The sequence below is a fragment of the Mauremys reevesii genome, linkage group 1, assembly GCF_016161935.1.
Source record: "Mauremys reevesii isolate NIE-2019 linkage group 1, ASM1616193v1, whole genome shotgun sequence".
Classification (NCBI taxonomy): domain Eukaryota; kingdom Metazoa; phylum Chordata; order Testudines; family Geoemydidae; genus Mauremys; species Mauremys reevesii.
This window is the reverse complement of record NC_052623.1, coordinates 78,150,501-78,222,589: the sequence shown is the minus strand read 5'-3', so window position 1 is coordinate 78,222,589 and position 72,089 is coordinate 78,150,501.

Genomic DNA, 72,089 nt, shown 5'->3' with positions numbered 1-72,089 from the left:
GCTTCTGTCCTATGCAACTTAAAAACTGGTTTAGATGGTAGTAAGAAAATATGTTAAAAATAAAATGCATTTCTTTGATGGCAATCTGTTGTATCAATCTAAGCTCTGTGCAGATATACTGTCCAAGCAATATATCTTGATTTAAAATAAAACATGTCTACTTAAATCAAAAGAAATCAGGATAGATTTCCTTTTACAAGTTTAGGGCCAATTTTCCCCCTCCTCTCTTTCCTCTCCTCAGAGCACATATCTCCAGTGTATAGTAAGTGAGCTTCTAAAATCTACCCTGTCTTGGTTATTTTAATCTCAATTTTTTTATTATCCACAGAGCCAGAGAGTAGGTGCTCTGATACTGTGGTGATAACTAAGCATGAAATGCCTAGCTATTAAGAGTCACGTGTTGTCCATATTTACAGTACCAGATCTCCAAAAGCATAGAGGCTCTATCCCCAGCTGTGCTGCATCTCAAACATCCCCACCCTTCCAGCACAGGGGCAGTGAGAAGGTAGGTCAGTACAGTGCAGAGGTCCACTACACTGATCCTCCACTGACATAGGATCCTTTAAATACCTTATGTCAGTGGCACTTCTTGCAGCTGTTTGGCAAGAGCTTTCAGTGCCTTGAGGCTGGAGCCAGTTCTGAGAATGGCAAAGCCATTACCAGCACTCTGGAATTCCTCCATTTACCCTAGAATTTACTCTGGCCGAGTAGAGAATTTGACGCCGTGAGTTGCATTTTGAAAGTTGTCTGGGAAACAGTGATGGGTATAAGGGCACTACTTCTTCCTCACTGCCTTTTTTGCAGGTTAGCTATGCTCTGAAGGTATGTCTACACTGTGATAAAAGCCCCATGGCATGGCTGTAGCTAGCCTATGTCAGGTGACCAGAGAGCAAGTGTGAAAAATTGGGCCGGGGTGGGGAGTAATAGGCACCTATATAAGACAAAGCCCCAAATACCGGTATGGTCCTTATAAAATCAGGACATCTGGTCACCCTAGCTGACTTGAGTTTATGGGACTGAGGCTGTGGGGTTAAAAATTGCAATGTAGATACCCAGTGAGAATGCAGATCAGGCAAAATACACAGGGGAATGCCAACTTTAAGGATCTCACCTGGGCTTCAGTGCCAAGCAGCCTTGTGCAGTAGGATTTAGACAACTTTGAGCATACCCACCAACAGAAATTTAGGTGCCTACAGAGTGGTGTGGCAGCTGAGCAGGGTTTTGAAGATCTAAATTTTGGACTTAGGCATGTACAGGGCAGTTAAGCACCTAAAACTCTTTGTAGATCTAGCCCAGGTTGTCCAGCTCAAGTGCTCAGATGCACTTCCCTGTATGTTAATCTTTCATAGGCAAATGCTTAGCATGTAGAGTTTTGATGGGCAGAAAGGTTAGCTGTCTTCTGGTTTTGAAGGGGAGACCTGGTGTTTAAGCAGTAGTTTCAGGACAGTAGTTGAAAGGTGGTGAGAATAGGGAGGAAACTAGGGTTGCTGTGGGAAGCTTAACTTGAAATTCCTTAGTTTACCCTGTTGTTTTTGTTTTTATAGTATAACATTCCAATAACCTTTTTTAATGTTAACTATATTCTCAATTATAACAAACTCTCACTGAAGTATTTTGTCTGGGAATTATTATATTGATAAAAATACAGTAGATAATAAATGTTCTCCTAAAGTTTTATTGACCTGGCATCTGCAGCAACTCTCTCTGGTAGAGAGTGAATTGAAGGATCCTCCAAAGTGGAATTCTTCTGTAATACACAGCTAATCAAATGATTGATGGGCATGTAGTCACTTAGCTTTCCTCCTTCTTCCTGCACCAGTTAGAATTTCTTACTAGAGCAATATTGTTGATGCCATATTAATACTGGAAAACTCACTGCTCATGCATCTATGTTAAGTAGTTCTATACACTACTTAAAAGAAAGTATAGTAATATAAACATAATTAGACTCTGACTTATGTGAAAGCAGTGCTCTCCAATATGGAGTTGTCGCCATGTTGCTGTTGTTGGATTCTTTTGTTTTGCGATAGTAGCAGATGAGTACAAAAGAGGGAAAAGAATGAATACAAAAAGGGAAGGTCAGTCCCTCAGTGAACAAGACAGAGATTTGCAGCTCTTGTATACAACCTCATCAGAACTCATCAGTAGGTGTTAATAGTGTCAAAGTATTTCTTCTGTCTTCCTATACAAGGCAACTGACTGCAGCCTCTTTGGTGAATGCATGTGTATTGCATTTTGAATTTATTTGTTGCTGGATATATTCAGTTATTATTAAGGCTCTTCTGGCTTTGATCAATAAAGGGAGAATCCCTCTGCTGGTATATTTAAAGCCAGTTTTCAGATACTTTAACTTGGATGCCAGGAAGTAGCTGCACATTTTAGATGTTTTCATTTTCCTGACCACTGCACAGCCATTACTCCAGCAACCAAATACAAGTTTTGAGTGTATTTGTTTGGGTAATAAAATAAATCAGAGGACTTGGGAATGACACAACCTGTTCCTCAGCGACAGGAAGCTTCTGTTATTTTGGGCCAAGCACTTGTTATTTTAACTTCTGCTGTTATTAACATTTTTCTATTTCCTTTAACCTAAGAGCTTCTTTCCCCTTGCTGTTCAAATATATATTTCAAGCACCAGTTTATCAGCTGGTGACTTTGAAACTGCAGTAACTATGGACATTAAATTGCAGTGTTAGAAAAACAGCTGTGATAACAGAAAAGGAGCTGTGGGTTTATAGACTCCCAGGAAAGATTGGGACACAGCTTTCCCATGACAGAATAGTTAAAAGAACATGACAATGCAAAACCAAAACTCTTTGCTAAGCATCGGTCTGGCTTTGATTTACCTTTGTGTTGTGAAAGAACCAGGCATGTCATCTGTACAAGATAATGTGGAAGCAGCTGGATGCCAGCCAGACTGGCTTCTGAAGGACTAATGCCACAGGCACATACATTGAAGCTGACTTTAACAATATCCATTTCATTTTCTGCAGTGAGTTTATTGTCTCTTCTATCCTTCCAGTTCGAGATGGGTTGTATAAAGAAGTCAGCACACTGCTTTTTTTTTAAATAGAGAAATAAAGAGCACACTGACCACTCAGAGATGGATTGTGAGTTGGACTATACACCTGTACAAAGACTTCAGAGTGCAGATATGCAGGAATTAGTAAGGGTACACAGTCACTTACTTCCTGCTGGAGCACATGGGTGGGGAGTGGACTGTACCTTGGCTCGAAATCCCTATTGTCTAGCTATCACAGCTGAACTATCACAGAAGGGCGAGGAGTAGTAAGTTTACTGCTGATGTAGGTCAGTCGTAAATTACTACAGCCAGCCACTCAAACACACCGAGGAAGGGAGAAGAAAGGGAGGCACTATAGCTCAGGGAGGTGACTCTAAATCACAAGGCCACCTTCCCTGGCCCAAATTACTCACCATCCCTTCCTAACATCCCCATTTAACCCCAACCTGGCACTGTTAATCAGATGATAAACTTCTTAACTTTTGGTATGTGTTTTTTCTGTCTGCAGTCATGGCTTCTGCACCAATTACAGGATTAATGTAAAGACATCTCTTGATAAGATCACACTAGGATATCAGGAAAATTAAAGCTGTCAAAAATATACACAATTAAAATTTGTAAAATTAATGGGCTGCAAAATAGCAAAGGGTTTGCAGTAGGCAGTCCAGATGATCAGGTCAACAGGAGACACTATTAAAGTGATCATGATAAATGGTGACAGGTAGTAATTTCCATACTGAAAAATGTATTTTTTTGTGAAACTAAGTGCAGTAATGGGACATCTTTGCAGCTGGGATATTGATATGTTTATAAGCCAGTTTATCACCAACAATAGTATGAAAATCCATAACTTGTGTGCAGTGAAGGGCCAGGAGGAGTTATTATTAATTGAAATGATAACATAGAATGCCTGATAGACCCTAAAGGACCCTCTAACAGCTGGGATGTTTTCAGACATGGAAAGTCCTCAAAGGATCTGTGATCCATCCCTTGTTTTTTTTTCTTTTTTCTTTTCTTTTCTTTTCAGGAAAACAATATTCCTAAATTAGTTTTTGACTGTCCTTTTGTATTAGGAATTGAGGCTGGTCTGTTTTTTTCCAGAAGTAGTTTCTCCAGGGAGGAGTATGCTGCTCTTTATTTATTTATTCATCCCATTAATCCATATCTAGATTTTCATTTATTGTTGTACCTATAAAGATGAATAAGCCAAGTTTTAACTCTTTTCTCACTACCATGTAATAAGACAAAAAATCAATCATTGTGTTGTGAAAGAGAATAACCTGATTGCAAAGACATTCATTAGTAAAAGTGTTGATAAAAAACATGTTGTTGAATTCTACAAAGGAAAAAACAGCTTAAGAGGGAAAGCCATAATGCCCAAGGAGAGGCCAACTATCTATGCACTGCTATGTGCATCCACTTGAATTTTACTTGTTACACAAAGGAAAGTGATTGACTATAGGACAAAAGGAGAAGAAACAGGTGACGTTTTTACATGAAGAGATGACCTTTGATTGCTGCCACAGGGTCCACCAGTTTTTGTGACATTTTGAACTCAAATGCTAATCTCATCTTTTATGTTACTTTTTAAGCTTCATCTACCAGATCTTTCAACAAGTACAGAGAAAAAAAAATCTACACAAATTCCATCACAAATTTTCAATGAATTTATTCATGCCCTGTCCCCATGCCCTCTAGAAAATAAGTTTGTGGGCAAGAATGTCTGTAGTGAGTTTTAGGTCAATATTATAGAAAGCATACTTTGAAATAGTAAATGAAAATATTTGCACTGGAAACCTGCTTCTAAGCTTTACACTCATCCAATTAGGAAACAAGATTAATATCATCTGATCTAATATGTCCTACCAAAGCGAACCAGCAGAGCTCAGTCAAAAATATAATACTGTGTATTTGCAATGAACTGCTCTTATGTGATACAGCAAGACTATTTGCTTGGATGCAATGAGGTCTGTCGGGTAGAGCCCTAGGCTTGGACTTGGGAGACCCTGGCTCTATGTCTGATCTTCTACCATTGGCCTATTGGCTGAGCTGGGGCAAGTCATTTCTCCTCCTATGCTTCAGATTTTCCCATCTGTACAATGAAGATAATGATATTGACCTCCATTGTAAAGTGCTTTGGAATCTGCTGATGGAAAGTGCTATACAAGAGCTAGGTATTGTTATTATTGAGTAAATAATTGAAAATATCAGATACATTTCAAAGGAGAAACCTTAAGCAGTTTATGGCCAATTGTCAAACAGAAAAATAAGCAGATTATGTCAAATAATTGACTTCCTGTGAATTATACTCTTACCTTTACTGAAAGCAAAAGGTAACCTTTAAATCAGAAACTAAGCACTAGGCTGAAAGCTTGTTACCATGATATTCCTTTATAATCAGGAGACTTCCCTTCATGGTTGGCCTCTGGGACCCATAAAGCCCAAGGCTACTGATTCCCTGACTTCTTGAGAGTGGGATGAGAGGCCCCCAAAAAAACCATTTTGCTAGTTGTAGCTGAAGGGAATGGAGTAATGAGACTACCAGTTCTTGTATGCCCCTGGAAGATGAAAACAGTTTTTTTGAAAGTCTGAAATCCCATTTCTCTCTCTTTCTCTAGACAGTGACTATGGAGAATATGTTTTTTAAAAAAGTCTTGTTTAGAGCTTTTATCCAGTGAAAATACAGTGCAGAAGAGTTTAGATAGTGCTTTCCACATGAGTAATGAAATTTATCTTATTTATACAGTAAGGCTCCGCACCTGAATACATCCAAGCTTAACTTCATGCATATGAATAGTCCAATTGAACTCAGTGGGACAATTTCTGTGCACAAAGGGCAGCACATGCATAACTGTTTGTCTGATCAAGGTCTAAGTCTGTATAACTGAGTAATCACCCCCTGGTTATCTGCCACAGAAATGTTGTTGTCTCTGCCTCAGTTTCCCTTGGTTGGTACAGGGATGAACCCTATATCCATCAATCTTTTCTGTAACTCTAGTCCTGTGACTGGGTTACTTGTGTCTCTCCCCTTCTGGGATGAAAGGAGCCTGGCCTCACCTGAAGTTCTATGATCCCTTTTGGGGCCCTTGCTCAAAGTCCCAGGGGTTTGGGCTTTCATCTCTGGGTCTTTCCTAGACTATTTTCTAGTGCTGTCCCCTTTACAGGTGTCTCCCCTTATTGCTTCAACAAAGAAGAAATAAAGTAAGTTAAAGCAGGAACACAAAGGAGAAATTCAATAGTCCTGTTATCATTACCACCTCGATCAGTGTTCTCTGCAGTCTCTACCCCCATCCATGCAGTCCCATCCCTCCTCTAGATCCCAGCCCAGGAACCCTAGTTTGGGCAGTCAGAGACTTGTTTGTGTAAATCTTCTACTGCTTCCGTGGGCTGCTTTCTACCTTGGGGCCTTGCAGAGTTTCTTTTCCTGCCTCATAATCTTCTCTGATTCCTTCTGGGAAGGAACTGGCTTCTCTGGGCAGTGTCTGCCAGTCTAACCCTATGGAACCCCATCACTGTGACTCTCTAGCTCTCTGACAACCACCTGGTTCTGGCTTGGAGGCAGCTTTTTATTCCTACTGTTGCTAGCCTGCAGCTGTGGAAGATGATTGCTCCCTTTTTTAATGCTATTCACCCCATCACAGGCTGATGTTACAAGGAAAGATGCAATTTACTCTTAATTCTATTTTCATAGAAGATAGCTACTAGTGAGGTTTTCCCAAAGGTGTTGTGTATCTCCATCTTGGGTAAATATGAGCACTGTGACATCGTATAGTCCCTGAAGTTTCAAAATTCGATACCGTTTTAGTGTTCTTTGATTTACTGATGGTTCAGATCATGTGAAGTTGTTTACCCCCTCCCCAAAGATTCATAATTTGTATTTTCATAGCACTTTTCATTGCAAAGTACTTTAGAAACAGAGATACCCAGGATGAATGCAGTGTAGTGGTTGCTGTATCAATCCCAGGATATTAGAGAAACAAAGTGGGTGAGGTAATATCTTTTATGGGACCAAATTCTGTTCATGACAGCTCTGTGTGCTTGAAAGCTTGTCTCTCTCACCAACAGAAGTTGGTCCCATAAAAGATATTCCCTCACCCACCTTGTGTCTCCAATACCCATAATGAGTCAGATTATGTCTTCCACTTTTTGTGTCCATGCAAAGTATCCAGAAGATGCAATCTCAGTCCCTGCATCCCTTTGTATATTAAGTGGGAATTGAGAGCATTTTGTAGCTCACAGGCTTTTGTCTTACATTTGTAGACTTAAAAATTACAACTGTGTTTCCATTTCCAGAACCAAATTATTTTCCAGCACCACTTCCACATTTGCTTGCCAAGACCAAAGTTTGGAGTTAATGTTCATACATACACATGCTTACATATTTAGTTGTTATATACGTGTGTATATGTGTGCATGTGTTTATGTACACCTCTATATAACGCTGTCCTTGGGAGCCAAAAAATCTTACCGTGTTAGGTGAAACTGCGTTATATTGAACTTGCTTTGATCCACCGGAGTGTGCAGCCCCGCCCCTCGGAGCACTGCTTTACCACATTATATCCTAATTTGTGTTATATCAGCTCACGTTATATTGGGTTAGAGGTGTATATGCATATGTAACTTCTGCATAGCCTTGAAATATTTTACAATGCAGGCAATTGTATTGGTTTTATCAAACTTCCCCAGGGTGAAATCACTGGATAAATATATTTTAACTATTGTATTTGTTTTTATATCACTACAGATTATCCATCTTCATCAAGACCTACTGAAGACGTGTAAGAATGGGGGTAGGGAACACCTAGGGTGTACTTAACACAGCTCCATGTATTGCATATCCATATGCATAGCTCTCTTTGGCTGTCTAACAGACTGTTTGGAGAGAATATTTCCTTTGAGAGATCTCTCTTCTTTTGTCCTTGCTTTTCCTCATGCTGTACTATGATACAACCCTATATCAACACTTGATGGTCAGACCAATCGCAGTGGCTCCCATAATTGGCAATAGTCCCCTTCCACTTTTGATCTGCTTTAATCCCTGATATACATGGTATATCAGCTATCACATCACAGTGAACCCTTCACTAAAAGAATTACTGTACCTGGATATTAATACATTTTACAACACAAAATATCTAAACAGGCTAAAAGAAAGTCACTGATAAATGCACCGTGCCAGAGGTCTAGAATCAGAAAGATATACAATAAATAGTTTGGCCCTTTTTCTAGCGTAAATCTTCAAGACTCATAGCTGTAAATGCAATAATGTTAGCTGCAAATTTGACAAATTAGCTTGTGTCTATGATTCATTTATCTTTTATGACTAGAGACCTGCTTTGGCAGAATAGTCCCATCAGGGGCTATACACTAAAGCAACAAATTTACCTTAAAATTAGGAGTTATTTCCCAATTAGTGTATGCCAGCTGCCCAGAGCTACTGCAGTCTTGTAAGAGGAAGTGCCTTTAGATATGTATGTTAGCCTACATTTGATATACTTTCAATATATGCATATTCGCTTTTGCCTCTATTATCTTCTGAAAATTTAATTCATTTGTAATACATAATTATTTGCTTGGCAAAATTTGAAGCTGATACTAATAAGCAAGTAAATGGTGCTATTCTGCCAGTGTTTATGTCAAATGGTTAGAGAAGGGATGGGGACTGAGCATTTTTGGACATCATTTCTGAGTCTGTCACCTGTTCTAGGTTCTTACACTCTCTGCGCCTGAGCTATAGGACAGAGATAAAATAATTTACTGTTATTTGCATTAACTATATCACACATTGGAATTGATGGGATTGAGAGAATTGATGGGTCTACAGGACTATCAGACAGCAAAGGGAGCAATTGAGGACAGTAAGGCCCAAATCCACAAAGTTACTTGAGATGCCTACCGGGTTTGTCAGTCGAGTAAGCAGTCCTGGGAGAAGAGGGAAAGTCTTCTCATGGATCAGTAACTGGGTAAAATATAAGAAACAAAGGGTAGGAATAAATGGACAGTTTTCACAAAATAGTCGTGTTCCCCAGACTGGGTCCCACAGGTGGGACCAGTGCTGTTCAACATATTGTGACAGACCCAGACCAGTGGGGTACAGGAGTCTGTAGAGGGCAAATATACTGGCCACTGGATGAGTAGTTTTCTGTTCCCTGAGTGACCAGAGCAGGGGCTGCACTAGAATAATCAGGAACCTGCTAGAACCAATTAAGGCAGACAGGCTGATTAGATCACCTGCAGCCAATCAAGGCAGGCTAATCAGGGCACCTGGGTTTAAAAAGGAGCTCACTCCAGTCAGGCGAGGAGAAGCCAGAGGAGAGGAAGTGCGGGTGAGGAGCTGGGAGCAAGAGGCACCAGGAGTTGAGAGTGAGAGGGTGTGCTGCTGGAGGACTAAGAAGTACAAGCGTTATCAGACACCAGGAGGAAGGTCCTATGGTGAGGATAAAGAAGGTGTTTGGAGGAGGCCATGGGGAAGTAGCCCAGGGAATTGTAGCTGTCATGCAGCTGTTATAAGAGGCACTATAGACAGCTGCAATCCACAGGGCCCTGGGCTGGAACCCGGAGTAGAGGGCGGGCCCGGGTTCCCCCCAAACCTCTCAACTCCTGATCAGACACAGGAGGAGTTGATCCAGACTGTGGGGAAGATCACTGAGGTGAGCAAATCTGCCAATAAGCGCAGGACCCACCAAGGTAGAGGAGGAACTTTGTCACAATATTCATAAATGATCTGGAAAGGGGGTAAACACTGAGATGGCAAAATTGGCAGACAATAAAACATTACTCAAGATAGTTAAATCCAAAGCAGATTGCGAAGAGTTACAAAGGACTCTGACAAAACTGGGTGACTGGGCAAGAAAATGGCAGATGAAATTCAATGTTGGTAAATGCTAAGTAATGCACATTGGAAAACATAATTCCAACTATCCATGATGGGATCTAAATTAGCTGTTACCACTCAAGAAAGAGATCTTGAAGTCATTGTGGATAGTTCTCTGAAAACACCCTCTCAATGTAGAGCTGCAGTCAAACAAGCTAACAATGTTAGGAACCATTAGGAAAGGGATAGATTAAGACAAAAAATATCATAATGCTTTTATATAAATCCATGTACGCCCACGTCACCATAGGATTTACTCGCTGCTAGCAGCACCTCCTGCTGGCCATAGTGGGATTCATTCTGCCAAGCTTGCACGCTCTCCCTCTAGTGGTGTTTTCCCCCATCCTGTCTTACTCTGTGGCCCTGCTCACTCTTGGATCTGCAGTCTTCTCTTTGTGGCTTGGCCCTCTGGCCAGGTCAGTAAGATACTCCCCTCTCAGAGAATTCAAAATCCTTCCAGGACCTCTGTCTGTCTGGCATCTCCAATGCCCTCTCCACTTCCCAGTGGCTGGTAGGGGAATGCACACCCTCCATCTTCACTGGGTTCCAACCCAGAGACCCTGTAAACAAGCAGCCACGGTCTCTGTATGATATGACCCATTACTGCTGTTTCCCTGGACTTCTCCCCCTCATATGGCTCTCCTCAACTCCTCTGGGCTGGCCAGCCTTCCAACTCCCTTCACTTAGGGCTCACTTCACTCAGCCTACTTTACTGCCTTCCTTCAGCCTTTTCCAGCAATTCACCCCTCCTGGGCTTTATACTGGCCCTGCCTGTTCCTGCCCAGCTGAGCCTACTTCTAATTAGTGACATGCTTCCTGGCACCTCCAGGTGCACCCAGTGCAGTTAATTGGCCTGCCTGGCCACCTTACCCCCTTTCAACCTCATGGATGCCTCATTACACACATCTTGAATACTGCACAGATCTGGTCTCCCCATCTCAGAACAATATATTGTAAGTGGAAAAGATACAGAGAAGGGCAACAAAGATGATTAGGGGTATGGAACCACTTCCATATGAGGAGAGATTAACAAGACTGTAACTTTTCATCTTGGAAAAGAGATGACCGAGAGGAGATATGATAGGGGGTCTGTAAAATTATTAATGGTGTGGAGAAATTGTATAAGCAAGCACATAGCACACAGACTAGAAGTCACCCAATTAAATTAATAGGCAGCAGGTTTAAAACAAACATAAGAAGGTACTTTCTCACACAACACACAGTCAACTGTGGAACTCATTGCCTGGGGATATGGTGAAGGCCAAAACTATAATCAGATTAAAAAAAAGAATTAGATAAGTTAATGGAGGATAGGTCCATCAGTGGCTATTAGTCAAGATGGTCAGGGATGCAATCCCATGCCCCAAGTGTTCCTAAACCTCTGACTGCTAAAAGCTGGGACGGATGACAGGGGGTGGATCACTCAATAAATTTCTCTGTTCTGTTCCTTCCCTCTGAAGCATCTGGCACCAGTCACTGTCAGAAGATATGATACTGGGCTAGATGGTGTGACTCAGTAAAACCATTCTTATGTTTTAGTTCTTTTTGTCAGGTATCACCACAGATGATATTGGAGATATACCTACTCATTCCAGGAATTAATCTCAGAGTGGTAAGTGTTAATGAGGGTGGTGCTAAGGCAAACTGAACAAATAAAGAGAAAAAATCAACAGGAATAGAAGATCCACATCCATGAGTTCTAAAGAATGCAAAGTAAACTATGCAGTCTCTCATTGAAATGAGCTATTGCACTAGAGGAATGTAGAGTGTTGGGGTGATCTAAAGAATTACAGACCAGTGAAACTTAATTCAAGAAAACATATCCAAGCTAAGTTATTATTAATAATACTAACATAAAACAATACAACTCTCAAATCAACAAGTTAAACTCAATACAGGATTAGAATTAAACAATCCAATTAGCTAATTATGAAATTAATATTAAAATAATCAATCCTTATACCTTCTGAAGAGGATTCTAAGAATGTGGAAGCCCATTTGATATAAATCACAACTAAAGAATTTTATCAAAGTTAATCATATCTATTTTTCACAACTATTTAAGAGCTTAATACTGAAACCTAATCATCTAGTGTTTAAACCGTAACCACAGAGCCAATTATAAGGTCTCTTTCCTAGAATTTTATTTTTATATGATGGCTAACGTGATGGCTAACTCTTCCCTCCCTTCTCCCCTTGCACTTCCCCAACAGAGATAATACAGACTTTAAAAAAACACAAAAACACTTTTGATAAGCAGAAGTTTTACAACTTCTATTAAGCAGAAATTATGGACTTTTAAATATAGAAGACAGAACATTTTTTAATAAATACTTGTTGAGACAATATTTAGGACTGTCTAAACCTGATTAATGCAGCCACACTTTCATGCCCTACAAGTAAAGAATATAAAATAACCAGGATGCCTCCCAATAACAATAGACTATGGGAACATAAGATACTTAAGATAACAGAGGTTTTCAACTCTTCAGCTGTAGTAGTTTTCTGAACTCTCAAGATGTAAGAGCTGCAGCCAAGGAGACAGAGTGATATTCTGCTGACACAGTGTTTCCGGCTAGCAGACCTTCTATGGGTTCAGAAAAACTGGTCAAAGGGTGGCATAGCCTGTTTGTTGATGTGATTACCCAAGGCAGTCAGTCTTGTAGATTCTGGAATATCTGTCTCCCATGGGGTGGCTTATTGATCCAAAAAAGCAAATCTGCTCTGCTTTAGCTATGTTTATTATGGTTAATAAATTTTGTTGACTGTGCCATACAGAGCTTCCCTACAAGACCTTTGAGTCAGATGTGAGGCCTACCTTTGACACATGTAACTTGGACCAATCAGATTGAATAGGTCATCTTTAGCTGGCACCTATTTTGGAAAAGTCCTGCTTAAATAAGCAATTTTAGTGATATTCAGCATTCTATGTACTATGGAAACTGAAGTCTGTGGCCTTCCCCCCAAATAAAAAATCCAGTAAGACCAATTCTGAGGAAACTGACATTCTTATGTGGATCAAAGGACTTGAGATGACATTATGTCACCAGTTTATGGAAAGTTTAACATAAACATTCTGTTAAAATAGACAGTTGAAAAGAGAACTCTAGCAACAATCAGTCACTCAATATTTATTCACCAACAAAATTAAAAATAAATTCAGAGTTTTTATTCTTCTTACAAATGAGGCATATACTTGATCCCTCTATTTTTTAACTGAGCTAGAAGTCAGACATTTTATCTTCTGAAATCTTCATCTTGATAAAGGAAAGTCACTTTAAAGCCCATCGAGATAATACCCACTTGAAATGTACAATTTTAAATGTTACAAATTCCCATTTAAGATATTCTTCTCATACATTAGATAAATTGAAAAAAAAAAGATACAACACTTATTTACGAACTCTAGTTAGCAGTGATCCTGAAGCTATATTAAATAAGTGAAAAACAATTCATACCAACTACTATCAAGTTTAATATATAAATAGGGAGAGAAAGAGAATCAGATCTAAGTTATATTTTTTATGTGCTGCCAAGGGTCAAATGAAAACAATAGTTAAAATAAAAGTATAATAGAAATCATAGCTAAAGTTTTATTTTTAATATATCTGTACATTTTTATATTCCAACAAACCAATTATCTCCATCAGTTTTATTCCATTGTGCATTTATAGTACTGTATGTGTGAATTAGAAATAAGTGAAACTTAAATGGTGCGATATTCTTGGGAATAGTGGGATCCTCAGTGCTGTTAGAAATGAAAAAATATTTAAAGATGCACTAAAAGGGTGACTTCCGAACCTAAAATAATGTTGCTGGCATGAAGTTATTTGCTTTCAGGTGATGTAAAGCGAAATATTACTATATAACTTAGAGAAGTGTCTAAGTTTATAAAGTAATATTTCTCTTTGTTCTGTCCCATTTTATAGCTTCTCAACAGCCCTTATCTTCTTCTTCTTTTTAATTATTATCATTACTTGTATTTTGTTAGGACTCAAAAGCCCTAATCAGAAGGATGCTTCCCTTGTTCTGAATCAGTTTTTTAATTATATAGCTATAGATATCTATTCCTTCCTACTACCGACTGTTCTCAATTGGTAATGTCCTGTAAGCAGCATGGATCTTGAGGGAAGATTTAAAGGAGTTCTTACAGGTCTGCTGGGGAAGATGTTTCACGTTTAAGGAGCAAAAAGGAGGAGAGTGTAAAGACACTTTTGACAATTCTGACATGTGTAAAAGCAGCAAAGAATCCTGTGGCACCTTATAGACTAACAGACGTTTTGCATCATGAGCTTTCGTGGGTGAATACCCACTTCTTCGGACGCAAGTGTGACAATTATACAAGCAAATGAACAAAGCTGGCATAATTGGCAAAGCAATGTGGAAAGACTCCACAAAGGAGCTGGATTGGGTTCTGGGTATTTAGTTTTAGCTGCAGTGAATGCAAACACTGAGCAATTGTCAAATCCATTGGCTGCTGCTCATTTTGGACTGGCCTGCATCCTAAATGTAGGCGAGGGAACACTTTCTGGACATGAAGAGTTTAATTTTCAGTTGGCACCTACTAAATTGAGAGTGGTTTATCAGCTATCCAGGATTAAACTTTTATCAATAAATCTAAAATACTAAGGCACTGATAATCCTGTCTTGATCAAAAAGATTCAAGAGAAAAATTTTGGCTGGGAATTTCCATCAAGATTCCTCCACTTATATATTCAGTGGTGAGGTTTACCATAATTTCCTTTCACTATGGAAAAGCTGCCTGCTAGAGTTCCAGCCCCTGGAAAACATCTCCAACCTCACTATGGCTACCTGTTGCGAAGAACACTGCATCGCCCTTCACCATGAAGGCATCCTATTTCCTGATGGAAGGATCTGCAAAGTACTTAATACAGCCTGAGGTTATGTTAACTTTTTCAGAGAAGTTCTTTGGGGTCAGAGAAGGGATGATGGCAATCACCCCCGCTCCCAACCTGGATCCCGCCCCCAACCTGTCCCAACTTCAGCGCTGATCCGTGCATAGAGATATCTCGATATAGTCCATGGAGTGGCAGGGGCAGCACTGTGGATGCCAAATACTCCCCGTGAACACTGAGTGGGGAGAGCTCTGCACAAATCTATGTTTGGTATATGGGATGGAGGAGGAGAGCAGAGTCTGATTTGGGCCACAGAGAAAGTGAAGGCACTACTACAACCTGTATGAGACTATCACCATCCCTCTTGGCCTACCCTCCCCCAAGTCATCAAGAGACTAAGAAAGTAGGTCAGAACTTCCAAAGACCATTCATAAATTGTTTGTTTCTTTTCAAGTAATCAACACTGAAAGGGATAGAAACTCTTACTTAGTTAAATCAAATATCTTATTTTACAGCCCTCTTGTGGTTGTAGAATTCTAGCTAATTTACTTAAATTTGAGCTAATCATATTATACCTCATGTTTATATAACTATAATTTCAATCGTTGTAATTAGACTACACAATAACATATTAAAAAAATGTGAAGAGCATTCCTCTGAGTTATTACTTAACCTAGGTCAAAGGCATTTTCCTGTGAATGGATCCCTATTGTTTTCAAGCAAGTGTATTAAAATATAAAAACCTATAGCAGAAAAATGATTAAAATAATTCACAAGGTCATGAATAAAAAGCTTTCCTAATTTAATCCAGATAGCCATATTTTCAAATAATCTGTGCTCTTGAAAGATAGTAAACACTTTGGGGAAGTATTTGAACCACTTTTTGTATTGGAAAAATCTCAAGCACATTGTAACACTACTGGAAGCTAATATATAATACTAATTGTCTGTCAATCTTGTGGAGAGGTCTCGTGTTGCTGTTTCAGCAGATTGTAGTGATAGCATCCAAATGCCAGTGAAAGGCACAATATAAGAAGCTACAGACAGCAGACACTTTGTTGATAAAGGGCTAGAATGTTCCCTTTGGGTACCATCCTGTGTAGGGAGTATAGTGGAGCCAGCACATCTCAGAAAATGACATAGAAAACTGAAACAAGTGTTCTAGCTGAAACATGAATGCTGAGTACATAATCACTTATGGAACCTGTGACTCCCAGCAGTGGTCCTAGAGCACAGCCACTGTGCCATGTCTTAGGAAGGTACAGCAAGCACTCTCATATGCTATGGATCTGCAGTTGTGGCACTGTTTGGATATAGTAATTGCATTACTGTCAGGCCTCAGTCCTGCCATGTGTTGCAGACAGAGCAGGCACTGTTGATACTAAGGCCTAAAAATCCCTCATCTTCTTTCTCTGTTCTGTTCATTATTATACATACCTCTTATTCATTCCTATACTGCACAGTCACAGTCTTTTCAGTCTCTTCTCATATGGAAGTGTCTCCAGCCCTCTAATATTTTTCAGTGCTCTTCTCAAGCAGAGCCAGCTCCAGGCACCAGCAAAGGAAGCAGGTGCCTGGGGCAGCCTATAGAAAGGCGCGGCACTCCATCTGTTATTGGGGCGGCACGTCTATGTCTTCGGCGACAATTCGGCGGCAGGTCCTTCACTCCCTCTCTTCCTCTTCAGCGGCACTTTGGCGGCAGCTCAATCATTTTTTCCCCCCTTCGCCGCTTGGGGCGGCAAAAAAGCTGTATCCAGCCCTGTTCTCAAGACCCTTTTAATTTCTGCTTTATATTAAATGAAATAGGATGACTGGACTGAAACTGTATTCCAGGTAAGGGCCTATCATTTATTTATATATTGCTGTGTTATTTTCTACCATTTCCTTTATGCATCATAACATTAATGCACATTGTCAGGGGGAGGGATAGCTCAGTGGTTTGAGCATTAGCCTGCTAAACCCAGCACTGTGAGTTTAATACTTGAGGGGGCCATTTAGGGATCTGGGGCAAAAATCTGTCTGGGGATTGGTCCTGCTTTGAGCAGGGGGTTGGACTAGATGACCTCCTGAGGTCCCTTCCAACCCTGATATTCTATGATTTTGTTTGTTTTAAGACCTCCACAGCAAACTTAACAGAAGTTTTTGTTGATCTGTCAATGGTGCTGCCTGGATTTTTCTCTTGAGTGGTTACAGTTCATTTAGAACTCAGACATGCATGGGTAGGTCACATTATTAATTCCAATATGCATTACCTTCCCTTCCTCAACAGAAAATTTCATCCACTTTCATGCTGCCCAGTCACCAAGGCCCTTTTGAATTTCTTCCTACTTTCTATGTATCTTGATTAATCCAAATACTTTAATATTATCTTCTGTTAATTTAACCACCTCACTGTTCTCCCAGATCATTAATAAATATAACCAACACCATACACTGTCCTAGTACAAAACCTTGGCTCATCCCATGTTAGTCATGTTGAACACCATCTATTTATTCCTGCTTTTTGGATGAAATCCTGGCCCTTTGGAATCAAAGGGAGTTTTGCTATTGACTTTCACCCTTTGTTTTCTGTCTGGGTCTGTCACAGTGAAGATTGAGCCCAGATGACATAGATCTAAATATATATTATTGCGTATGAAAGAGAAAAACAGAAGCAAGAGAATAATGATGAGCTATCAGCCAGGGGAAGCAAATAATAATCTTCTTCCCAGAATTTAAGAGGAAGGCATGACCATCAACTAAGAACGGTGAGGAGAACGAAGGAAGATCAGGAAAATCAGGAGTCTATCAAATGAACCGGATATTTGTGAGCAGAGGAAGGGGAAATGGGAATGCTTAGGAGGAACCAGGAAGAAGGGAAAAGGGAGAGAGATAATTTAGATATATGAAGGAGATGGCAATGGAATAGCACACAGATGCATTTGAATGGTGGGAGTGATAACAGATTCATGTGAATTAGCAAGTTTGCAGTTAAAGATCAGCTCCTGCACTGGTTGTCTTGGTGATCGTTATTTCTAAACTACATTGTATTGTACCCAATATTCTGTACTATCAGAAGTAAAAGTTAAAAATAATCACGTTTGTTCCGTAATGAAAAATCATTCATCTTATTTCACAACAAGCAAACATCAGCACCAGTAAAGATAATGGATGAGCTGTACTATAGACAATAACATGAACAGGGAAGTACAAAAAATCTTGGTCAATTATTTAACCTTACAGTTAGATGATGGATAACCCTTAATAGCAAAGGGTTGAGTGGAGTGCTTGGCATAGAAGTTAGACTAAATTAATCTTTTAAAAATATTTTTGTTGGGTCGTCTGACAGGCTCCCACTCACTGTCCCAGCAAAGTCCCAGAATTCAGTGCACAGTCTCTAGCATTTTTATTTCAATATTGCCATTTTGTAACCTTTTGGATATAACAAAATATAACAACAATGCTTTCTCAGGCGCTGCAGTGATCAGGAGCTGACCAGCAGCGTGTCAAAGGGATATCAAAGAGTTTAAAACAATAATATTAAAAAAACCCTCACACTTTTCAAATCACTTACCAAATATCCTTCTCCATAGTGACAAATAGGCCAGGCACCTTGTTCCAATGAAGTTTCTGATAGCTCAGATGTCTGTACGTGAAGCATCGTAATGTGTTGGAGTGATCAGAGACAACTAGGGAAACTTCCTGAGACCTAAAAAGAATTATTATAAAGAATAATTAATTTTGCACTTTCTTGTTTGGGGCCTTCTGCACATAACTATAGGATTAACTCATTTTTGACATAAACCCATAATTTTGCAATTCACCTTCAAGGCTATTTTTGGTTTTTGGAACTTCCCTAACATTTTAGTTCTCTCCATTACCTTTTCCTGAAAAACTAGTTTTAATCCAATAATCTTTTGATTCATAAGACCTGGCTTACAGCCAGGTCTGTTGGGTGAATTAATAATAATAAGACTTTTTCAATAAGAGGAGAGAGAAGTCCAGTGAAGTTCTTTTCAGAAAGGACAGGAAGTTGACCTTACAATAGAAGCGACACGTTCCATAAGTCATCACCCAAACAGAAGAAAATGACAAAAACCTCTTCCTCCATCTGATTCATTCTCTCATTTGTTTAACTCATTGCTTCCAATCTTTGCTAGCATTATGCTGCCTTGTCACCTGCACTTCTCCTCAAGATCCTTGCTTCTAATTCATAAACGGGAAACCCAGGTAGGAATAGAGAGAGTATTTTACCTCTGTATTTGGAACTAGTATGACCTCTGCTGGAATACTATATCTAGTTCTGGTACCCACAAATAAAGAAGGATATTGATATATTTGGAAGGGGTTCAGAGAGGAGCCATGAGAATGTTTACAGGATTAGAAAACATGCCTTAATGTAAGAGACTCCAGGAGCTCTATTTAGCTTAACAGAGAGAAGGTTAAAGGGTGACTTGATTCTAATCTAAGTGCCTAGAGGGGAACAAATATTTATTAATGGACTCTTCAGTCTAGCAGAGAAAGTTATAACACAATACAATGGCTGGAAGTTGAACCTAGGCAAATTCAGACTGGAAATAAGGTGTAAATTTATAACAGTGACAGTAATTAACTACTGGAAAAAATTACCCAAGGACGGGTTGTGGTGGATTCTCCATCACTGACAATTTTTAAATCAAGATTGTATGTTTTTCTAAAAGATCTGCTCTAGAAATTATTTTAAGTTAGTTCTATGGCCTGTATCATCCAGGAAATCAGACTAGATGATAATAATGGTCCCTTCTGGCCTTAGAATTTATGAATCATTCCCTACCTTGTCTCCATTCTACTATTACTCCACTGCATGAGCCCAATTCCAAGCCCTTTGAAGTCAGTGGAAGGACTTCTGTTGATTTCAGTGGCCTTTGAGCTCTGCATTCACAACATGAAAAGTGAGATGGTGGATAAAGTGTACACATTCTACATGACCGGCCTCCGACACGACTGTTCCCAAATGCTAACTCCCAGTTACTTTTGACTGGAGGTGACTGAGGTATGTAACTCCCTAAAAGTGTAAAGATTATCAAAGACTCTACAGCAGCTAGTGGCTATCAAGTTGACTGCACTGGTAGTATATGGGTCATCTCAGGACCCATATGTAAATCCATGGTAGAGATCATCCTTGAATCAAGGGGTAGTATTAACTAATGATATAGTAGGATCTGAGGTACCTTGAATATGAAATGTTTTATATAACATCAAATTTTGACCAATTCTTTAGATTTTCATAGTATGAATCAGAGATCCCAATTTCTGGGGCTAGATTCTCAACCCCACTCCAGCCATTCTGTGCATCTTCAGCAGTGCAAAAGAGTGATAAAACCAATATGTTCCTTAAGTAGGTGCTCTTTCTTTTCTGCTTAGGTAGTGAATTGGTTGTCACCGTAAAATGTTTTAAAACAGTGGAACATTCAAGTATATATCTCATACCTCTGAAAGGGAAATAATTAGCCAGGACGGTCTTTGCACAATGTTATGTATTTAACAAATTTCTAAAGATGCCAAATCCTAGATTATGACATGTGCCCTCAGAAAATTGGCCATGCAGATCACCTGATGAGGGGGCAGAATGCTTTTCAATCTCAGGGCATGGGGCTCCAGCACAGCTTTTCTGCTGCCACTACTATACCCCACGTAAGCCTCAGCCTTCCCTTCATCCCTCCCATCATCACAGTCATGTTCTAAGTGAAAGAGTTATCAAGGCCTGCTCTGCTGCACAGTGATTGTCAGTCCATTCTGCAATCGCTTTGTGACCTGCTCACCCTTAGCAGCAGCAGGACCTTGGCAGTTGCACTACTTTGCATCTGTGGGATGGAGCAGGCAGGTTTGGCCTTCAGTCCTTTGCAAGTCTGGGAACATCCATCTTCATAAGTTGCTACAAAACAACCATCTCCTTCAAAGAAGTCTTTTAACCGTAGCAAGAACAATATTCACAAAACTGGTTTCAGAGTTAGTCTGTATCAGCAAAAAGAACAGGAGTACTTGTGGCACCTTAGAGACTAACAAATTTATTTGAGCATTTATTTGTAGCCCACGAAAGCTTACGCTCAAATAAATTTGTTAGTCTCTAAGGTGCCACAAGTACTCCTGTTCTATTCACAACACTGGCATTGCATCTACCTAAATACTTCCCTCCCCCCCCCAAAAAAAAACCTCACCATGAAGCAAAAAAACAAAATCAAACAAAAAAAATCTGTAACAAACAAACAAATCAAGCAACACAAACACATGAAAATAACCCAAACTGTGTTTTTATTTAAAAGGGAAAAGCACCAGAAATTCCATTAAGTCCACTAAGGATTTTGATGTTGCTGTTGATAGTATATGAAAGATATTCAGGTACTATGGTGATAAGCTTCAGTGTAAAATCCAAAGATGGATCCATGTACCTGTCAAAGGAGATGGAGGGGTTATCCATTTGTTTAATTTTAAATTTATTTTTGTGCTTTCACTTCTGCAACCCTTTAATAGCTCTTACTTTTTATTCATGTAGAACTCATTAATTGGAGGTGGTTGAAAAAAAATTAGAAAGAAAATTTTCTATTGAAAGATGCAGTTTTGCCAATGCTCAAAAATTTTTCAGGAATGTGTGAATTTCAACAACGTTTTCAATCAGAAGACTTATTTATTTATTTATTTATTTTTACTTTCTGTTTTCATTTCAGTAAGGCAGAAGTCATTTCGGCTTTATCATGATTAATTTTGGTTAGGCTTTTATATTATATAAAAATATTAAGTATAATATAACATTATATGTACATATGTATACATATATAATATACTGTATTTAATATTATGCTCAACACAAAATGAATTGAAATATATAATATTTCAACATTATCAAAATGAAACACTTCAACATTATCCAAAAAAATGTGACAGTGGATCCAAATCATTTTTTGTTTTAATTTTCATTCCACTGGAAATTCATTCATTTTGGCTTTTTTGTTCCAACTGGGAATAAAAATTTTCTTTTTCAGCAGAATGGAAATTCCAGCTTCCAAACAGCTGTCTTAATAATAAATATCTTGTGGTGGTGAATTATATTAGCCAAAATTTTGTAAGAGTCTATGGAAATGAACATATTGTTTCTATTTCCATTCAGCATAATACTCTAAAGCAAGGATCGGCAACCTTTGGCCTGCGGCCCGCCAAGGTAAACGCCCTGGTGAGCTGGGCTGGTTTGTTTACCTGCTGCATCCACAGGTTCGGCCGATCATGGCTTCCACTGGCCATGTTTCGCCTCTCCAGGTCAAGGGGGCTGCGGGAAGTGGCGGCCAGCATATCCCTCGGCCCGTGCCGCTTCCCACAGCCCCCATTGGCCTGGAACGGTGAACCGCAGCCAGTGAGAACCACGATCGGCCAAACCTGTGGACACGGCAGGTAAACAAACCAGCCCGGCCCACCAGGGTGCTTACCCTGGAGGGCCGCGGGCCAAAGGTTGCCGATCCCTGTTCTAAAGACTGTAGCCAGGGACTATCTCACACAATCCCCAAGGAAAAGGAATGTTAACTTTGATAGCAATGTATCATTTCAAAATGTGTATAGCACTCTTTCAATTTTACTATATTTGAATTAATTTGTGGACTTACTCTCAAGTGAGTATCTTAACCTGATCTTTGACTTTCCATGAACACTCATTTTTTTTCCAGTGATATTTTTATGTTCTATGTTATAGTTGGTTCACTTCTTCAACTGAATTCAGTTGGTGCGGAAGACACTCCATTGACTTCAAGGGAACTATATTGATTTACAGAAGGCCCCGTGGTGGTGATTATCAATGTGCCCCTGAATCCTTGCTGTAATTGTGTGTAGTGTTTATAGTATTTAGAAAATAAAACATTTTAAAGTACCAGATTCTGCCACTCTTATTCACAATAAGTTGTATATTACTTTGGAAGTTGTCCCATTGCAATCAGTGGAACTATTCACAGAGTAAGATACTAGTCAGTGTAAAGACAGCAGAATTCGGTCCTCATTACAAAACAACTTGTACTAATTTAGGCTATATATATTGAGAGGAGTAACTAGGGGTTTTCCCAAGCCTTTATATATAAAAGGTAATAATTGGAGATATACCAATCTCCTAGAACTGGAAGGGACCTTAAGGGGTCATTGAGTCCAGCCCCCTGCCTTCACTGGCAGGACCAATTTTTGCCCCAGATCCCTAAGTGGCCTCCTCAAGGATTGAGCTCACAATGGTGGGTTTAGCATGCCAATGCTCAAACCACTGAGCTATCCCTCCCCTCCATATATATATTTATATATATATATAATCAATTGTAACTCTCTTGGTTTGCCTTCTCCCTTAAAGTCCTGGTGCTTGCCTGCTGGTTCATCACTATTTTCTAAGGAAATTTCCCTTCTATCATGTAATCTTGCTGCAATATATGGAATCACATTAAATAGGAAGTATTTATTAATGAAAACAACTACAGACACAGAGAGGTTTCCACGCAGCTCGAGTTCTAGCTTTGTCTCCCTTGTTTTCTCAGGACCACACCTTGTCTGCACCTATACAGCAAACAGAGACATGTAGTAACTAAATAATATATTGCAAATAAACATATGATTACAAACCCTACTCCCACCAGCTGTCAGCTCCTGATCCTTGCCCTTGCATCTTACTCACTCGTACCTAGTAGAGCCTCTAGAAAAGCAGGAGTTCAGTGGCTGATTGTGTACTCAACCTATGAACCGAATAGTTTAGATGCTATTTCTCCATCTCCCATACCACTGTGCCCAGACAGGGAGAGAAGGAACCATCCATCAGCCCAAATTTTACTGCTCTCATTCAAGATTATTCTTCTAATCCCTGCTTTATGTAGAGGCAAGATGAAAAAAAGATGGAGTTCAAGGTGAAATGCAAAGGAAAGAGTATGAGTGTATGTGTGTGTGTGTGGATGTATCTGGGGACAGTGAGTATTTGTGTGGTGGAGGGCGGGAGGAGAAAAATAAAGAGACACTGAAGGTATATTTTGAGAGAGAGATCAAGGTCAAACTGAAAGGGTGGAAATGAGATTGGGTGCCAAACAAGAATGAATGAAGAAGAAGAGCAGTTGGGATATGTTGAAAAAAACGTGTAGGAAGGTGAGAGAGAACTCAACACAGAAAAATACTATATGTTACAGAAAGTATAAATGTGAGGGAAAACAGGAGGAGGAGGAAGGTATGCAATGGTATACAGCTGGATAGAAATAAAAAAAGGAGTAAGGAAACTACTACTAAGAAAAAAGAAAGAGGGGAAAGGATGAAGCACAATCACAAGGGAGATGTACTATTTTTAAAATATTATTAAACAGAAAGTATCATGGCATAATGTTATGAACCCCATCATGGGGTAACAGAATGGGTGGATGCGGGGGGGTGAGGAAAACAGAAAAATGTTTGCCATGGGTGAGCCAAATAATTAGAGATGGCCCAGAGCACAGGCTTGTTAACAGAAAGGAATATTCTGTATTCTGTGCTGACTGCTCCAAACCAAGTGTAGATGGTTCTTGTCTATTCCAGTAGCTGCTGACAAAGGTTATAAACTGGTCACAGTCTGCCAAGCATAAAGACAGCCCAAGTGGTGGTGCTTTTTCTGTAATAGGCTATGCTGGTTTTATAGACCATCACAGAGATCACTTATTGATTTACCAGGCTCCTTCCACATTCCTACAACCTGCCACCATGCCTTGGTGGGTCGCAGCTGACAATACCAGATTCAGGACAAACTGCTGAAAAATGGGGCAGATCCAAACTGGTGGTTATTCTTTCATAAGATATACCAAGCCAGTAACCAATAAACTTCTGTCTCAACACATTGGATATCAAGAGGTCAGAAACACAGTCTTCTTAGGCATTCCAGCATCCAGAAACTAGGCTTTATGATGAGTGGTTATTTAAAACCAATTTAATCAAACAAAGGGTACTTCTCATCCCAAGAGGTCAGCCATATAGCTATGTCAATATGTAACTCAGATCTCATACAATAACATTGTTGCCAATCCTAGTATCTAATATCTAAAGGTTTATTCATAAGAGAAAAGGATAAGGAGAGAGATAAAATGATCAAGGAAAACAAATACATACACTCATTGCAAAGTTCCTGTATCAGGTTTGAAGCAGTGATGGAATAAAACTGCTGGCTTTATGATATCGCTGGTAACTTCCAAAAGACTGGAAAGTCCTCAGTCCATTGGTTGGAATGCTCCTTTTAATGTAAGTCCAGAGATCAGAGTGGGGAGGAGGCAAAATGGAGATGCTTCCAGGGTCTCTTATATCTTCACCCATGTGGAGAGGATGCTATCAGTCGTAGTTTGTGGGAAATTACAGGCACAAGATGGAGTCCAGAGTCACATGTGTTAGTCACATGCCCTTACATGATTTTATGACTCATAGAAGCAGCCATTACCCATATTTTGGCTAAAGTGTCAACAGGCAGGCTCACCGGGTAGGAAAAAGCTTCTTCTATGGCCTATTGTGAGAGCTCATTGTCCTTTGATGGACCATCCACTAAATGGTCCATTCACAATGTGCTGGCCAGACTGGATGTAAATTACCTGGTGGGTATTACCCCAGGAGCAAACCCATTTGAAATAGTGGCACATAGTCAATATTCATAGCTTTAGATATAAAGATGATGCATGCATACAAATAGGATAATCATATTCAGCAAATCATAATTTCTCCATTGACACTTTACATGACATACTTTATATAAGATTTGTAGCCATTGTCTAACAGTGGCAATATTAATTATATAAATGGGCATGTTTCGATGATACAGCAGCACACAACCCCTCTCCCATTCTGCTGTTTTCGGCTCTGTTGTTCACAATAACGTTTTCTGGGGGGAGAGGGGGTTTGAAATGTGGTGACCTTGTTGTGTTAGCGATGGAGCTTTTCAGTCATGATATTAGAAGCAGTAATGATGTCCTTTGCTGGGCCATATGCCTCCCATGGCTAGCACATGATTTTTGATCACCTGCGGTTCTGAGTTCATTGACAGGGGACTGTGTATGTTAGTATACATAGATAAAATGTTGAAAGTTAAGGATATGATAGCAGTACATGTGGGTGAGAGAGTTAAAATGAGACAAAAAAAAGGAGGAGGAAAAGAAACAGAGTAAAAGCTCCGTGAACCTCGAGGAAAGATGAGCAGTAAAAGGAAGTGGTTGAGGGGAGAGGTACCACAGATAACTGAAGTGGTACAGTGAATGAATGAGAAATGATCTCCTCTGTATCTGCATGAGTATAGGCAGAGATCCCCCATAAAGTGACAAATTAAAGCTTTGCTTCCACTCTTCATGGGTCTTCATGTCCCTTGGGGCACTGATTGGCATGTAAGAAAGCACTGCTCCAATGGCTGATTAGGTGCAAATGAAGAGCATGATCTGTAAGCTATTGGGGGGATAGCATTAATAGCATAATGAGTCTTTTCTGCCTTATCCAAGGCAGAAATAAAATAAAGGGAGGAAGAATGAAAATTTGAAGAGAAGGAGATATTGAAAAAGAGGAAGAAAAAGAGAGAGTGGGGAAGAGGAGAAAGGGGAAAAAACATAACTGCAGAGGTGGGGGATGCTCTAGTCTCATGCACAGTGAGTGTGGGAGGAGAAAAGTGGTGTTAACATGAATTACTAATACTCCTGCAAGTGTTTGTGGATTAAGAATAACAACAGCATTCTAAGATCAGATCAGTTTCAAATCTTAAAAAATGTTAATGATTCCCAATGCATTTATTTCCTTCATGAAATTTCCTGGACTCTGTGGAAGAAAATTACTGCTCTCTGGGCAATCCCTGCTGGCTTTGTAACCATGTGCAATGCCTAGAAAGCACTTTAGAAATATGAATAGTCAGAAGGATAGGCAGAGAAAGAAGGTCAAAATGTTTTAAAAGTTTGTTACATTACAATTAAAGGTACTGAAACTGAACTACAAATATACTTAAATTGCATTCCATAAAAACAAAATCCAACAAGAGAAGACAACAAAGGCTTTTAAAATGAGGAAATAAGGAACTTTTCTGGATATTGATCAATCATGATGACTAGAATTGAAAGGGCACTTGTAAAAAGTAATGATTAATATTATGAGTACATGGCTAAGATATGGAGATCACACACGCTGGAGATTTGACACCTGCTTTAAAAGACCATACGTTTAGATATTTATGTTGTCCTGTAAGTTAAGCACAGTGCTTTATGTGCACACAAAAACATACACTCAGGCACATTCCTTGTCCCAATGTGTTTAAAAATCACAATAAGATAGGACAAGGAGATCATGAGGAGAGGGTGATTGACAATGTCATGGAGCAGATCAATCAAGGTGCAGGACCAAAAAGATAAATAAGTGCAACAGGATCTTTCCATCAAATCTGATTTTTGTTTATTGATTTTTTTTAAAAAAAAGGTTTTTCTTAAGCAAGAACATTTATTCCAAACTGAGATTTTCACATGCATCAGAAAAGAAGTACAACTATAGTTTGGGACTTGAGTTTTATTATAAAAAACTGGATTAATTCCTACATTATGGAGTGACAGAAGGCTCTCCACAGTTTAGGTTGCAAATCAATCCCCTTTTAAAACATTGTTTTTCACTTTTCCCTAAATTCTACAAATATCAGCCTATAAGGCTGAAAATTGGTAAGTTGACCTTGAAGTAGATTTTTTCTACCAAGTTTCACATACAATGGGGAATTTCACATAAAATTCACATATTCTGGGGTGCTCCAGAGTTATGATTCCACCCTCTCCACCCCAGATCTAATGGGTGCTCAGTAGAGGGCAATTCTTATGCCATTTTTGCGCATCCATCATTCAAAAAGAACATCACGTAGAAACATAAAAAACACATGGGACTGCATGAGTGGCTTGAAAAACCATGGTCTGGAAGGAAGGTATTTGGGGCTATCTTTGGGATTCACGGTGTCATAAACAGATAGTTAAGGGTTAAGGTCTCTTTTACCTGTAAAGGGTTAACAAGCAGTAACCTGATAAACACCTGACCAGAGGACCAATCAAGGGACAAGATAATTTCAAATCTCTGCGGAGGGAAGTCTTTGTCTGTGTTCTTTGTTTGGGTTGCCGTTCTGTCTTTGGATCTAAGAGAGGCCAGACGTCTATCCAAGCTCTCCAAGTTTCCTGAAGTATTTTCTTCTATTCAGTATAGTGAGTATTAGAAAGGCGGATTAGTCTTATAATTAATTTCTGTATTTGCAAATGTGTTTTGCTGCAAAGATATATTTAGTTCTGTTTGCTGTTACTTTTGATTATTCTGAGAAAAGGGGGGAGGGAAGTCTCTCCAGGTTTATAAGTTAGACCCTGTATATTTGTCATCCTGGTGTTACAGAGCTAGTGTACTTTCTTCCTTTCTTTTAATATAATCCTTTTCTTTTTAGAACCTGATTGCTTTCTTCCCTTGTTTGGATTTTCAGGGGAAGGGGAGGGGGGGAAAGTGAATCCCTCTTTGGTTGATTTAAGGTGTTTGAATCAAGGTGGGGGGAATGGATGATTTCCCTTTGTGTTAAGATCCAAGGAAGTTGGGATCTGTGTTCCCCAGGGAAAGTTTGGGGGGAACAGGGAGTGTGCTAGACACTGGAACTTCTAGCTGGTGGCAGTGTACCAGATCTAAACTAGGATTTAAGTTTAGAGGAGCCCATGCAGGTCCCCATCTTGTGGACACTAAAGTTCAAAGTGGGGAATAAACCTATGACACACGGCTTCAGCTAATCAGTCTAAATATGACAGATGAAGAAGCTCACCTCGCTGTCAAGGCATTTTCAAAGATCCAGCTGAAACTAGCTGGCCATTAGATGGGCTGGGGAATCATCTTTGTCTCCCCATCCAGTGTCTCTTTACATCTGTAACTTAGCATTTGAAGCAGATTCATCTGAAAGGGACTTGGAGTGAGGAAGCTGAGGATGTATGCTGGAAATAGGAGAGGACAATTTCTGGAAAAAGAATAATTAAGAGTGTAAGAAGAAAATAGAAGAAGCATGGTTGGCCTTTTGGCAAAGTCTTCCATTTCCCCTGCATACACCCTCCCCTTCTGCCTCCTGTGTCTATTCCAATTTTCAGTCTCCTCTCTGAATGCTTCTCCACCATGGAACCCTGAGGGATGAGCAGGGAAACTGGTTAAAAGACAGGAAACAAAGGGTAGGAATAAATGCTAAGTTTTCATAATGGAGAGAGGTAAATAGCAGTATCTCCCAGGGGTTTGCACCGAGACCTGTATGGTTCAATATATTATAAATGATCTGGAAAAAGAGGTAAACAGTGAAATAGCAAAATTTGCAGATGATACAAAATTACTCAAGACAGGTAAGTCCAAAGCTGACTGCAAAGAGTTACAAAGAGATCTCAAAACTGGGTAACTGTATAAGAAAATGTCAGATGAAATTCAATGTTGATAAATGTAAAGTAATGCACATTGGAAAACATAATCCCAAATATACATAAAAAATGATGGGATCTAAATTAGCAGTTACCATTCAAGAAAAAGATTGGGAGTCATTGTGGATAGTTCTCTGAAAACATTCACTCAATGTGAAGCAGCAATAAAAAGTGTTGGGAATCATTAGGAAAGGGATAGACAATAAGACAGTAAATATCATAATTCTGTATAAATCCATGGTACACCCACATCTTGACAGCTGTGTGCAGTTGGTCACCCCATCACAGAAAAAGATATATTAGAATTGGAAAAGGTACAGAAAAGCTCAACAAAAATGATTAGGGATATGGACCAGATTCTGTATGAGGAGAGATTAAAAAGATTGGAACTGTTCAGGGGTCACCCGATGAAATTAATAGGTAGGTGGTTTAAAACAAACATAAGGAAGTACTTCTTCACACAGACACACAGACAACCTGTGGAACTGGTTGTCAAGGGAAGTTATGATGGTCAAAAGTAAAACTGTAAAAAACCATAGTACAAGTTAATGGAGGCTAGATCCTTCAACAGCTATATCATGGGGAGTATATATCCCATGCCAGCCAGCAACCAAATTGTTAATACAGGCACTGCTGGCCACTGCTGATTGGCTGTCTCACAGCAGCTGGGATGGTAAAAGGGCATGGCAGCTACCAGAGGAGTGAGCAGGCTGGAGAAAGGAGCTCTTGCCATCAAGCTACTAAAGAGCTGCCCAGAGACAACATCCCAGAAGGGGATGAACTGATTGACAGGCTGGAAAGCCTGCAGAGATCCAGAGTAAGGTGGAAAGGAGCTAAGGGGAAGGTAGGAAGGAGCATTCATGGCTTTAGCAAAGCTTTTGATATGGTCTCCCACAGTATTCTTGCCAGCAAGTTAAAGAAGTATGGGCTGGATGAATGGACTATAAGGTGGAGAGAAAGCTGGCTAGATCATCAGGCTCAATGGGTAGTGATCAAGGGCTCTATGTCTAGTTGGCAGCCAGTATCTAGCGGAGTGCCCCAAGGTCATGGGCGCTGGGTTATATGGGCTGGAGGAGCCCCAGCCCCAGGAATATTCAGAGCTGTGGGCTGTGCTCCACCAATATCTGGAGCTGGATTTCTCCCCTGGCCCTGCCTGGAGCAGGCACTGGCCCCTGGCTGCCACTACCATCATCCCCAGCCCCGGAGCATCCCCGCCCACCCAGTAGCGTAGTGGGATGGAAGGGGGGAAGCAGCCGCTCCCCTTTGAGCACATTTTACAAAATCAGCACCTTTCCAGGCAGCCAGCACTGGGCTCCGGACTTGGAGTCCGGACCGGGTTTTGTGTGTGGCCGCCAGCTGGCTCTGGGCTCTGCAGGCAGCGTGGGCTGGTTGCCGGGCTCCCCCGGGGAGAGGAGGAGGAGCTTGCAGCTGCCCGCTCCTGGAGCCAGGGTGGGCTCTGCCGGGAGGGGGAGGGGTGGCAGCGCAGCCCCCCCCCAGTGAGGCGGGGGACTGAGGAGCAGCCCGGCAGCCCCGTGCAGAGCAAGGCAGCCACGCGATAGGGAAGGGGGCTCTGAAGCCCAGCTGGTGCTGGTCGAGAGGGAAGGGGGGTGGGATGTTTTTTTCTCCTGGTCTCTCTTCAGCAGAGGGGCTGAGGGATCAGCAGAACCAGGAGGCAAAGGAGTGACTTTGGGTTATTGCCCCCCCACTCCCCCCCAGTGCTGCGCCCAGGGCTGTGAAAGGGGGCTTAGTGCAGCTTGTGAAGGAAGGGGGGGGGGGTTAAAGGTGCTTTAAGGTGCCAGTTGTGTCTCCTCATCTCACTGCTGACTAGCTGCAGACCCAGTGCTCAGAACTCAGCAATGATCTCAGGGGCTGCACAGTACTCTGTAGGAGTTTTCAATTGCCTGCTAAATGCTTCCACAACGCCACCTTTTCACTCAGTACATCCTGAATAGTGGGGACTGGGGGCGGGGGAGGGGGGAGTGTAGCAGATGCCAATTTGAGGTGAATAGTCTCTTGGCCAGATTCTACTGCGATTATGGTGCTTTGTGCCATGGGCTGGAGCAAAGTGGCTGGTGGATAACCAGGAATCTGGTTAATAATTGTTCTCTAAATTCAGCTTTCTTCTTTCTCTCGCTCTGAATTATCACTAATTCAAAATAGTAGTGTGCAAGCTGACTGGATAATGGTAATAGCATAATCTCTTGTTATAGCACTGCCTGATTAGTAATTGGATATGTTGGCTGGCACCTTTTTTTACGTGTTCACTCCCCCTGATGTTAGAACCTGGCTACACCACTGGGGAGGGGAGCTTTCTAGACCTGTGCAGCTGGGGCTTAGGTGAATTTTGTGATACTGTGCCCCTCCCCAGCTACCACCCTGCAGTCCCCACTCCTGCACCATGTTGGGCAAGGGGCAGCCCCATCCCCAGTGAGGCTATGGTGAGGGGTGGCAGCAGGGGAGGCCACACGTGATGGCAACTTCCTCTCCCCCCGGTACCCACCATAGGGGAGGCGAGTGGGCTTTCTGGACCTGAGAGGGACCCTAGGAGCATGTGCAGTGACTGGGGGGGCAGAAGGGGTCCCTCCCCTGGAGCTTGCTGCTGCCAGGGAGGGTGGAGGGGAGACCTCTTTGGCCCTAGCCCTGGGGCAGCTTGTCTGCACCCCAAGTTCCTTATCTCCAGCCCTGCCCCAGAGTCCTCACCTGACGGGAAAAACACGCAACTTAAATTTGGTGGTCACTTTAGAGTATCATAGAATATCAGGGTTTGAAGGGACCTCAGGAGGTCAGCTAGTCCAACCCCCTGCTGAAAGCAGGACCAATCCCCAACTAAATCATCCCCGCCAGGGCATTGTCAAGCCGGGCTTTAAAAACCTCTAAGGAAGGAGATTCCACCACCTCCCTAGGTAACCCATTCCAGTTCTTCAGCACCCTGCTAGTGAAAAAGTTTTTCTAATGTCCAACCTAAACCTCCCCCACTGCAACTTGAGACCATTGCTCCTTGTTCTGTCATCTTCTACCACTGAGAACAGTCTAGATCCATCCTCTTTGGAACCCCCTTTCAGGTAGTTGAAAGCAGCTATCAAATCCCCCCTCATTCTTCTCTTCTGCAGACTAAACAATCCCAGTTCCCTCAGCCTCTCCTCAGAACTCATGTGCTCCAGCCCCCTAATCATTTTTGTTGCTCTCCACTGGACTTTCCAATTTTTCCACATCCTTCTTTGCAATGTGGGGCCCAAAACTGGACATAGTACTCTAGATGAGGCCTCACCAATGTTGAATAGAGGAGAATGATCATGTCTCTCGATCTGCTTGCAGTGCCCCTACTTATACAGCCCAAAATGCTGTTAGCCTTCTTGACAAAGGCCAGAGGAGGGAGTGTTAGTGCCTGTGCGGACTTCCAGGAAGCGCATGGTGTGGAAGGGGATGCTGGGATGCTCTGGAGGAACCACTCCTTCAAAGCCAGTCAGGACTCTGGGGGAGCCTCCTCTCTGAGCAGACTGTCTCCAGGGCAAGAAGCTTAAACCTTCCTGGGTCTGACCTCGGAGCATTCAGCATGCCCTTCCACACCATGCACTTTCTGCAGTGAGTCCGCCCAGGCGGGGTCCTGGGGCAGCCAGAGGTACCTGCACCCCAACTCTGCAGTCAGACGTGACTCTCAGCCAGCCAGTAAAACAGAAGGTTTATTAGATGACAGGATCACGGTCTAGAACAGACCGTGTGGATACAGAAAACAGGACCCCTCAGTCAGGTCCATCTTGGGGGGTGTGGAGCCCAGACCCAAGTTCTGGGCCTCTCCCCATTTCTCCAGCCAGCTCCAAACTGACACTCCCTCCTCTGGCCTTTGTGTCTCAATTCCGGACAAGGAGGCCACCTGATCTTTGTCCCCAACACCTTCAGTTGGCACCTTGCAGGTGAAACTGAGGCACCCACACAGTATTCAGAGAAAATATTAAGAACATTCCCACTTCATCACAACAGGTGCAACAAAATATAATACTGTATATTGAAGTAGGCAAGTGCTGCTTCTGACTTTCCACTTGTAATTGACCCTTGTAATCTTGTGGCACTGACGTGTTGTAGCTTCATTTTATATCAGCTTACAGGGCGGGAGCGGGGTGGGGGCACCACTATTTTGGGCCCCACCAAAAATTACACAAACCTGCCGCCTATGCCAAGGGTCAGTCCTGGGGCCGGTTTTATTCAATATCTTCATTAATGATCTGGAGGATGGCGTGGATTGCACCCTTAGCAAGTTTGCAGATGACACTAAACTGGGAGGAGTGGTAGATATGCTGAAGGGTAGGGATAGCATACAGAGGGACCCAGACAAATTAGAGGATTGGACCAAAGAAATCTGATGAGGTTCAACAAGGACAAGTGCAGAGTCCTGCACATAGGACGGAAGAATCCCATGCACTGCTACAGACTAGGGACCAAATAACTAGACAGCAGTTCTGCAGAAAAGGATGTAGGGGTTACAGAGGACGAGAAGCTGGATATGAATTGATAGTGTGCCCTTTTTGCCAAGAAGGCTAATGGCATTTTGGGCTGTATAAGTAGAGGCATTGCCAGCAGATCGAGAGACATGATCATTCCCCTCTATTCGACATTGGTGAGGCCTCATCTGGAGTATTGTGTACAGTTTTGGACTCCACACTACAATAAGGATGTGGAAAAATTGGAAAGAGTCTAGTGGAGGGCAACAAAAATGATTAGGGGGCTGGAGCACATGATTTATGAGGAGAGGCTGAGGGAACTGGGATTATTTAGTCTGCAGAAGAGAAGAATGAGGGGGGGATTTGATAGCTGCTTTCAACTACCTGAAAGGGGGTTCCAAAGAGGATGGATCTAGACTATACTCAGTGGTACCAGTTGACAGAACAAGGAGTAATAGTTTCAAGTTGCAGTGGAGGAGGTTTAGGTTGGATATTAGGAAAAAACTTTTTCACTAGGAGGGTGGTAAAGCATGAATGGGTTACCTAGGGAGGTGGTGGAATCTCCTTCCTTAAAGGTTTTTAAGGTCGGGCTTGACAAAGCCCTGTCTGGGATGATTTAGTTGGGGATTGGTCCTGCTTTGAGCAGGGGGTTGGACTAGCTGACCTCCTGAGGTCCCTTCCAACCCTGATATTCTATGATTCTGATTCTATGATTCAGGGCACTGTCAGCTTCATAGAACCTTGATGGTACTTATCTAGTTCAAAGACCCTGAGCTGGAACCCACTGGAGTGGGCAGGCCTAGAGTCCTCTACTAACCCCCTGATAGGCTTGGGAGTGAAGAAATTTTTTTCAGACTCCTTGGGACCAAAAGGAGACTGATAGCCCCACTAGGCTATATGGGCCCAGAGCCTGTGCTATGCTTGGTCAGAGGGGGTGCTATTGCTCTAATGCATCACCTCACAGGCTATTATCCAGGATTCTCAGGGATGCAACCCCATGTTCTGGGTGTCCCTAAGCCTCTAATTACAAGATGATGAATCATAGAATATCAGGGTTGGAAGGGACCTCAGGAAGTCATCTAGTCCAACCCCCTGCTCAATCCCCAGACAAATTTTTGTCCCAAATCCCTAACTAGCACCCTCAAGGATTGAACTTGCAATCCTGCGTTTAACAAGCCAATACTCAAACCACTGGGCTATCCCTCCCACCTATGGGGTAACATGAGGTGGATCACTCAATAATTGCCCTGTTCTGTTCATTCCCTCTGAAGCATCTGGCAATGGCCACTGTTAGAAGACAGTATACTGGGCTAGATGGACCATTGGTCTGATCCTGTATGGCTGTTCTTATGAGGAATATAGGGTTGTGCTAGGAGGATAGGTGGGGGAGGCGGGTGTCTAAAGGAAAGAGTGGAGTTGTTGGGGGTCAGCTGCTCAGTAAACCATTTTTTTCACGTGAAAAATGTCAACCCAAAAGGTATATTTACTTCATATTTGTTGACATTTTTCTTCTAATTTTTTCAGGCTTTTATTGACAACTCAATGGTTTTGACAATAACATTTTTGTTTCCAAAAGAAAAGATTTTGATGGAAAATTTTGGCCAGCAGTAGTTGGGGGTTTCTTAGGGCCAGCAGCCATTTCAGGAAAGCAAGCTGGGGATAGTGCAGATGGAGCAGGCAAGCACAACACTGCCCTGTCTTCTCCATCTGACCTGGTTGACCCAAATGGACACAGAGAAATGTTGGTCACAAGTCAACATTTCAAATTGGGGTAACTTTATAATGACTCCACAACAATTAGAGCAATTTTCATCCAGTTTTATAGAAGAAACGTTCTCCTTTGCCTTTCATGTAAAGGCATCTATTTTCAGGTCAAACCAAATTTGTTAGCTGAAATTAGAAGTGGGGAAAATAAAAACAGTATATAATGGACTGCCAGGGGTTAACTCACTGGTGGGCGACTTGTGGTCCACAGGCTGCATGCGGCACATCAGGGTAAACTGATTGAGGTCTGTGAGACATTTTGCTGACGTTGACCGTCTGCAGGCATGGCCCCTCACAGCACTCAGTGGCCACGGTTTGCTGTTCCCAGCCAATGGGAGCTGCAGGGAGCAGCGGCCAGCATGTCCCTATGGCCCACCGGGAATGGCGAACCGCGGCCACTGGGACATTGACCTAAGATGGTCAATGTCCCAGTGGCCGCGGTTCGCCATTCCCTAAGATGGTCAATGTCAGCAAAATGTCTCACAGTCTGAAATCAGATTACCCTGATGGTCTGCATGCTGCCCATGGTACACAGATTGCTCACTGAATATACACTGAAATATACAGTGTATGGACTATAAGTGAAAGCCAGTTGGGAATGGCCCCAGTTCACCCAGCTGCACTCTTAGCTATGGAGAGATTGTCATATCAGTGTCATACCTGATGTTTCCATACTGCTGTTTCAGGTAAAATACAATTATCATAGGAGGTAGCATTTTGATTATCCTGCATAATGCACTGAGACTTTTCTGTCTGGATTGCTCCGATAAATATCTTATTTCAACTTTAGAATGTACTTTGCCAAGAAGTTCTGTTTGGGCTCTTTGGAATTTTTCCAGTATTTTAATCATGTCATACAGAAATACCTCTCCTATTTTTATGCTATTTTTTTTTCTTTTCCCACTCTTTTTGTGGGCTGTTGCCCTTGAAGGTTCTAGTTAAACAGAGAGGGATGATTTTACTGTAGCACTGTACTATATGTACTGCACTATATGTACTATACCATGACTGTACTGGTAGTACTGTAGTACTAGCAGACTGAGTGAAAGGGTCAGCTCTGAAATATCCCATCTCTATTACTCTCAGAGAGCGAAATATGTGTTTGGGAAAATATGTCTGCTTTCTCTAGTGGATATTCCATGTTAGAGGTCTTTTTACTTACACTGTATCAATAGAAAATTCTTGCAAATTGGATTCTTCTGTGTTGCATGTCTGCCTGATTTTAATATTTGTTATTGGAGATATGTATTTTTTAAAACTCAGTCTAGAGAAAACCAAATTACTGATTGTCAACATAAGCCTGAATCTGTGGGTTTTAATATTCCTTTGTTTGGTGCCATCAGCCCCTATGGTTTTCATTTTAAATGCTAGCTATTTATTTATTTATTTATTTATTATTAGTTTTAAGTTGTAAACATAAAAAGATCCTATCCCAGGCTCTAGGCCCCTTCGACAAATAGATAATTAACAACAAAATCAAACACAGAACAAAACAAAAAAATGTAGCAAGCCAACAGCCTTTCTCATTCAAAGAAACCAGTTAATAAATCCAACACTTCCCCATCTTAGCTCCTGCAAATGCTTAATTTCCCCAATAAAAATCCATTTTTCCACCATATCCCTTACTATTAACCCTCTTTAAATTCTTTCCCAAATTTCTCTACTATCCTTTGAGTCTCATCTTTCTTACCTTATAAGTCATTGTCTTCGTAATCTGCAGATTATTACTTCTGTAGGTTCTTATCCCATTATCTCAGATGTTTTGCTACATGGAGCACTTCTTGAACTGAACTGTTGTAGCACCCTTCTACTTTGTGCATTAAAAGCACCTTCATGGTATTAAAAAACTCATTAATGTAAACATTGAGTTAATCAGTGGATACTAGTTGTTACCCATTTAAATGCCCAAATCATAGATTTGAAATGAAATGGAAGACAGTGGATATAAGAGCAGTTTGAGGTACTGGACTGAGACTTTGTGATTATTTCTTAAAAGATGGCTGTTTCTGAGAAACACTAGGTTACATTTCTGAGCATTATTTGTTTACCTGGACACCTTAAGAACCTATGAAGATCTAAAAGCTTAATACTTCAGAAAAAGTAGAATGTTTAAGGAAAAATTAACTCATCCTGATCCATGTATATCATCAGGTGCCCATTTTGCAAACTGATCTACAAAGACAGGCCGTCTGTTTTTCTGTAATGTCCAATTGAAGTAAATGGGATTCTAAGCTGACACAGGGGTCTGACCGCATGGATCAGCTTTCAGGACTGGAATCACATTCATATTTTAAAAAGACAGACCTGATTTTTGGAACTGGACAAAGCATAGAGGATGATTCTGCTGAGATTTCAGGCTGTTGTCTGTGTTTGTGCAAAAGCACTATTTTAGCACTAGCAACATCTCCAATCCAGGTGTGTCATTCAGTCTCCATAAATGTCTTCCTAGCAGTTTGTAGGTTGACTTTTCTTGCAATACTTAATTACATTTTGATAACATAAACCTTAAATTCTTAAATCCTCACATGAAGATATGTTTCTATAGCGTTTCAGAATTACAGTAAAGATGACAATATAAAGCCTAAAACAAATATGCATATGAATTTGTCACATTTTATAGTTGAATGTTTTATTTAAAGTGACCACCATGAAATATGCTAACAGCTATGCCAGGTGCTAACACAAAATAATTTTTAAAAATCAGTATGTATTTGCTAAATTGAAAGTAGTCATTTATTTGGCATACTGCTTGCACCACTCCTCTTTGGAGACTTTATCAAAGTTCTTAATGTTAAAAAGATTTTTTTTTTGCTTAAGAAAAAAAAAGCAGTACTTAAAGGCTATTGCTATTTATACACTTCCATTAAGAAGGAAATGAGTGGAAATGCTTTCAATTGAAATGCTAATAGGAAGAAAAAAATAACTTAATTTTCCATGAAGGAAAAGTCATTTCTGCTTATTTTAAGTATCTGTATGAAACGATATTCTTCAAATCAAGAGATTTTTTTAAAATTAATAAATCCGTATTTTCTTCTCTTACTAATCAATATGGCTTTCATAGATAGTGTCAACTGTCATGAATATTTGTCATTTCTTTGCATCTCTTCAATAAAAGCATGTATGTATGGTACTTAATTTATATTGACTGGAATTGAGGTTACTAATAATAGTGGGAAATTATTTTCTTCTGCACTGAAAAATTGACTGAACTGTCGGATATAATGCCTAAAGAAATACAGGGGAAATGCAATTATGGCCTGATCCAGAGCTCATTGACGTCATTAGGGGTCTATCATTGTTTTCAATGGGCTTTGGATCAGGCCTTTATTGCACACTGGAAGTCACTGTTTAGTCAAAAAAGACACAGTTGTCAGCTAGAAATTAAAAATTCCAGTCTACTGTATCCAGGCTTATTAAACGCATTACATGAAAAAGACAGAGTATAAAGCCAGAAGGGACTACCGGATCATCTAGTCTGACCTCTTTTGTGTCACAGAAGAGCAGCACTACTCAGCATCCAGTCACTAAACCCAACAACTAAAATTAATCCAAACTATTACAGCCCTCAGGAAACTAAACTGTGTGTTCCACAGGTAGAGAATAGGAGGGACCAAGATACGTGAGTTCTCAAGGTCGCTGTAATGTCAGGGAATTGATTACATGAGATCTACCCACATGATCCGGAGTTAGTAATGGACCGAGGCTCTGAAAAGGACTCCAAAGTTTGGTTTTTCATATGCAATGTTCACCACCAACTACAGATTTTTTTTTCTGGTTTTTCCCTTTCCTACTAAAAATGTTTGGAGGCCTGACATTTTTGACAATTCAGGCCATTTGCTGCCTTTAGCTGATGGAAAAAGTGACTATACAAATGTGGCAGCTGAGGGTATTCAGAGTCACAATAGCATATTTTACTGAGAAAAGTAAGTTGTGACTGCTTTTTACTTCTGTTGCCCCAGCTGAGTCAGCACATCACAGGGAGAGTGCGGTGGGTTGTGGTCATTATTACGTTTCAACAGAATTCTTCAGTTTATATAAAATAAAAAATATAAATTACATATATATATATATAAATCAATTGAAGGCTGTGGATTGTATAGAGCAGGGATCGGCAACCTTTGGCATGCGGCCCATCAGGGAAATCTGTTGGCGGGCCGGGACTGTTTGTTTACCTGCAGCATTCACAGGTTCGGCTGATCGCAGCTCCCACTGGCCTCGGTTTGCCGTTCCAGGCCAATAGGGGTTGGGGGAAGTGGCGGCCAGCACATCCCTCAGCCCGTGCCACTTCCCGCATCCCCCATTGGCTTGGAATGGTGAACCACGGCCAGTGGGAGCTGTGATCAGCTAAACCTGCGGATGCTGCAGGTAAACAAACTGTTACGGCCCACCAGTGGATTTCCCTGACAGGCCACGAGCCAAAGGTTGCTGATCCTTGGTATAGAGATAACTGAGGGCTGAATTTGATCTACAGAATCTTGATTACTGGGGCTGATACATTAAAAGAAAGTAACTTGGCTTGTGATGTAGATCCAGAGTGATTTTGTAGGGCTGGCAGTTGGGGGAAAAACAAAAAAATCTTCTTGTAAACTGAGAGCATTTGATAAGGAAACCATTGAGGGACAATAAACATTGAACCACACAATACAATTTTGCAGAATCGCATTTCAGAATAGAACAGTGTTTTACATCAACCCGTCGCTCTTGCCATATACAAAGGAGGACAACATATCTGTGATGAATGAAAAATATATTTTTATTGAATTTTGTCAAGATGCTCAATGGCATGTGTGACATTATTGACATAAACTGTGACCATATAGATCAGCACATCCCTCGCCCACGCAGCTTCCCGCAGCCCCCATTGGCCTCGGATGGCAAACCCCAGCCAGTGAGAGCCAAGATTGGCCAACCTGCTGACACGGCAGGTAAACAAACTGGCCTGGCCCACCAGGGTGCTTATCCTGGTGAGCCACATGCCAGAAGTTGCCGACCCCTGGTATAGATCATTGTTGCAAACAAAGTCCTATAGTTGCACCAAATCTTGTATTAAGGAGGTCAAGTAAGGTGTCTATGAATAGGCTGTAATTTGCTGGTTATGATTATGCTGTTTGTACGTATGTATCATTTTTGTATGTGAAGTTATGAATATGGGCAATGTACTTATATCTCAATGTCTTTGATTCTAAATAGCATTAGTGAAGCATTTGGTCAGATTCTTGTGAAAGAATTCTTCAGATTAAGTGCCCAATCAAGAAACACTTAACTGACAATGTACTTTGGGAGACTCCAGTACACGTATGAGGAGCCTTCCTGGGAACGTTCAAGGTAGTATATGAGCAATGGCTGCTCTACCTGTAAAGAACTGAGTCATGCAGGGACATGTGACTTGCCCATGTGACTCCAAACTCCATCTTGCTGCTGTGATTTTCCACAGTAAGAACAAAGTGGTCCTTCCACATGGCAGAGGATATAAAAGGCCCTGGAAACCCCTACATTTTGTCTTCAATCCTGCTTCTGACCTCTGGAGGAACTATACATGAAACTGAAGCTCTGAACAAAGGACTGAATGACCCATCCAGACTGGGATGTTTGTACTCCAGAGACTTGATTGGTTTAAATCAGCAGTAATCCCATCAAGCCTGAAACAAGCCTGAACTAAGAACTTTGCAATTGTTGCATGTATTTGATTCTATTTAACCAATTTTAACTCTCATCTATAATTCTTTCTTTTTATGAATAAACCTTTAGATTTTAGATTCTAAAGGATTGGCAACAGCATGATTTGTGGGTAAGATCTGACTGGTATATTAACCTGAGTCTGGGGTTTGGTCCTTTGGGATCGGAAGAACATTTTTTCTTTTACTGAGGTATTGGTTTTCATAACCATTCATCCCCATAAGGAGTGGTGCTGGTGGCGATACTGTCCTGTTCTAAGCAATTTGTCCTGAATTGATACTCTCCATAGTGTCCCGCCAAAGGCCACTTTGTTACAGCATGACAGCAGGAGTTGATGCCAGCGGTTAGTTGAATATGGGGGCTGGCAAGAGTAAGTGGGGATGGGTAAGGAAGGTGGAAAGGCTAGAGCTGGAAGTAAAAACTGTAGAAACAATGTAATTTAGGGAACTAAGGAAGAGCAGGAGAGCTTTTTGTATAAGTTTATTTATTTCATTTTTTTTTAAATTGATCCAAGGTAACATTCTCTCAGAACGGCAGGGGTGGTCCCTCAAAACACCAAGGGGTGGACTAGGAATCATTTCACCATCAAATTGTTGGTTTAAATCTGACAAATTGTTGGCTGGGACAAAAGTCACTAGCAGTAAAATAGGAAATAATTCAGAAATAAAAATAGTATTATTAATTTTCTGTGGCTCAGTAGCTTATTTGAAATTATATGAGGGACTCCGTCCAGCAACTATGCACATCACAAATCCATCACAACAGGCGGCATGAACGTATACCCTCATCTGGCAGCTGCTGCAGAAAGTACAAGGACTAGATATGCAGGCATGGAGAATGAACTGTTTTCTCTTTCTTAGTAGTGACTCCAGATAAAGATTGAAGGCTGTGAGGAAACTACAATTCCTTCTCTACCTGCTGTGTGTACAAACAGAACATTTCATTGTCCAAGGCAGTCAGGTTTGTATATTTCGTGAAGAATTAAATTTGCCTTTAAAATTCTAGTTAATGACTAGGGAGTGAAATGGGTACAATGTACAGTAACTCCTCACTTAAAGTTGTCCTGGTTAAAGTTGTTTTGTTGTTACGTTCTAACGTCGTTTGGCAGCTGCCTGCTTTGTCCACTGCTTGTAAGAAGAGCAGCCCATTGCAGCTAGCTGGTGGGGGCTTCAAACCGAGGTGGACCGGCAGCCCTCGTATCAGCTCCCCCTATCAGCTCCCCGCTCCCCTAAGTTCCCTGTGCAGCAGCTGCCAGCAGACTAGCAATTGCAGCTGTCCTTCCCCCCACTGCCATGTGCTGCTCCTGCCATAACATATTGTATATTGTGTTTCTTTCAAAAATGAATGAAACCAAAGCAGTAAAATCTAATGGTGCACATAAGAAAAGAAAAGTATGCTTAGTCTCTTGTTTAAATATGAGATTGGAATGTACTTTGCCAAAACTAAAGAGGTTCCTTGATCACCTTATATTGGCTTTTGCTTCGAGATTCAGCTAGAGTGATGTTTCCTGGATAATATCATTCATTCATTTATACAGAGGCGTTCACATGTATTGTTACTGCAACAAAAACAACAAAAGTGTATGGACTCACAAACAACAATTAATAAGTTTTCCAAGAAAAAGATGTGGGGCCCAATCCAAAGATGGTGCAAATCAGCATAGCTCTATTGAAATCAGGGATCCAGTAAACTGTGGGTCAAATCCTTGCTGGTGTAAAATATCATAGTTCATTAACATCTCTGAATAGATGCTAATTTACACCAGCTGAGGAAGCAAACTTGTAGGTTTAGCTTTGAGGGTGCATTTGTGTATACTTGAAGTAATCCACATACATAAAAAGATGCTGAATTCTTAAGCATTTTTAAAACCAATTAAAAAAGATGTAAAACTTGATTATAAAGTTTGGAGTCACCTGGAGCAAATAAATAAATAATGGAGCGACAAGAGAATAACAAGAACAGGAAAAAAAATTAACAGACATCATATTACAGAAATGCCTATAAAGAGGAGACAGAAAAAAGAAAAGGGTTTACAAAAAAGACTGGTATGGTAACTCATACGAGAAATGATTCATTTGTGAACCAGATTTTTAGTACCAGAAAAATCAAATAACTGTATATTTCTGCAATAAGTAAGTTAAACAACAAGACAGGATGGCCAAAATATAATGAGAGGTACAGGACAAAAGATTGAAAAAAGGACTGAATTCCTTCCAATAGCCACTAACTAGCACTACGCGCATAACACCATAAATTCCTTATATATTCACTTGATTAAAAGCTTGAATTTGCTTCTATTGTGTCCGTGCAATTTTGTATTTGTTTTCCACGAGTATGTTAGGAAATTACTTTACTGGCAGGAATGTTCATGGGAAAGGTATATTTTAGGTGAATGCTAGAAGCACATTTGAAACTGGAAACCTTCTATCCATAAAATGCAAGCATTCACACCCAGAAACCTGATTCTAAGAATTATGCTTATTGAGTCAGGGAAAAGAAATATATCAAATGACCTATAGATCCAGCAAAACTATTCAATACAGGTCAAATTTTGAATGTTGAAACTGTCACTCTGCCTGGTATGGGACACAGCTAAGAGTGCCAATCTCAGGTCAGACTGCCAGAAAACAGGGCATGTATCCCAAACTGGTGGTATATTCTATCACAAAATTTTACCAAGTCAGTAACAGATGTGTGCTTCCAAAATACTATACTGGTTATTATGAAGCCACAGCGAGTCCCTTCATGCACCACCCAGACAAACCAGACTTCTGTGATAAATGACTTTTAAAACCAGAAATCACATATATTAGGTTCATTCAGTTCCAAAGAAGCAGATACACACCCCTCATGGAAATATATTTCAGATCTTACCCAAAAATCATGCTTGTGTATAATCCTTTAGTAAACGAAAAACTTTATAAAAATGTATATTTTATAAAAAAATATTTTTAATAATAATTGGAGATATGCCTATCTCCTAGAACTGTATGGGACCTTGAAAGGTCATTGAGTCCAGCCCCCTGCCTTCACTAGCAGGACCAAGTACTGATTTTATTTCAGATGCCTCGTGGCCCCCTCAAGGATTGAACTCACAACACTGGATTTAGCAGACCAAGGCTCAAGCCACTGAGCTATCCCTCCCCCTTTAAAAAGGAAGGAAGTTATTAAAGGGTTAAAATGTGAACAGGAGAGTTTTGCGAGGGAGTTTTCCAGGTGAAGTAGGAGCAATTATGTGACCATTGGGGTAAGTTTGTTGTCTATAGTGTGTGTGTTTGCTGCTTGACTGAAATATACTACATGCACTGTGTATTTGGGGACCATGTGCTGACCGTGTGCATGCTGAGCTTAGCAGCCTGCTAGGCAAGGCTGAGAGCAGGGGAGCATCTTAATGAGGCTTTGATCTCTAAGCCTTTTAGCACCCTTAACCAGGGAGCAGGGCTACTCAGGAAGACCCTAAGCAACCAGAGGACCTAGTGAACAGGAGCGGCTAATGGGGAGTTTAGATGGGGGAGCGTGAGGGAGAGAGGGGCTAGATACATTTAACATTCCTTTAACTTAAAGCCAAAAACACCTCACATCCCTTGGCCCACAGCACTTCCTGCTGCCCCCATTGGTCAGGGACGGCGAAACGTGGCCAATGGAAGCCACAGTCCGCCGAACCTGCCGATGCAGCAGGTAAACAAACTGGCCCGCCCTGCCAGGGTGCTTACCCTGGCGAGCCAAGCAGTGGAAGTTAAATTCTTAGAGTAAAATAGAAAGGAGCATAAACTCTGTCAAATGAAGTGTAAAAATATAATTAAGAAGGCCAAAAAAGAATTTGAAGAACAGCTAGCTAGAGACTCAAAGAGTAATAGTAGTCTTTTTTAAGTACAACAGAAGCAGAAAGCCTGCTAAACAACCAGTGGGGCCACTGGACAATCAACATGCTAATGGAGCACTCAAGGACAATAAGGCCAGTGCGGAGAAACTAAATTAATTCTTTGCATAGAGGATTCCCAAATTTGAGCAATTCTGTTTAGGTGACAAATCTGAGGAACTGTCCCAGATTGAGGTCTCATTAGAGGAGGTTTTGGAACAAACTGATAAACTAAACTGTAATAAGTCACCAGGACCAGATGGTATTCACCCAAGAGTTCTGAAGGAACCCAAATGTGAAATTGCAGAACTACTAAAGGTAGTCTGTAACCTATCATTTAAATCAGCTTCTGTACCAAATGACTGGAGGATAGCTAATATGACGCCAATTTTTAAAAAAGGCTCCAGAGGTGATCCTGGAAATTACAGACCGGTAAGCCTGACTTCAGTACCAGGCAAACTGGTTGAAACTATAATAAAGAACAAAATTGTCAGACACATAGATGAACATAATTTGTTGGGGAAGAGTCAAAATGTTTTTTGTAAAGGGAAATCATGCCTCACCAATCTACTAGAATTCTTTGAGGGGGTCAACAAGCAAGTGGACATGGGGGATCCAGTGGATATAGTATACTTAGATTTTCAGAAAACTTTGACAAGGTCCCTCACCAAAGACTCTTAAGCAAAGTAAGCTGTCATGGGATAAGAGGGAAAGTCCTCTCATGGATTTTGAACTGGTTAAAAAAGAGGAAACAAAGGTAGAAATAAATTATGAGTTTTCAGACTGGAGAGAGGTAAATAGCGGTGTCCCCCAGGGGTCTGTTCTGGGACCAGTCCTATTCAGCATATTCATAAATGATCTGGAAAAAGGGGTAAATAGTGAGGTGGCAAAATTTGCAGATGATACAAAACTACTAAATATAGTTAAGTCCCAGGCAGACTGCGAAGAGCTACAAAAGAATCTCTCAAAACTGGGTGACTGGCAAACAAAATGACAGATGAAATTCAATGTTGATAAAGGCAAAGTAATGCACATTGGCAAGCATAATCCCAACTATAGATATAAAATGATGGAGTCTAAATTAGCTGTTACCACTCAAGTGAGAGATCTTTGAGTCATTGTGGATAGTTCTCTGAAAACATCCACTCAGTCAAAAAAGCGAACAGAATGTTGGGAATCATTAAGAAAGGGATTGATAATAAGACAGAAAATATCATATTGCCTCTGTATAAATCCATAGTATGTCCACATCTTGAATACTACATGCAGATGTGGTCAACCCATCCCTAAAAAGATATACCGGAATTGGAAAAGGTTCAGAAAAGGGCAACAAAAAATTATTAGGGGTATGGAACAGCTTCCTTATGAGGCGAGATTAATAAGATTGGGACTTTTCAGTTTGGAAAAGAGATGACTAACAGGGGGGATATGATTGAGGTCTATAAAATCATGACTGGTGTGGAGAAAGTAAATAAGGAAGTGTTATTTACTCCTTCTCATAACACAAGAACTAGGGTTCAACAAATGAAATTAATAGGCAGCAGGTTTAAACCAAACAAAAGGAAGTATTTCTTCACACAACACACTCTTTGCCAGAGCATGTTGTGAAGGCCAAGAGTATAACAGGGTTCAAAAAAGAACTAGATAAATTCGTGGAGGATGGGTCCATCAATGGCTATTAGCCAGGATGGGTTCTGTTTTTCAGAAGCTGGGAATGAGTGACAGGGAATGGATCACTTGATGATTATCTGTTCTGTTCGTGCCCTCTTGCCACCTGGCATTGGTCACTAATGGAAGGCAGACTACTGAACTAGATGGACCTCTGACCCAGTATAACCGTTCTTATGTTATTATATACATTAGCTGATTCAGAGTTTGTAGATCAGGATAATAGCAGCAATGTTAAATCTGCCATCTTCTAATAAGTCTTTCTGGATCATCAAAAAGATTGAGGGTCCTCAGTCCACTGTTCAAAGCTTCCGTTTGTTAGAAATCATAATCCAGAGATGTGGCGCAGGAAAGAGGCAAAGAGGTGAAGTCAGAGTCTCCAGTTTGTATTTGCAGCCCATGTGTATGGAAAGTAACTGTCTCAAACATGGATTCAATAATCACATGTTCTATGTGACCTGCTGAATCACTGGGCCTCTATTGTCCATATGCTCTCTGCAGTGTCCTCAGGAGGGGTTACTTCTCCTTAATGGCCCATCAACTTGTGGGTGTTATCCAGGAATACAACATGTTTGAGATACAAACACATATCAAAGATTCATAACTTCATATACAATGATAATACACAATGCTCAACAGACTATAACATTTCTATTGATACCTTACAAGACAGACTTTGTACAGATCTACTGCAATTGTATAATAGTGGGAGCAACCGTGATATACACTTTTTCTACAGAGTCACGGAAACTTTACAATAAGATGCATGTGAATAATATAGAGATCAAGAAACACTTGTTGAAACTGTTCTGTGAATAGTTCTTATTAAAATACATTCTAGAAAATCACAAGTAAATTTGGATCAGAAAAACAGACTACATTAATTGAATACATTGTTTTCTACAAATTATTCACTGAGCTGTATTTCTAATATGAATGCATTAATTATTAATTATTATTATTGTTGTTTTCTAGTAGAGAAAAGCTCAGCAAGAACCAATGGCTGGAAGCTAAAGCCAAATTCAAATTGGAAGTAAGGCCAAGTGGTAGATCCCCAATCTCTGGATGTCTTCATATTAAGCCTGGCTGGCTTTCTGGAAGATGTGCTATAGTCAAACACAAATTACTGGGCTCAATACAGGGCTAACCGTGTGAAATTTAAGGGTCTGTGTTATATAGGAGGCCTGACTATATGAGGAGAATGATTGACCATAACATTTTAAAAGATATCTCATACTCTAGCAAGTTCAGATAGCCAATGCATGAGTGCAGAGTGTATGGATCTACCTACTTCAACAATCCCTTCCCCCAAGTGCTCTGCTTCTGAGGGATCAAATACTCATAATAGTCCCCCCTCACTGCACCGGAGCACAGGGTCTGTGATTCTATAATACGGACAAGGGGAACAAAGTACTCTCACTCCCTCCTGTGCCCTTATGCAGCAACATAAGGACAGGGCCAATCTAGCCCAGTGGTTCTCAACCTTTCCAGACTACTGTATCCCTTTCAGGAGTCTGATTTGTCTTGCATACCTCAAGTTTCACCTCATTTAAAAACTACTTGTTTACAAAGTCAGATATAAAAATCCAAAAGTGTGTCACAGCACATTACTGAAAATTGCTTCCTTTCTCATTTTTATCATATAATTGTAACCACCCCTTTCCTCCCTGGGTTACTTGGGAATAGGCAACATTCACCTGTGTGCCTGGGGAGCTGATGTTGCTGACAGTAAAAGAGATACTTAGTGTCCCATTGGTGATGGATAGGTGGGAATCCTCTGTCCACCCCTCTGCTGCAGTCCTTTTACTTGTAAAGAAAATTAAAACTTGCAGTGCCTCCACCTGGCTCTGAACACACTGATTGGTTTGCCTTGGGGGCCTACAGGAATAAACCTAAGCTAATCTGTGCAATGGCTCTAACTCAAAATAACAATTTTAAATAATATAACCCTAGATTATGCTTTTAGATTAAATATAACCCTAGATTATGCTTTTAGATTAAAGTTAACACACGTTTGCTTAACAATTTAAGGAAACATGCCATGGGGCAGCTGGATAAATCTAACTTGCATTTACACTGCCATCATTTACCCCACCCCGAGTGTGCACTCCTATGGATTTCAGAGATCTAAACACTTGTTTGTGTGGGCACGCTTGAAAATCTTGAAGCTGAAGACAGCACTCTGTTGGTGCAATGAATTAGTCCAGCCAAGGAAACAAGGGGCAGAACAATTCTAATCTGGGATCATTCCGAGCTGCACAACCCCTCTGAAGATTGGAGTTGTTTTAACCAAATGTCAGCACTCCATCTCTTCTGAGACTCAGAAAATCCCTTAAAGTCTCTTTGCTATCCCTCTTCCCTTGCAAGTACTTTCCCAAACAAGGGTGTTGGTTACTCACACTGCTTTAACTGCAGGCCCACCTTAGTCAGCTCTAGGCACAGCAACAGTTTCTGTCCTGGCTCTAATGAATCCACCAACCACCTCGGAGGATCCCTGCTTGATCAAAAGCCCAGCAGGTTCTCAGCAGCAGCTTATAAGCAGCAATTTATCAGCAGCTCCTAGTATGGACAGAGTTCCACAAAAGCAATTTCAGCTCCTCTCCAAAATGGAGCGCATAACATGTTCTGGCTGGGAGATCTCTCTTCTCCAAGGCATCATGGGAGTTTTAGTCTCCAAGGCTGGATTACAGCACTCAGAATCCTCCCAACTGGAACACTTCCAATTAAGTTCAGAAGCCCCTGTAGTAAAAGGTGCCTATGCAATTATAAAATAAATCAATTGGAATATAAATATTGTACTTACAGTTCAGTGTACCCAAAGACCAAGCCCCATCACCTGGGTCTGAAGCTGAAGCCCGAGCCCCACTGCCAGGGACTCAAGCATGTAGCTTAGCTTCATGGAGCCCTCTGTGGCATTGGGCCCCAGGCAATTGCCCTGCTTGCCACCCCTTAATGCACTTGCAACCCCCCTAAACCCATCCCATGACCCCTCTGGGGCACAGATTGAGAAACTCGGAACCAGACAAATATCTAGAAGAGTTTATTTACCCCCCTGGAAGAGCTTTGCATACCCCCAGGGGTACTCATACAACTGGTTGAGAACCACTGATCTAGCCCATTATGAATAAGCTAAACCAGGGGTCAGCAACCTCTGGCATGCAGCTCGCCAAGGTAAGCACCCTGGCAGGCCAGGCCGGTTTGTTTACCTGTCGCATCCACAGGTTTGGCCGATCGCGGCTCCCACTGGCTGCAGTTCACCACTCCAGGCCAATGAGGGCAGCGGGAAGCCGCAGACAGCACATCCCTCAGCCCGCACCACTTCCCACAGCCCCCATTGGCCTGGAGCGGCGAACTGCAGCCAGTGGGAGCGTGATTGGCCGAACCTGAAGACGCAGCAGGTAAACAAACTAACCCAGCCCGCCAGGGTGTTTACCCTGGTGAACCACGTGCCAGAGGTTGCCTACCCCTGAGCTAAACATTCAAGATGTTTTGGGTTTTATTGATTAAAAAAGAATTAAATTTCACAAGTATCTTTGTAAAAAATTACTCTCTCCATTTTTACACAGAAGCAATTGAATCAAGTTCTAGAAATTAAAGAAAGTAGAGAAGGTGTTAACTCATTAGAAAATTCCTTTGTCCCACCCTCAAAACTAGTGTCTCCATTGATCTGGCTTCTTCAAGAGAGGAAGAGAAAGATGTTATATTAAATACTTTATATCAACTTATTTAAACAGTTGAAGAGAAATTCTTTTTCCTAAAATTCAGAACATAGAAAATTCTGTGGAACAGATGGGAAAAAATCAGTCTGTTGTAATTAAAAAAATAAGATCAAATTAAGATAGATTTAAATAGGTCTAAAATTATCAAATACAATAAAGCAAGATTGTGAGGCGCTCCCTACTATGTAATACACTTAAAGGAGGATGCAGAAAGAGACAATCCTCTTATTACTTTGCTGAACTTTGAAGAATTGTTGGATAGGAAATTTGATTTGATGTTACCTATACAAAGGGAATTTTGATTGTCTTCATCTCATGCTGTTTTAAGACAAAAAGGAGCTGTGAGGGAAGGTATTTGCTGAATTTTGTTAAAACACATAAACGTCTTCAAGGATGTTATAACATTTCAAAAATAATTGCAGGAAGGAAAGTTATCTATCAGAGCCATCAGCTTCTAATTTTTTGTGATGTGGCCCAAGAGACACAACCCACTGATTAAGGTGTAAATCATTAAAAGAATTTTCATTAAAAAAAAAAGAGCAGGATTTGCTATTTTTTTATTTAGCTAAACTTCCTATTATACAAAAGACTGAGGATTTTTTTTTTTACATTATGACAAGCCTTATAACTTCTTACTCCTCAAGTTGCCTTTGCAGCCATCAATTGTTGACCTGGTATTTGAAGAATCTAATGGTTTTGAATGTACTAAAATTCTAATCTTCCTAACTTTTGATTCAGCCAACAATTCAGTTAGAATGTATTAGACATGGGAAGCCAGATTTAATCAGCCTATTTAACCAGCTGAGGATCAGGCCAGTGATTTTTTTATGCTCTGGAATGCATTGAATGTGTTTTTCTGCTAGCAGCATGACCAGATATTTCATTGGGCCAAATACTGTTTTACATTACAGACATAAATATAGAAATGCTGCCTTTATCAGTTGATGTATTATAATTATTATTGATGGCTCTGTTGAATAATGCTATTTTGATGTAATATAGTCCCTTTTAAAATGATAGATAATTCTTTTTAAAAAACCTTAAAATTATCTAAAATATTTTTTCTATGTATACATAAACCACAACTTTAAAGTCTAATATCTCAGGAACATCCATGGATATCAACAATTATTTTTTCCTTTAGGAAAATGTGATCCAACTGAGACAGGACTAAGTGCAACTCTGGTACAGGAAGGGTAGCCTGTAGTTTTTACATCAAAGTCTCTTTTACCTACAAAGCAACAATACGCACAGATCAATGCTATGACATTCAAGGCAGGTGATCAGTACCTGCATATGGTGGGTGTACTTGATGATGTGATATGTTTTAAAGATTTCATTAGCATGAGCTTACAATGGCTGCAATATCATTACTGGTGAATAGCCAATTAAACACTATTCCATAATGACATATATATGGTTTATAGACAGTACCATCTATCTATCTATCTATCTATCTATCTATCTATCTATCTATCTATCTATCTACCTACCATACCCTGAACTTACCAATGCAGGAATCATAATGACATGTATGTGGTTATATGGTATAATGTCATATATTTAAAATTGATTCATATTTAAACTATCACTTTCTGTATATATACAGAGAGAAAGAAGTTGGGGGGACTGGTTTTGTTTTTTGTCCTCGTAACATAAGATTGTCATTGCTTTTAGCCTGAATCAACAAAAACTTTGTCAGAACTCATCCATTCACCATACGATTCAAGAAAGTCTAATTTCCTATATGTATTTATTTGCAATGTTGTGAGTGTTTTCAGTAAAATGAAAGGTAATTCACCATGGTAAACAAAAATATAGCAAAGTAAAATACTTGTTCCTGCATTCAGAACAAGAAATCTGAATGCTGAAGATCTGTCAAGATTAGTCTTTGAAATCATATTATGTTGTCTCTCGTGCACTTACTGTATAATAACTTGCCATAAAACAAAAGCTTCAGCTCAGAAGCTTAAAAGCCCTTACAGTTTAAACTGGTCTGTAGATAACTCACTTAGATTACACTGATGTCATTTTCAAGTGTGCCCGATTTATTCCGAAAGAATATTTATTTTTCTGACTTCTCTGTTTTCCCAGAGCACATGAACAGCAGTTGTTAATTATTTGGAGCAAGGAATATTTGTTGCTATAGTGCAAATACATGTGTTCTTAATAAATCACATTCAAGTTTAAAAAATGTTACATCAGTCACAAAGAAAGGTAGAGTAATCAGCCACATTCTTGTGCAACTCAGAATTATCAAGGGCCCATTTTCAGCACACACACTAGAAATCTGCCTAGCTTCTGCAGAAAATTCAAAGGGTGTAATACAGCAGCCAGGTAGACTCTCCTTCTGCCCCAAAACGGGGCCTAAAATATTTAGCAGGTATTCACCCCTTGTGAAAATGAATAACTCCTTTTAGAATTGCTAATAAGAGTATTACATGCATGACCAGTGTGAAACTAGATACTCTCTATGGTAAATTAAATACTGCAGACAGCTATTGGTTATTTTGACTATAAGTTGTATCGGATGCTTTATAATGACCCATATGAGCACAGTCCAAAGATGCTTTATGGTTATGCAACCTTCCATTAAAATGCAATCCTGGCCTCAGAGCTTTTTTTCTCAATCAGTGGAAAAGAAGATTAGTGGCTCCTTTAAGGGTCCTCCTTCCTCTGGAGCTAGGAGATAATTGGAAGAAGAGAAGCCATCACTGGAGTAGGTCATGTAGGCGCAGGTAAGCTATTGGCTCCCGCACACCCCAAGGGGATATTTAAGCCCTGCTCATCCAGCCTAAGGGCCTCTCATGCCTGATTTAGCAGCACACGGTGGCCCAGCAGCAGGAAATAGATAAGGAGCTGGGCATCCATACATGCAACTGTGCCCCACCCTCCAAGCAGAGTTCCAGTGAGGACTGGCTAAAAATAACCTCAGAGTCAGACCAGAGGGAGCCAGGGCAGCAGTGGATAGCACATGCATGGGCAGTCAGCAAACACTAGTGTCTTCCCCCAACTGGCAGTTTCTCCTGAGCTAGGGTGGCTGAGCGGTCCCTGGGAGGTGTGTGGGGGGGGCTGATACCCTGGCTAATCTCTCCCCTTTACTCCAAGCAAGAGCATGTGCAGAAGGAATGGGGAGCAGCAAGAAGAAGGTGGTGAGTATGGATGCTTTCCTCTTCTCTGCAGAGGCTGAGGAAGGGGAAGTAACCCCTATGAGGACAAGGTGGCTTACTGGGCTCTACCCACACCACAGAGTTGTGAGGGACAGGGACAAAACCATGGTTTGAAATCCCAGTGTGAATGGGTGACTGGAATGGACCACACTGAGAATGCCACACATAATTTGATTAAACAAACCAGTAACAAATAGCACCACCTACTTAAAAAGAAGCCAAACACAGTCCCTTTTAGGCATTCCAGCCCTTTCCACCCATCCAGACAAACAAGTCTAATACAGGGAGAGGTTACTGAAAACCCAATTCACCATACATATAGTTCTACCAGTCCCAAAGGATCAGACATGTACCCCCAGATCATAGATCTTACCGACATATCACGCTGTCAGTCAATCCTTAGTAGACTAAAGATTTATTAATAAAAGAAAAGAATAAAGTTAAAATGGCTAAAAGATCATTTACATACAAATGATTGCAACGTCCTTAAATCAGGTTTGTAGCAGTGATGGAATAGACTGCTGGCTTGCAAAATTCTCTCCAGTAACGTCCAAAAGATTGGAAGGTTCTCAGTCTTTTGTTCAAAATACTCCTTTTAGTTGTAAATCCACAGTCCAGAGAATTGGGACAGGAATTAGGCAAAATGGAGATCTCAGATGTCTTTGATATCTTCTGCCATGTGCATGGAAATTTACTGTCCCAAACAAAGCCCACAGTCCCTATGTATGGAAAGTTACTGACAAAGATGGAGTCTGAGGTCACATGTCCATATCACATGCCATTACATGTTTTGCTGAATCACAGGGGTGATCATTGGCTCCTTGCTGTCTGAGGAATCTTCAGGCAGAGTTATCTGGAGATTTGATTCTTCTTAATAGCCCATCAAGTTTGAATAGTCAATTCACAATGGGCTGGCAAAACTGGATATAAACTACCTTGTGGGTATCACCCCAAATACAAAACATATTGGAGATACAAATACACAGCCAATACTCATACATTCAGATACAGTGATGATACATGGATTTAATCAGGATAATCATACTTGACAGATTTTAACTTTTCCATTGACACTTTACATCATTGGTTCTCAAAGCCAGTCCGCCAATGGAGGCTGTGGGAAGCGGCGTGGGCCTAGAGCAGTGGACCACGGCCAGTGGGAGCCACGATCGGACGGACCTGCAGACGCAGCAGGTAAACAAACTGGCCCGGCCCACCAGGGGCTTTCCCTGAACAGACGGCGGACCAGCTTTGAGAACCACTGCTTTACATGATACTCTTTGTATCAAATGTAGTGCAATTGTGCAATAGTGGTAGCAACAATGATATAAATGATCATCTTCAATCATACAGCAAATCCTAGCATCTGGACATTAAGAACCCAATTGATCCCCTGCACCCAACTGAGTGTGGGTCTCCCTAACACTCAAAATGTTACAGATCAAATACTTGTGATCCAACTCAGTGAGGGAATGTAGGGACTGAGACCAACGGCCATTGAGAGAGATCTCCCCTGCAAGAAGGGGGCATAAAGTGTGGCATGTGCCCCCCCGCCCCAGGTAATAGTCTCAGTTTTAAACAGGAGTTGTTGCTTCATGAACATGACTCTGCATGGGGAGGGGTACTGGAAGCCTACAAAAATAGTAGAGAGCCAAATGCCTTTCCTTAGCATAAAATCAGAGGCACAGTTAAATGTTTCTGTGGCTAAGACCCCAGTCAGAAGTTGAGAAATTGATAAAGTTAAGGATTACTGCTTAACATGTGACTCCTACGTCAGGGTGAGAAAAGCCCAAGCAGTCACAAGGCCACTGTCCATAATAGAGGGCCATGTTTAGAGGGTAGCCATGGATATCAGGAGACACCTCAGTCAAGGGACCCAGACTCACAAACCACCTAGGAATCTCTTCATAGGGAAGGAACATAGGGTCATCTGAAGGAGGGGATATGGTTACTCATATACACACAGCTCAAGGGCAGAGACAGACCATCAGAGAGGGCATGCCATAAATCTCTTCCCTACCTGACACTGATAACTGAAGCCCAGGAAGTACTGCTTGGTTAAGACTAGTTTTGCATGTGATGAGCCATCTGGATACACTTTTATTTGAAGCCAGGGTGGATTCAACGGAGGATACAAGCCTGATTACTTCACTGAAGTACTACCAGTAAATGAAACACAAAGATCCCTTCCTCATGAGGCTAGCTAGTCTGTAGACAAGTAAGAGACAGGCTATTTCTACTCACTGTTAATAAATGTGTGTCATTGCAGAGATGGGTAGGAGGACTGGGGCATCCAAGGAGATTACTTTGCATGAACTAGAAGCTTGACCGTCTTCAATTTCACACCAGAGGAAATGCCACTGGGATGGGCATTTTGCACTTGACGTCTGCTGTCTCCTCAGTCATGATCAGCCACAATGTATTGGGGAGGAGGGGGGAAATGAAGAGGTTTTGAGTGTTGGATAATCCCCTAAGCAGTGCAAATTCCCTGAAGAATGTTTATTACTGAGGGTCCAGCAGGGAAGTGAGATCCCATTTGTTCAGGACTGGAGGATTACAAGCACCACACAGCTTGGAATGCCTTCAAGTTATGCCTATCAATGGTAGCATCTGAATGTATGCAAGGATAGAGATCCCCTTGTATGGTAGGATAATTCAGTGGTTTATATGTTCTAAAATCTTCCTCTTCATCCCTTCGTTCAGGATAATGTGAATAGATCACAGGAGTTGGTGATGGTACGTGCAGACATAATACTGTGCATTTGCCACCTGCCTAAGAGTCAAGTTCACCCTGGAAGTTGGCTGCTGGGTTGCTTTGGCAAGACAGTTCTGAGTTGGCACGGATGGATGGGCAAACTACAAGAACAAAAGGAAAGGGTCATAAAAGCTGATTTTTTGACATGTGGGCACAGACAGGCCTTAGTGGTGAGGTGAATCTGACATGACATGGCAGGAGGGGGCAGTGCTTAATTTGTAACGAAAGAGGTGCTGGGGCTCAAGCAATTATTTTACATTCATAACTGATGCAGCAAGCCCAGAAGTGTTGGGGATATGAACTGCCAAGCCTAGAAGGGCTGGGACTCAGTCCTGACAAGCCCTGGAACAAATTAAGCACTGAGAGGGGCATGCTGTGGAATCAGCTGATGCCCTTCTGCTCTCCTTGGCAGCCAGGAAGCAGCCACCTGAAATGATTATTTTACACCTGTGTGAAAATGATTTGGGATTTTGTAAGGGGTGACTCAATGCATCAGTGGAAAGTATGGTGGGGAGCCACCAGATTGCCACAAGTTCACAAGCCCAGAAATGTGTGTATTGGGAACAGGGAGGATTGGTAAATTACCCACTAAAAATATCATCTTGGGTACCCGACTTATTCAGTGACAAAGAGGTACACATCTCAGGTTGAGGAGTGAATATATTTTTGGCCTGTGTTTTGGGGTGGGGAGGGAAGAAATGTTGCTGAGGGTTGAGGACAGACAGCAAAGCTAACTGATGGTGCCTCCTTGGGGCAGGTGTCCAGTGCAGTAACTCCTTCCAAAGGGGCTCCCTAATCAACTAAATTTGGAAGAGGATTTAGGGGAAAGTATCTCCTACAGCTGTTGGGGAACAGGGTTGGAACTCCTAATGTCTGGTACAGCAGCGAGACAACCCCCTTGTCCCAGTCCTTGAACTCTCATGTAAGGGGAAGGGAGCTTAAGTCCCAGCAAACCGTTGGAAACTAGGTGTGGAGCTGATGACGTCTCTCTATCAGGTGGAAATTATTAAGGAAAGAATTATGACCTGCACTGTATAGATTGTTCCATAGTAGTTATTAATGTTAATAAAGTGGAAGCCTAGTTAAACCACCTCCCTTATGGGATTTATTTATACCTGCATCTGTAATTTTCACTCCATGCCCAAATAAATCTGATAGTCTTTAAGGTGACACTGGGCTACTCATTGTTTTTGTGGATACAGACTAACATGGCTACCCCTCTGATACTTCACATCCCTTGTCTACCTTTCTATGTGTCTGGGTGATGGACTATTTTGAAAGTGCAGCTGTCTCACTTTTCAGACATTCACTCTCACTTGAGAAGGCTCATTTCACAGGGGGTGGACACTCCAATTAAAATGCAGGGTATTTTCATACTTAATCCCTTTCTCACATGAAATAGTCTTCAATACTTGTTCAGGATTGTCTAGCTTGCAGTATTTATGGTTTATTGTGCTCACAAATTATAGTCAACAATAAAGATTATTTGGCAGCATAATAGTCATTTGAACTTTTCTTCACAATCAATGAGATGGGAAGAAGAAATCAGAATCACCAGTCAATCTTTATAGTTCATGCACAATGAATGCTAACACAGGAATGAATTTTCAGCATTACCAAAAAAAAAAAAAAGTCAGCATAAGAGAAAACATTTGCTATAATCTCCCATGTGTCATCTACTATTACAAAAGAATCAAATGGGTAACTGGGAGTTTTAGAACATTTGTTTTAATTTCCTTTCCCATTTTCCCTTGCATTTATTCTTTAACTCTTCAAAAACACACAAAAAACTCCCCCAAAACCAAAACCCCACACAAAACAACCACGCAGCTTATTATTGACACGTACATCAATATAGTCCCAAAATAGCTCACCCAAAAAATAGGACTGCCGGCATTATTGTCTATAATATATGCCCATCAGGGGGCAATATAACCAAGCAATTTAACCCTTTACTATATTTCCCATGACATCTATATTAAATTGTTAAAAGCAAAAAAAGCCATCACATTCGGGATTATTAGCGCTGACTGCCTTGGCTTTATGATCACAGACCCTGTTAATTGTAGTTTTCGAGCATGAAGCAAGCAGAGGAGAGTGGGAAGTTACTGTATATGAAATGTGCTTTGAAGGCAATTTCATTGCATATGCAAGACCAAGATTTTCTATGCCAACAACTTTTTTTGTAAGTGTAAACAGTTCCTCTTTATTTCCTGTTGGGAGGGAAAAGCTGCATAATGGCTCATATTCATTCTGCAGCTGCCTAGCACAGATATATACTTGACAGTGTATTTAGTGTATCATTCTGTTATGACATTCTCTCATTAACCCTAATCAAATTCTTGCAGTCTAACAAGCGGTAGCCTTAACGCCTAGTAATAAAACAATTCAATAGGATTCTTCTTACTCCCCAGGACCATTTGAAACTATTTAAGTCTGCATATCTAGTTTCAGGGGTAGACAGTATAGTACTTCAGAGATAGGGAAAGTGAAATGAGTGACCTAGTCCAGGGCCCAACTCACTGGACAACATTGCCCCTTAGTTTGCAAACTCTTTAGGACAGAAACTCTCTTTTTCAAAAGGAGCCCTCTCCTCCAGGTGCTACCTCAATATAAATAATAAATAATAGAAGGGGGAAAATGGGGAAGGGATAAAAAGAATTATTAAAACTAAATATTGTGTATACCCTTATATAAGGTTCCTCTTCTAAAAAAAATAAAAAAATAATTCAGCCTTAGGAACATATGTCTATAGAATGTGCACAAGTCCATTTTTATGTGTAATGGTTATACTCTTCTCTCCAGGCGAACATACCACTTGGAGAATCCCACTTGTTTCTTATGAATTTTGTCTATTATGGCCTAAAAAGAAATGTAATATGCAAGTTTGCCCTTTTCGGTAAAGCACCGCTATATTCTGGATAATTCTGGTTTGTAAATGTAGTAGTGACTGCCATCTACAGGTTAAATAGGGTTGAGTCAAAAAAAATCGTGTACTACAAATTGGACATAACCTCATATACAAACTCTAGGTTCCTTTGTTAAAGCCAGAATCAAAATAATTAAACCCCCAAAATATATAAGCAGTCATGAATGAAAGAAGAAACATAAGCAGTGAGCAGTGTTTATTCATGTTGCTTTTTCCAACTACTAAGGCTGATCTGCTAGTATAAACCTTCTCTCACCTAATGAGACTGAGAAAATAGTTGCATTGATTCAGGGCCCAGGTGCCACTTCCCATTCTCACGCGTATGTATTTTCAGCTAACATCCTTTATAACTAGCTTCATCTGGGTCTCACTGTGTGCAGGAAGGTCATGTCAGAGAAATGTTTCTGTCTGACGCAACCTATGAATCTTTTCTTTGCCTATGAAATTTTATTAAGGAATGTTAAAGCAATTAAATGCTAATACAATATACTTTTGTAAACCCCAAAGGCACTGGATGCTCAAAATATGCTATGGATTTTTAGTGCCTCTCCTTGTAAGGTGCATAGAACAAGCTCAAATGACCCAACCAGCCATCAAAATTAGAAACATAAAGCAATATAAAAAAGGGGGCAGTGTAAAGTAAATGAAGGAAGATTTGTGGAAACAGACTAGAGGAGGAGGAGTAATACCAAAGACAAGCCAGCTAACCCAAAATCATTTCCCTAAATTTTAACTGTTGTTAGCTACAAGATTCTCTGAGTGGAAAGTGTGAGTACAGCTTAAGCTACCATTTATCCACTTAGGCTGAAATCCTGGCTCCTTTGAAGTCAATGGGAATTTTACCATTGATTCCAGGGAAGCTAAGCTTCATCTTCACATTCACAAGCATTTGACACATTTCCCTCAAGAACTCAATTATGAGTTTTTCACACTCTAACTTAAGTGCTGAAAAAATTAACTATGTGTTAAAAGCTTTCAGAGGATCTTTTAGCTTTCAGAGAGTGAATCCCATCACAGTGATACTTCTGAGTACAAGAAGTCACTGAATAATTTAATGAGAGGCCAGAATTCCAGGGGGACTTAGGTCACAAACTTATATTCACCTAAACACATTTCTAATATTACTTGTGGGGAAAGAATTGCATTCTTCCATAGACCTGGCTTTATTGGAAACAGGCTAGAGTTGTTTGTTAACACTCTAGCCAGGAAAGTCAGTTTCTCTGACATACTGCTTTTCCAAAAGTTTGTATTGAAATAGGTTGTTAGGCAGTGTTGAACATCATTACACTGGAATAGCATTGGCAAAACATTTTTCTTGCAATCTCGTATACAACTCTTCTGTATCAAAATGATCCTTTTTAATGAAAAGTGTAGATGTTTTTACATACTTTTATAGCAGCTTGATCATATTTTGGCATAATCAGCCTTGATGTAAATCTAGTCTACCTCTCAAAGGAGAGTGTTTTACCGAATAAAAAATTGCACAGGCCCTAGTTTTCCATGCACAGTTTTAAAAATGATGCTAAAATATTATACAGAACTATGCTGTTTAGGCAGTCCTTTAATGAACCCTGGTGATGGATAGGATTTTCTATAAACAAACAGCCACACAAAAACAGTAAAATGGAAAGGACGATTCATAGAATGGTATTATGCTAATCCCTAGAAACTAATTCTACTGATGTACTACAACAACCACTGTATGTATTCTATTCACCCAAAGCAAGAAAATATACCAGAGACCGTTCAAAAGTTTACTGTTATGTCACAGTGTTTTATAGCAAGTCAATGTAATATGCATTATTAGTGCCAAGATTAGGTGTTTCTGGGCACTTATAAAAGTTCACCACTTCTAAAAAGGGAAGTGCAAGCAGTTTATCTGAATTCATGAAAGGTAGTTTTAAAAAGCTTGTCTGAATTATATCATTTGTATGTTCCCGTCCCAGACCATCACATCATCCCTGCTCCTGCTAATGTTATTCAGCATAATTCTTGGGTATCCTTGCAGTTTGACTGTGAACCACTGCATATATTATTTATTCACTGGGAAAGACACCTATGTACTTCCTCTCTTCCTCTTTCTCACCATTTTTCCAATTTATATTACTGAAAACTTTTTGAATTTTTAAACTTTACCTCACTCTAATTTCATAACTGACCTGCAAAGAGATAATCTCCTTGTAAAAGTGATTATAGTATCTTCAGGTCACCTCAACTACCACTAAAAAGGCCTATGTATGTGATTTAGGTTTGGGTACCCATCATGGATACAGGGGGCCTGGGGCAAAGCGGGGGAGCTGCGGCGCTTGTACTCACCCAGCAGTGGTCCGGGTCATCGGCGGCATTTCGGTGGCAGGGGGCCCCTCAGTCGCTCCACATCTTCGGCACACTGAAGGGCCCCCCACTGCTGAAATGCCACTGAAGACCCGGACAGCCACCAGGTCAGGGCTCGTGGAGCCCCTGCGGGACCCAGGGCCTGAGGCAAATTTCCCCACTTCCCCCCCTCGGGCGGCCCTGCATGGATATAGACACTGGGCCTTATTCCATCCATTATGGGTATCATAATAACATGTATTTTGGTACTATGGTATAATGGCATATGTTTTAAATTGACTGAACATTTAAACTATCATTTTCTGCACTACTCTCACATCCCTTACTGTGGAGCAGCATGACTGACACAACTAGCAGTGACACATCACAACATGATGCTAGCCTAGAGGAAAACAAAAACTGCCTGTCAAAAGCACATGATCAAAGTAGCCAAGGTTTTGGGGGACTTTTGTTATAAGAAACTAAATAGAAAAATAGATGCACACTCACAAATTGCATCTGAAATTTAAAATTGCATAAGCAAAATTTAGCAGAAGAACAACTGTTTTTGTATGTCTCCCTACAGCCCCAGGTGGTAGAAACAAGTTCCCTATGTGGTATTTATACCGACAGTTTATGTAATTATAAAGCTAAGTAGCTTAATTGTTAATGGCCCTTATTCTGCCATTTCTGTGAAACACCTGTTTCCTCCTTTGCTGCCATGAGGGCTAAGTAAAGAACACAAGGGAAAGGTTAGGCAGATCCTTTAAATGAAATTATCAACTCAATAGATTATACCAAACCATTAATACGTTGGGGTTTTATTAATAGCGAATAAAAGCTATTTAATTACTGTTTTTAACAGACTAAACAGGGTTTTAAATGGAAGGTTACTATTTCTAAAATCTGCAACCCCATCACCTTCTGGAGCATAGAAAATCCCATGGGACTCCTGGAAGGTTCACCGTTTGATTTCAAGGGACTATTCCCCTTGTAATGGCTGTGTAATAACTACATGCAAATTATAGATTATAGATGTTACATTTTAAGGCAAGAAGAGACCATCACGATCAGCAAGTTTGACCTGCTATATAATACGGCTCATAGAATTTCATATTTCTTTGCACCAAGCCCACAACTTCTTGTGCTGGAGCATATTTTTAAGAAAAAAAAAGAGTCCAATCTTGATTTAAAGAGGTCAAGAATGGAGAATTCACCACATCCTTACATAAATAGTCCCAATGATAATTATCCTCGCTGTTAAAAAATATGTCTTATTTCTAGTATGAATTTGTTGAGCTTCTGCTTCCAGCCACAGGATCTTCTTATGCTTTTGTGTGCGACATTAATGATGCTTTTACTATCAGTTATCTTTTTTCCATGTAGGTAATTATAGACTGGGACCAAGTCACCTCTTAACATCCTTTTCAATGAGCTAAATAAACTGAGATTTTTAAATCTCTCTGTAAGGTAGGATTTCCTGAATTTAACAGATACCATTATTTTGCCATCAGTGCCAGGTCCTGGAATGGAGCCCACATCCTCCTACACTGAAAGCTAGGCTCGTACCCCAGCACCACCACACCAACCAAAATAACATTGAGACTGAATAGATTGTGAAACAGATTCTAAAGGGAAGTGATAAGGTTAGGCAGATCCTTTAAATGAAATTATCAACTCAATAGATTATACCAAACCATTAATACGTTGGGGTTTTATTAATAGCGAATAAAAGCTATTTAATTACTGTTTTTAACAGACTAAACAGGGTTTTAAATGGAAGGTTACTATTTCTAAAATCTGCAACCCCATCACCTTCTGGAGCATAGAAAATCCCATGGGACTCCTGGAAGGTTCACCGTTTGATTTCAAGGGACTATTCCCCTTGTAATGGCTGTGTAATAACTACATGCAAATTATAGATTATAGATGTTACATTTTAAGGCAAGAAGAGACCATCACGATCAGCAAGTTTGACCTGCTATATAATACGGCTCATAGAATTTCATATTTCTTTGCACCAAGCCCACAACTTCTTGTGCTGGAGCATATTTTTAAGAAAAAAAAAGAGTCCAATCTTGATTTAAAGAGGTCAAGAATGGAGAATTCACCACATCCTTACATAAATAGTCCCAATGATAATTATCCTCGCTGTTAAAAAATATGTCTTATTTCTAGTATGAATTTGTTGAGCTTCTGCTTCCAGCCACAGGATCTTCTTATGCTTTTGTGTGCGACATTAATGATGCTTTTACTATCAGTTATCTTTTTTCCATGTAGGTAATTATAGACTGGGACCAAGTCACCTCTTAACATCCTTTTCAATGAGCTAAATAAACTGAGATTTTTAAATCTCTCTGTAAGGTAGGATTTCCTGAATTTAACAGATACCATTATTTTGCCATCAGTGCCAGGTCCTGGAATGGAGCCCACATCCTCCTACACTGAAAGCTAGGCTCGTACCCCAGCACCACCACACCAACCAAAATAACATTGAGACTGAATAGATTGTGAAACAGATTCTAAAGGGAAGTGATATGCTCATCCTCAGTCATTTAAAAGTGAACAGGGCAAAGAACTAAGGACTATACTATACTGGGCAGTCCTGCACTAGCAGGCAAATGGACCCATGATCTAATAGGTCTTTTCAACTTTAATATCATGGCTACCCATCTCTGCTTACGTCCCAGGGTGAAGTCACACATTGTCCTGTAGTGAGGCAGAGTGACGGCCCTCCAGTGCAGAGGGGGTGAACTCCCCCTCTTGGGCACAACTAGCCCCACCACCTCCTCCTCAGGAAGTGCAGGGGCAGGGCCAGATGTATAAGAGCAGCATCCTGCAACTCAGTTGGAGCCGGATCGGGGAAGGAGGCACATGTCTCTCCCAGGGAGCTGAACCCTCGAGCTATGCCCATGATCTTCAGCAGGGAGATGGGAGGCCCCAAGGAGAGAGGCTGCCTGACCACAAGTCAGAGAGATAGGTCCCAACTGTGACAGAGCAGTGCCATCAGGAGCTGCTAGGAAGTAGCCCAGGGAAACTTTGGTCTTGATGGGGTGCCGGGAGGTAGAGCAGAGACTACATGTTTCCCCACTGATCTAGTGGTGGGATTGCCTGTCACTTCTAGGACCCATGGCTGGGACCCAGTGGAGCAGGGTGGGCCTGTGTTTCCCTATCCCTGGCCCTGTAGGGCTGGATGCATACTAATCTTTAGGCCAGAAGGCTGGAAATGTTTGTTTGCCTGGCCCTCGCCCAAGTGGCTGGAGCCTGAGACTCTTTAAGTACTCAACCCTTACTTTAGAAGGTCTGAGCTATTGACTATTATTGTTCACTCCAGCCAGATGATGGGAGCCATAGATGATTTAAGTGCTCAGACCTCAACCTCAGAGGCCGGAGATATAGACTACCTGTTAACTTGCTGAATCCTCACCAAGCAAGTTGAACTGTCAATTGTGCAGTTGCATGACTACAATCCAGGCTGCCAACTGCTTCATTTGGCAGGCATACCAATCCCCCAATGCCATCTCAGGGGGCACCCTGGCCTGGCGATGTGACAAGCTTACACATACCTATCCCAATTGAGTTTAAAGGGTCCCAAAGACTTCCTGATTTCCAGAGCTCAATCTGAGTTAAGAGAACCTATTTAGTTTGCTAAATTTGGTACTTGGTTGGTTTTAATTTCAGCACATAGGGTAAAGAGACACCAATCAAAGGCTGTAAGTGCCCTAGAAGAGAATTACAATCATAGTGCACAAAAACAACAACTAATGACTAAAGCCAGTCCTCGCTCAGCCAACTACAAAGCAGTCAGCAATCAATAATATAACAGAAAAAAAATCCCTCAAAAATAAACACAGGTCCCAAGATCCCATATTCCACATGCTGGAGCCAACCCAAAATGCCCGTACAAATAAATGGGTTTTGCAGGATCCTTGAAAATCAGCATATATACACATTAGGTTTGATGCAAAAAGCATGGCCCTGCAACCTCCTTGTTGCCTGTTCAATTCATGCTGCCTCAAATACCTGCCCAGAGTGAACGCTAACAAAATGAGTCCTGCAGTGTAGAAACCATTCTTAATCATACATTCATAGTCAGGGTCTCATCCTCAATTAAATCATGGATGTCTGATACCTTACAAACCACCAACCTCACATTAATCATCAAGAAGAGAAGACTAAGATCTTGATCCGAGATCCTCATCCTCTTGAGAAATAAGAAGGAAAACTAATGGATCCATACAAAGTGTCTCTTTCAAAATATGTCTCATATAACTTCTCATAGCTTATTTCCTTGTACCCATTGCCACAGGAATCAAGGACCTTAAGTACTCAAAGAACCCAGCTAGTGCCAGCACAGTTGCACTTGGCTACCCTAGGGTGACCATTAAAAGGTCATTTCTGCTGTAGCTGTGCATTAAAATCATGACATCCAAGTCAGGCTACAAAGGCCATAACCATAAAAGACCATCATGTAAATAAATGAATCAGCAATAACTGTCCTTTGTTATACTCCTGCAAAGTACACTAATTTAAGATGATGGCTACCATTCCAGATTTTACAGAAAATATCAAATAGTCTAATTATACAACCCCACACATCGTACCAGTACAACAAGCATGATCCCATTCCCCCATCCCCACCAAAATGTTTAGTGGAAGAGGGAAGAAGAACAAGGAGGGAGGTGTCTCACACCTTAACAATCTCCAGCAAAGGACAAGCAATCTCAACAACCTCTTTCTGAGATGCTGGCTAAGGAGCCCTATGTAATTAGGGATGGGAAATTCCTCCCCTGACTCCACTTGCAATGATTATATTATTGTCTCCTCTTCTAGCACCAGTGTCTTGTTCTGACACTGGTGTAGCCCCTCTTCTGAGAGGCAGCAGAAATTCAAGAGCCTTGTTGGGTGGTGTCTGGTGTAGGAGTAATCAGCAACACAGTCTGGGTATACTCTAAATGTATCTTGTTTTATTTACACATATAGACCAATCTTGAAACAAGAAGGAGAAAAAGCAAGCAGGGTAATTCCTTAATTCAGCAAATACAACCCAACACCATTGCCCAGTTCCCAGGGAACAAGTTTGTCTCAAAAATAGACTTTAATCAGAGACTACTGCAGAGAACAAAGTCTTGTACTCCTTGCACAGTGCCCCTTACACCCAAACCTTGCATAGCCCAAAGCTAAAAACAATATAGCATATAAAAAAAAAAAGAAGATGAAGAGACTACTTGATTACAGTGTATAAGTAACTTTGTGAGGAGAACCTTCAAGGTACTAAAGGGCTCTTTGAAGTAATGGAGAAAGGCATAAGAAGAATCAATGGGTAGAAGCTGAAGTCAGACAAATTCAAATTAGAAATAACGCACAATTGGAATAAACTAACAAAGGAAGTGGTGGATTCTCCATCTCTTGAAGTCTTCAGATCAAGACTGGATGCCTTTCTGGAAGTTGTCATTTAGTCAAACACATGATTTTCGTCTCACTGCAGGAGTAACTGAATGAAATTCTATGAGCTGTGTAGAATAGGAGCTCAGACTTCATGATCTAATGGTCCCTTCTGACCTTAAAAGTGATGAATCTATAACTCTTCCCAAGAGTGCTAAGGAAAAGAATTTCGAAGTCTATGTGCCACTTGGCAAGGTCAGGTATAACACTAATTCATTACTGACTCTGGAGCTAGAAATTCCTCAAAGACTTGCAGCCCCAATAAAGAGGGAGGGACTGAAGATAATACGGAGTTTGTTGACTGGTGGGAGACAATGAGATACACAGCATGCCCCCAGGCAGCTCCACAAATCCATGGCTTGCTATTAGTTTTTGAGTGTTCTTTGCTGTCTTCTGAACAGATCAGCCTTTTCTTCAATAAGGTGCCCTGCGAAAGCACCATAACCTGTATAACTCAAAAAAGGCTGGGATACATTAAGCTACTTAGATTCTAAAGTGTATCTATCTATCTATCTATCTATCTATCTATCTATATATAACTTCCTAAAGATTAAAAAAATGAGTAGGATTGGGAATAGTTCTGTAATATCCCAAGTTTACTCATGACCTTTCTATACACTCATTTAATAATGTGAAACCAATATATTTCAGACAACCTGTTTCAACTTTTACATTGGATGGATGGACAAAATGGCTGAACATGTTTTCCGTTTCTAATTTCTATTATTAAATTAAATTAAATTAAATTATATTGGCAAGATATTAATATAAAAACTCTTAAGCTAATGAAAAAAATGCTATTCTAAGCTGTTAATTTGTATAGCGCTGTTGGTAAATGACAAAGAATAGGGAATTTGCACACAGCTCAGTTAAAGAATGAAGGACTCCATATATTTAAATTAGAGAATGATTATAATAATAATACTTTTCTATTTTAGATAACCTTTCATATAGAGATATCAAAATGCTTAATAAATAAAAGGTTTTCTATTTTGCAGAATATGGGCATGTGAAGGACTCATAGATAGGAGAGAGTTTTATTTTGTATCTTAATACGGTAAAAAATGTAACCACGCTGGGTCTGATCCAAAGCCCCTATGAAATAAATAGGAATCCTTCCACTGAATTCAACTGATTTTTGGGTCAGGACCTATATATATATGTATGTTCCGGGGTCAGATCCTCAAGTGGTGCAAATTGTTATAACTTCCTTGAAGTCAGTGAAGCTATGGCAATTTAAACCAGCTGAGGATCTGCACCTATACTTGTAAGGTCATATTTTCAAAAGTTCAAATTGCTAAGGCTGTGAATACGTGCGTGTAATTTGCATTCCTAATTTCTGCACACAGTTAAATTATTGTGCAATGCAAATATCCAGTTAGATGAGTTTTAGAAATTCTCACCTTTAATATATCAGCTACACAAAATTATAATAGCTTCTACAAGTGTACATTCTTGTTCATACATAACTGCTAATATTATATCATTTCATATTAATGTTACATTAGTGCTGAAGTTCATTATCCCTCTTTTTCATACCTTCTCACTTACAATGCTGTCGGAAAGTGTTAGCATGTTTTCCATATTTTTATGCAGGGGAATAATACTAAACACACTTTCAAATGTCATCAGTAATCCCTATGGAAAGAACTAAAAGTAATGTGTGTGAAGGATAGAATCTCCCTGGACACTGCTTTGTGACACATCCTGACCTGACTAAAGACCATAATTATTTTAAGAGAATGGTTACTATCTCTGTAATTGGTAGATTAGGGACTGTCCATAACTTACATAGAATACTTTTTGGTGATTTTCAAGACCCATCTTGTAAGACTGAAACAAACATGCAAAATTAAGGACCCACCCCTTATGCGTTGCATAATTTATGGACAGCCTGTTTTTTAGAGCTGGAGTCATTTGACATTTTATGTCTTTATTCTGATCTCACTCACAGCAGTGTAAAACAGGAATAATGCCACTGAAGCCTATGGAGTTACTCTACTCTAAAGCTGGTATTACAGATCTAAATAGGGCCCTTATTTTTTGAGGTTTGAACTTGGAAAGAAAACCAGCTGCATTTTGTACAAAACATGTTTGGGGCCCACTAACCTTTATCTAAACTCAAAAATGTTTTTTTTGTTGTTGTTGTTCTTTTCTGTAGATGAGCATCAATTTTTCAAAATTGAGTTTCATGGTTTGTCTCAAAATAAAACTTGTAATAGCTGGCCACAGAGTAGTGCCTTCACAAACCTTTATGTATATATAATGAATAGAACTTAATGAAACTTGCTAGTTTCACTTTGAGATTTGCTTTGGATATAGGGACTCAAACAAATCTAGAACTGAAATGAGACCTGAAATCAGAATTTGAGGGACACAAAACTACATATGGCAAAATCAACTAAAAAGTATCTAAACTAGACTGAGCAAAATTCTACATTTTCATTTTGCCATTGAAATTCGTGGTATTTTGCACATTCCCTCCCAGATTTCTGTTTCTAGAAAAATCAAAGTTATTGGGTCACATTCTCTCCTCTATTTCCATCCTTTTTTATTGCTGAGGCAAGAAAACAGTACAAAATATTTGTTTAATGCCAACAGTGTATTTGATGCCATCCAAGATATATAGAGAGACCCAATCCCTATCTTAAAGAGCATATAATCTAAATCAGTGAACAATTTAAAAATCTTTAAAAGAATCAACAGTAACTAGAGAGATTAGTGGTATCCTGTGTGAGAGAGACTTTTGAGTAGAGGAGCAATTGCCTACTGCTACTTGCTGCAGCCCCTGAAAAGAAAGGAATGAAACACAATCTATTCCTTCTAAGGTTCACAGCTGAGACAACAAAATCTCATAACCAGCAGCATCAAAGGCTGCTGACAAATATAAAAAAATCAGGATGGACATTTAACTTTATCCTTTCCAGGAAGAGATAATTGACAAATGCAACCAGTGCAGTTTCTACCCTCTACCAAGGCTTATAACCTTCTTGACGATAGTCAAGGAAGTCCAAGGACTCCAGAAAACACCACTTTCCTTGCCACAACCTTCTCAGTGACTTTTCCTCAAAAAAGGAAGGTCATAAACAAGGACTTACTAAAAGCCCTGATAAAACCTTCCAAATGTGGAAATAAAAGGAGGTGAAGTCATAATTGACAAAAAGTTCTGTTTTTAGCCAAGCAAAGGGTTCTCAAGCCTGTGATTTGCAGTTCTCTTCCTCTATGTCTCCCAAGCATAATTAGCATAAATATGCAGATCCAGCTCTTAAGACACTTTGTGGGTCTTTCTGAAGTATAGTCTTCTTAATGTGGTTGCGCATGTAATATTCATTTCTAGTGGATTCTAAGTTAACTATGTGTCTGTAGAGCATGTGTATTTACAGCACACTAGATGCCAGTAACTTGCATTTACTTTAATAAGTGTATTTTCCCACACCAATAAAATATAAAAGAAAAAAATACTAGTGCAATTAAATTTTTCTCCAGTTTTGTAATTCAGAGACAAATAGCATTACCCAATGTCCACTCTCTCTTCTGAAGGATAGTGGTTGTTTAAAGTACAAATTATTTTCTACTGAGTTGCTTTGAGTTGTGTTTCTGATATCCTGGGGTTTCCTTGCTTCTGCCTTTATCAACCTGGACTCTCAATATTGATGAGTATTCTCAGTCTGTAAATGCCAATCCAACCCATAGTGCTCCCTCAGCTTCAGGCATTTATTAAAGAAAACTGATACAAGTAATACAAGATTTTCTCAGTAACTTCTTTGAAGTTTCATACCACCTTGTTTCCCTTTCCTGACAGATATCATGCCATTTCTGGAACTTTCAATACACCTCAGAGTCATCTAGTGGCCCAGTAGCATAACTGCAAGTAAATATCAACACTACTTACTATCATCAGTCCATTTCCCTTTTCTCCCTTTAGTACCCTGCTGATGCTCCAGGTACAGAGATTCTGTTCTGACAAACTACATCCTCCCAGAAAGTTCTTTCACTCTCCAGATGCTATTTGTAGACACAATGGTCAACAGCTTTTATGCATGTCTCTGCACACTTACTGTTCCCTCTCATGAACGTTGAGCCCGAAAAGCTGTGATCTGGAGTTCCCAAACAATTAAAATAGACCTTTCCCTAGAATGAGTGTCACAGGACTCTATGAGGGGCAGGAAAACAAATGTTATGAGGTATGTACTTATAATATTCAAATATATGTGCATAGATTGATTTGTGAAATAATTCACTGAATTCTCTATCATTAATTTTTCATGATTTTTTGTAGTTCAATCACAAGTTATTGGGTTCTATGCAGGAATTACTGAGGCCAATTCTATGACCTATGTGTATCGGTTTCTAGAATCTTTACATGAGATAAATTCTTGTTAGCACTTCATTCCTGACCAATCAATAAAAGTTATCCAAAGTATCTACGTGGGATAGGGAAGGAGAATTGTGAAATTCCCTTTAAATTGTGTCAAAAAACAAAGGTCAAGTACTATGTTGTGTTTTATTTCCTGTGCATCTCTTATGTCTACATCATATAGGACATATTGATACACATTAGTTGAATATTATGGGTGATAATGGAAGCAGTTAAGGATCATTCCTATGTAGCAGGGGAAATGCCACCAGGAGGATCCATATATACGACAAATATTGTATACTAGGGGAATATTTCAAACATCTCAGAACTTATTGAAAATTCTTTTTACAAAATGTCTGAGTGACTTTTGAACTTTTTTTTTTTATTGCTAAGAAATTGATCTTTGATGATGTTCATTCGGTCCTCTTGTCCCTAACAAAATATTGAGAGCATGTTCTGATTTCCCCCTGACATATGATACGTATTTGAGGGATTAGATTTGTCCGAGACAGATTGCGGTTCGATCAGCTTTGGTATTGGGAGAGGAAAAACAGGCTGGACCAGAATAAAGTTTAAAGCCAAGTGGCTGCGTTTATTTGGGGGACAGTTACAAATTGGGCCGAGGAAGGGGGCAATTCTTAGCTGGGATGTTATCAAACAATACAAACACACCCAAAAATCATTAAATACAAATCTATACTGCTCACTGCTTCACACTGAATAGGCAGACACACCAGTCACACAAGATGGAAATCGGGTTCGTCAGAGCAGTGCCCAGTGCAACACAGAAAAGAGGGACCCACGGGCCACTGCCTTAACCGCCCTTGCTTTCACACTAAGGGTTTTA